The 72,089-nt window shown below is 41.0% G+C and overlaps 3 protein-coding genes, 1 long non-coding RNA gene, 1 other non-coding gene and 1 pseudogene across 5 annotated transcripts; 3 read left to right on the top strand and 3 right to left on the bottom strand.

The window, feature by feature from the left end:
* Nucleotides 1-14,617: 14,617 nt before the first annotated feature.
* Nucleotides 14,618-14,711, bottom strand: trnai-uau (transfer RNA isoleucine (anticodon UAU)). Its single transcript has 2 exons — nt 14,674-14,711; nt 14,618-14,653 (listed from the first exon to the last, which is right to left on the bottom strand). It is a non-coding gene; the product is annotated as a tRNA-Ile (tRNA).
* A 698-nt stretch (nt 14,712-15,409) lies between these two features.
* On the top strand, nt 15,410-23,708 carry haao (3-hydroxyanthranilate 3,4-dioxygenase). Its single transcript, XM_066680105.1, has 10 exons — nt 15,410-16,140; nt 16,232-16,310; nt 18,915-18,998; nt 19,150-19,256; nt 19,856-19,945; nt 20,108-20,151; nt 20,985-21,130; nt 23,144-23,212; nt 23,308-23,390; nt 23,519-23,708. Exons 1-10 carry the CDS (start codon nt 16,052-16,054, stop codon nt 23,592-23,594), a joined length of 867 nt encoding a protein of 288 aa, XP_066536202.1. The 5' UTR covers nt 15,410-16,051; the 3' UTR covers nt 23,595-23,708.
* A 54-nt stretch (nt 23,709-23,762) lies between these two features.
* Nucleotides 23,763-34,296, bottom strand: LOC136706155 (uncharacterized). Its single transcript, XR_010804124.1, has 3 exons — nt 34,274-34,296; nt 33,888-34,023; nt 23,763-23,869 (listed from the first exon to the last, which is right to left on the bottom strand). It is a non-coding gene; the product is annotated as an uncharacterized lncRNA (long non-coding RNA).
* Nucleotides 32,713-33,687, top strand: LOC136705031 (hydroxycarboxylic acid receptor 2-like; annotated as a pseudogene).
* Nucleotides 34,297-34,679: 383 nt separating the features above from the next.
* On the top strand, nt 34,680-43,875 carry hcar1-3 (hydroxycarboxylic acid receptor 1-3). The gene is made up of 3 exons (XM_066679885.1): nt 34,680-34,750; nt 36,235-36,320; nt 41,729-43,875. Exon 3 carries the CDS (start codon nt 41,805-41,807, stop codon nt 42,816-42,818), a length of 1,014 nt encoding a protein of 337 aa, XP_066535982.1. The 5' UTR covers nt 34,680-34,750; nt 36,235-36,320; nt 41,729-41,804; the 3' UTR covers nt 42,819-43,875.
* Nucleotides 43,876-60,819: 16,944 nt separating this feature from the next.
* LOC136705848 (protein NYNRIN-like) lies at nt 60,820-67,319 on the bottom strand. Its single transcript, XM_066679644.1, has one exon. It carries the CDS (start codon nt 64,741-64,743, stop codon nt 61,762-61,764), a length of 2,982 nt encoding a protein of 993 aa, XP_066535741.1. The 5' UTR covers nt 64,744-67,319; the 3' UTR covers nt 60,820-61,761.
* Nucleotides 67,320-72,089: the final 4,770 nt, after the last annotated feature.

Below are 72,089 nucleotides of genomic sequence, written 5' to 3'. Positions count from 1 at the left end.
GTGTTAACAGAAGGCATGCTTAGTGTGTTGTGTGGCTGTTGTTTGTTTCTAATGTTTTCTTTTTTTTCTCTTTCTGATTCAGGTTCCCACAAAATGCCAATTGAGGAGTGCCCGATTTGCTCTAAGTATCTCTCTGCTGTAGGTCAACACCTGAGAGTCACCCATGGCGTAGTAAATAAAAAGGAGAGATGGCTGCTTTTAAAGTTGGTGTCAGGGAGGGTGGACGTCAGGGTTAGCACATGCCCTGTGCCAGGATGTAACCAGAACACGTCCCGACTCGACCGCCACCTGAAATCCCATCACGAGCTCTCTATTGATAAAAAAAAGGAGTTCATAGCTGAGGTAAAAAGAAAAATAATTCTGAAAAATTTGGCTGAGCTGAGGGCATCAAACCCTGAAGTGCCAATGATGTCAGACCTTGACCTAAAGGAACAGGAGAGGCAGGAAGAAATTGCAGATGCCTGCCTCGGTTCCGCTTCTGAAGATTGTTCATATGTCGTGGAGGAAGAAGAGGAGACCTGCCCAAATCCTTCTTGCAAAACAAAGGCAGGGGCACTAAACATTTTGGAAAAGAAGCTAAGTGACATGTCAGAGGAAAACATTGCTTTAACAGGTCAAGTAAACCTGCTAAGATGTCAGAACAGGCTCCTGCACAGGCGCATATCCAAAAGGCAAATTCTGTTTAGAAGTAAAGCTCACAGTTCTCACGAGGAGCAAGAGCCTGTTGTAAGTTGGCATGACCCACACTGAATGCCAGACAACTTGCCTACTCTTACCCAATGTCTGTTATGTCTAATGATTTCTTATGACTTTTTCCCCAGCTTGAAGCTTCACGGACCGAAGATACATTCGAAGAAGCAGAGGAAGTGCCACTGGGTGATCCAGATAATTTGCCACCTTCCTTGGATCACGTCCCCCAAATTAGTAAGTATATATGAGAGAGGGAGAAAAGAGTGGCAATGTAAGATTCAGATGTAAATTCTTTTCATGTTTAACCTGTGGATTATTCTATGCATTCCTTCTTTAGATGAACTGTTGGAAAACTACCAGCATCATAAAGAGGGGGCGGATCCAACAGAAAAGCTAAAACACAATGCCAGGAGCAAGGTCTTCAGGATACAACGTTTCCTGAGTTATATGGCACAAGGGCAGACATACCTTTCAACATTTGAATTTCTTGACAACACCAACAAACTAAGACAGTATGTGACCATTTTTGCTATTTACACACTAATGTTGAAATTTCTGTATAAGTGACTGGTGTTTGTATTTTTTTTTTTTTTATTCCTGTGCTTTGCAGATGGGTAAGCAGCCTGGCAAGGCAAAAGATGGTGGCAAGCACCCAGTTTATGTACCTCAAGAATGTTGCCGAGTTCATTGCCTACATTAAAGAAACACCTCCTCCTACGTGCCGCCTTAAACGCGTCGCCCTGGTGAATCTAACAAGGGAGCTGCGGGGGATCTTGAAAAAGCAAAGACGGTCAGTGGTGGTCCACCAGATGAAGGTGAAGACCCAAAAAGTCTCTTCTGCCATCTCCAAGGCTATGCTGATAAAGTGTAGGGAAGAGGCTAGAAAAGAGATCCCACAAATTCTTGGTAATGGTGCTTCAATAATAATTTAGCTTAATGCACTTTTCCACACTGATGATGCAAAGTTTAATTATTTTTTTTTTGCTCTTTTTGTTCACAGAGATTCTTAAGGAGAAAAGATCAATCAAACTACAAAGATTGTTCTACGGGTACTTCGTGGCCTACCTGTCCTGTATCTATGGACACAGGACAGGGGTCTATCAGAACCTGCAAGTGGAGGAGGTGGCACTGGCAAAACCGGACCAGAACAAAGAGGTGTACCTCATTAATGTAAGCATTTTCTTTAATTTCCTATCATCGTCATTACTTCCTCAGCACTTCTGTTGTTTATTTTATGTGTTGTTTATTTGTTCTTTATCATTTGAACAGGTTGAGTCGCACAAAACAAATGAAGCATTCGGATTCGCCCAGCTCCTCGTCACAGCTGAAGAGTACAGCTGGATGACAGAATATTTAAAAATCCGTCTTAGGCTTAAGGGACCTTGCCCTTCAAAATTCTTTTTTTGCACCACCACAGCAAACTCATGCAAAAATCTCAATCAGTATATGCAAATTGCTTGGGAGAGAATGAAGCTTCCAGGCAAGCCGCAGGTTACAGATTTAAGAACTGCCATCGCCACCTATGTAAGTGATGCATTGTGTGAACAGGACTATCATATCACCACCTTTTTTTTCTCACCTAATAACCTGATATATTATCTTTTCCAGGCTAGGTCTACCCTGGGAGTTCAGGAACGTGCAAAAGTCTCACAGTTTATGTGTCATGATGTCTCCACGGCAGACAAATTTTATGTCCTCAATCTGAACGTCGAACAGGCTGCTGAACGGAGGAAACTCTTTGAAGCCATCTCACAGGGTCCTGAAGTGGAGCCACCTGTGTTGGGGACACCAGCTGAGAAGCAAACTGGAAAACGGAAACAGAAGGGTTCTCAACGCAGACAACCCAGAAAGAGACAGAGACGGGAAGAGGAGGAGGAGGAGACGACAAGTGAAGATGAGTCACAGGTTAAATTCCAAGAAAGTGGCTTATCTGAAGAGGTATGTTATACTGTGGTGCGCTATTTGTAAAAATATGAAAACACGGTCTCATAACTGTTTTTTTTTGTTTTTGTTTTTGTTTTTGTTTATTCCCCCTAGGAAATGACAAGCTGTGAGGAGGAGGGGGAGCAGCAGGCAGAGCAGCAGGCAGAGCAGCAGGCAGAAAAGGAGGAGGAGCAGCAGGAAAAAGGAGGGAAAAGGCCCCGTCGGAATGTCCCTCGTATCATTCTACAGAAGATTTCACCACTGAAATTGACTGGCGCATCACCAAGTAGGCTCGGTTTACGCAATATTGCCCAACAAAAATCAAAGAGCGAACGAATTAGGAAAGCTGTGAAAAAAGGGCCCTTCCAAATATCCAAATATATTTGACACAAGTACTATATATGTGGATTGGGATCCCAATTCACACATATAAGACTTGTGTCAAATATATGTGGATTGGGATCCCAATTCACATATATATGACTTGTGTCAAATATATTGCAATTGGGATCCCAATTCCCATATATAAGACTTGTGTCAAATATATTGCAATTGGGATCCCAATTCCCATATATAAGACTTGTGTCAAATATATTGCAATTGGGATCCCAATTCCCATATATAAGACTTGTGTCAAATATATTGCAATTGGGATCCCAATTCACGTATATAACACTTGTGTCAAATATATGTGGATTGGGATCCCAATTCCCATATATAAGACTTGTGTCAAATATATTGCAACTGGGATCCCAATTCACGTATATAACACTTGTGTCAAATATATGTGGATTGGGATCCCAATTCACATATATATGACTTGTGTCAAATATATTGCAACTGGGATCCCAATTCACATATATAACACATGTGTCAAATATATGTGGATTGGGATCCCAATTCCCATATATAAGACTTGTGTCAAATATATTGCAACTGGGATCCCAATTCACATATATATGACTTGTGTCAAATATATTGCAATTGGGATCCCAATTCACATATATAACACATGTGTCAAATATATTGCAATTGGGATCCCAATTCACATATACAACACTTGTGTCAAATATATTGCAATTGGGATCCCAATTCACATATATAACACTTGTGTCAAATATATTGCAATTGGGATGGTTAAAGTAAAGACTTATACATTTTGGGAAAACATTTTATATAGTTAAAAAAATACATGTTTCCATACAGCCCAAGTCCCTCTGATCCTTTTTCTGTAATTAGAAGTGTAAAATTCTACTGTCAAAAACCCATATATTTTTTTGACTGGAATATATTGGAAGTTGGATTATCAGATCTTGGCTTAGGAGTGAAATATCGTCAAAGTAAGACCAGTTTCCTCTAAGTCTGAGTGTCATCAACTCAGGGTGTGAGTTTGGAGATGATTGGAGGACATACATTTTTTCACTTAAAAACAGCTCATAGGGAGACCCCTTTTAGTTTTTTTGAGTGAAAATATTTATTCTCTCCAATCTTCTCCAAACTCACACACTGAGTAAGATAGACCCAGACAAAGATAGACCCGTTTGTAAAAACCTCTTATGTTGTTCTGAAGCTGAGATCTGATAATCCTACTTCCAATATATTCAAGTCAAAAAAAATATATGGATTTTGGACAGTAGAATTTTACAACTCCAAAGACAGATATGAGATCAGGGAGTCATGGGATATATGGCTAAATGTATTTTTAGACATTACAATTATGTTTTCCTAAAACGTGCTCTGATGACAATATGTAGTGATGGGACACCATCCCACTTTGAACATATTTGACACAATATATATGGTAATTGAACAAGCATCCCACTTACAATATATTTGAAGCCATAAGGATGAATGGTAATTGGACAACCATCTCATTTCCAATATATTTGACACCATCAGGATATATTGCAATTGGACAACCATCCCACTTCCAATATATTAGACACCATCAGGACAACCATCCCACTTCCAATATATTTGACACCATCAGAATATATTGCAATTGGACAACCATCCCACTTCCAATATATTTGACACCATCAGAATATATTGCAATTGGACAACCATCCCACTTCCAATATATTTGACACCATCAGAATATATTACAATTGGACAACCATCCCACTTCCAATATATTTGACACCATCAGAATATATTGCAATTGGACAACCATCCCACTTCCAATATATTTGACACCATCAGAATATATTGCAATTGGACAACCATCCCACTTCCAATATATTTGACACCATCAGAATATATTGCAATTGGACAACCATCCCACTTCCAATATATTTGACACCATCAGGACAACCATCCCACTTCCAATATATTTGACACCATCAGAATATATTGCAATTGGACAACCATCCCACTTCCAATATATTTGACACCATCAGAATATATTGCAATTGGACAACCATCCCACTTCCAATATATTAGACACCATCAGGACAACCATCCCACTTCCAATATATTTGACACCATCAGAATATATTACAATTGGACAACCATCCCACTTCCAATATATTTGACACCATCAGAATATATTGCAATTGGACAACCATCCCACTTCCAATATATTTGACACCATCAGAATATATTGCAATTGGACAACCATCCCACTTCCAATATATTTGACACCATCAGAATATATTGCAATTGGACAACCATCCCACTTCCAATATATTAGACAGCAACTGGACAACCATCCCACTTCCAATATATTTGACACCATCAGAATATATTGCAATTGGACAACCATCCCACTTCCAATATATTAGACACCATCAGAATATATTGCAATTGGACAACCATCCCACTTCCAATATATTTGACACCATCAGAATATATTGCAATTGGACAACCATCCCACTTCCAATATATTAGACACCATCAGAATATATTGCAATTGGACAACCATCCCACTTCCAATATATTAGACAGCAACTGGACAACCATCCCACTTCCAATATATTAGACACCATCAGAATATATTGCAATTGGACAACCATCCCACTTCCAATATATTAGACACCATCAGAATATATTGCAATTGGACAACCATCCCACTTCCAATATATTTGACACCATCAGAATATATTGCAATTGGACAACCATCCCACTTCCAATATATTAGACACCATCAGAATATATTGCAATTGGACAACCATCCCACTTCCAATATATTAGACAGCAACTGGACAACCATCCCACTTCCAATATATTAGACACCATCAGAATATATTGCAATTGGACAACCATCCCACTTCCAATATATTTGACACCATCAGAATATATTGCAATTGGACAACCATCCCACTTCCAATATATTTGACACCATCAGAATATATTGCAATTGGACAACCATCCCACTTCCAATATATTAGACAGCAACTGGACAACCATCCCACTTCCAATATATTTGACACCATCAGAATATATTGCAATTGGACAACCATCCCACTTCCAATATATTAGACAGCAACTGGACAACCATCCCACTTCCAATATATTTGACACCATCAGAATATATTGCAATTGGACAACCATCCCACTTCCAATATATTTGACACCATCAGAATATATTGCAATTGGACAACCATCCCACTTCCAATATATTAGACACCATCAGAATATATTGCCATTGGACAACCATCCCACTTCCAATATATTCGGACGCCGGAAATACCCCATCCCAAACCCAATATAATATACATGCATTGAGACATTCCATGTGCCACCTGGTGGACTGATGAAAAATTGCAGATAAAACGCCCAAACTTTGATTATTCATATCTCTTTCCACGTGAGGAGTAGAGACTCAGCGAGGGCGCGGAACTTCATGGCGTGTTCCCCTGAGCGCACTGGACCCGCTCTCGGGCTTGGCAAAAATCATTTAACGGGCGCCGCGGGCTAGTGCTTTGGTATCGTCCGATGGCAATATACCATATGTGGATTGGGATGTTGAGGTGCTTTCTTAAGCAATCGTACGCCCGGCAAATGTGACAATTAAAGATCTGACATCACAGCTAAATAGAACTAAACGATCAACCATCTCTCAGCCTAAATCTAAATGCATCAGACGCTGGGGAGGAATAGAATTAGATTATTATTGGGGTGAGACAACTGCATGGACAGTGAACTTATGTGAAGTGGTTAAATGTGGTACAAATCAGCTGGGGCATAAGGGGGAGCCGGTGTATTTGTGTTGGTCTCGTGATGACAATATTAAATGTAATCAAAACACTGACCAAGCAGCTTATAAGGCTAGACCTTGTAACAAATGGGAAGATGTGATGAGGTCAACACATGTTAATTGGAATCCGACTACACGTTGGGCGACTCGTGAACGGGAGAAATGGGAAAAACTTAACATACAGAGGGATAATGGTCCAATCACCAATTTGATAACTATTGCATTGGAGTGGCAAGCCGACCCTAATGGGGAAAAGTCTTCAGCATTTTTCATAGGGGTCGGGGTAGATGTAAGTGGTAATGACCCTGTGGGATGGATTAAGGTCAGAGTTAGAAATAAACCAACAGCAGACACCGTTGAGGACACAAAAAACATGACAGACAACACTGGGGGGAATCGGTCTATATTAGGAACAGATTATTCTACATGGACAACCGAACAAATCGTAAAATTAAGCACAGGGTTTGAAGGGAGTAACTTATGGATTAGATGGATAAATCCGCAAGCCAGAGAAGCTAACATGGACGGGTGCATAGCATGTGCGGCAGCCAGACCAACATTGTTTTTAGGTCCAGCCCCATTATTTCCGAGGGAAGACCCAATAGGGTTTAAGTGTATGATTAACTTAACACATATGGCTAATCCAGCTAATTGTACTGCCTTGGTAAACATTTTTCCAGTCATAGCAAACAACACCGGGTCAGGGCCGTTCAAGATTCCTGAATCAGGTAACTTCACTTGTTTTAATCATACAGCAGGTGACGTGACACGGAGTACAAAACACTTAGGTAAAATAAATCCTAAATGGTGCCACACTATATTTAATCATGACTCCGGTAACTATATAGGACCATGGGCTAGAGCAGGACTGTATTATTATTGCGGAGGGTTAAATCTATTGCTAAGACTACCTACGGATAGTCACGGCCTTTGTGCTATGGTTAGATTAATTTCCCCAATCACTATGTATGGCGCGCACAAACCCACTAGTAATCACAATAGGCTTAGACGATCAGATGACTATGAATTTGACTTAACTAAAAACACGCCCACTTATATAGACGCAATAGGAATTCCTCACGGAGTGCCAGATGAACATAATTGGTAGATCAGATAGCGGCAGGATGGGAAAATATTTTCATTTAGATCACACCAAACAAGAACGTTGATAGAATTAATTACGTAAATTACCAAGTAATGAGACTGGCTAACATTACTGGAGCAGCAATAACTGGTTTATCAGAACAACTATCTGCAACTTCATTAATGACCATACAAAATCGTATAGCTTTAGATATGGTATTCGCTAATCAGGGTGGCGTTTGTCATATGTTCTGAGATGTATGCTGTACTGTAATTCCAAATAATACGGCCCCAGATGGAAAGGTGACTAAAGCCTTAATAGCTCTAAAATCTCAGTCTAGAGAGATGGCAGAAAACACGGGAGTAGACAATCCAATCACTAAGTGGTTAGAGAGAACTTTTGGACAATGGAAAGGCGTGTTTATATCTATGGCTTCAGCCGTAGCGGCATTTGCAGCTATTTTAGTCACGTGCGGATGCTGCTGTGTACCTTGTATTAGGGCTCTGATAGAGAGAGCAATAACACACATGATGGAAGGCAAAGATCCTCCACCACCATATATGTTAACAATGTTGGAGTGTGCGGAAGAGCGGGAGGAATTACTGTTGTAGAATAAGTAGTTTGGGAGACAACATACAGAGAATAATGTCATTTCCTCCTGTTGACATGGTTAAATTTTGGCCGCCTGGGGGCAGAAGGGGCTAGTGGGAGAATTTTTCCCTGTCAAAAATTGGTTGGTTGGCTGCCCGACAGGTTTTCGCTCTCACAGGTTAAACACATGTCAAAAGCATGGTTGGAGGACCTAGAGTGTGATGACGTGTCTTGGGACACGTCATAAGGGGGATTTGTTGTAGAAAACAATTTTATTACTTTGTGTAAGTGGACAAATATCTTTAAATGATGATTAGAAAGTATAACCACATACTAATTGTATGAGAACTTGTATTTTATATGCACTCATATGAATAACTAACCAGCATTTACACATATAGTAAACATTTTAGATTCTGCACACTAACTGGCATGTTGACTCAGTATTTACACCTTTCTAAATTCTTAAACACTTAACATTGAACAGAAGTGCACTTAGGCTTATACCAAGCTCACATTAATCACAAGCGTTGGTCAGCACGGCTGAAGTGTAGGGGCACGGAGTGACCTGAAGTCCATCAGCCAGATCACTAAATCTTTATTGTAGGCAAAGGAGGGAACAAAACCTACAGTGTCAGAAGGGCATGATGAATGTCTTTGGGGTCACGGTGCATGTGAAACTTGCACGCGAGAAAGTTGAGTACTAATATGTGAAATTATGCATATTAATATATGTTAATCAGCCAGAAACGCCCCACCAGAAGGGTACACGTCATAGGGGGTATAACTGTTGGGGTCAGATGGGGGACAGGTCAGAACTCTACTGGGAAGGGTATCAGACCATTTCATGTATTGTTCTCTTGGATCCAATATTATTAAATAAATACTTTGATTTGCTTTGAACTTCACTCGACTGGTTTTTGCAAAGCTTCCAGACGAGCACGTTTCCCCAAAGAGGGAGGGTGTATTTTGGACCTTTTGGATATTTTTAAATTTTAATTACTTTGAGAACGGTCCAAAATAACATTTTAATCTTCAACATGCTTCCTCTGAGGGAGGTGAAGTCAACCACTCCTTTCCAAACTGCTGCCAATACAATGCCACTGGAAAGCTCAAAGTGCTCAGAAGGGAATACTAACAATCCAGATCTGAAATACAAACAAAGAGAAAAAAAATAAATAAATAAAAAAATATTTTTACAAAAATTCTCCTCAGGATTCTCTTCTTAGATATCTCAATTAAAACAACAAAACTGCCAACTTGTATAAATGCACTTATCAGCTGCGTCTTAGTAGATATCTGTTGAACAAGAACATTCATGAAGTCAAATGTAACTGCTCCAAAGTGAGTGTCATGGAAGAAGATATTTCTTTGTATAACTTGGCACACTGTGTTATGTTGTGGTTGTAAACAAGGGGTAAGGATGGCTGGTTAATTATAGAGTTATTCCTTTTCTTTTAGGACACATGCCAGAGCTTTGGGGCTGATGAGGCGAGAGATAATACAGCAGGTCCAACCACTCACAAAATGAAACTCAGAATTTAGAAATGTTCAGACATCTTTAACCCCATCATCTTCAGACAAGGTCTTCGCACATAACACAATTTTACTGATTTATTTGAAAAAATACATATAACAACATTAAAAAGTGTTTAAAAATGAGCATGAATATAAATGATTATATCTCAAGCATCAAACTTGTTTTTAAATGTATATATCGATATAAATTATTCAACATCTTTTTGATTTCTGCTAAATTTTGGCTGTGACATGAATTCACCGACCAAACATATTTCTCTTGAGCAGGCAGGGCAACACTGTGCAAATAGTATATTTCAGTTCTAACAACAGAAATAAAACATTTTAGGTGGACTGGAGGCAAATACCTGTTACCGCGACATCATTTAAAGCACAAAAATATTAATCCCACATTAATGACACCAACTTTGCTGTTCTAATTACACCTTAAATTGCTTTAATTGCTTTGTCATTGTTTGCCATCTTTGTGAGGAGCAAATAATGTCAGAACCGAGTCTTTTGTGTTAGCCATGACACAAGTAAATTTGTGGGGGATCATATTGCCTTCAATTTGTCATCATTATTTTTATATTGCAACAAGTTATTTTATTTAATTTTATTTAATGTTTTTATGCAGTTTATCAATGTTGTGTAATGACTTTTACTTCAAAGTCACTCTCATGACACTCACACCTTCCATGAATTACAAATTCATTTTTCATTCATTCATTGTCTGAAACCACTTATCCAATTCCGGGTCGCGGTGGGTCCGGAGCCTACCCAGAATCACTGGGCGCAAAGCGGGAACACACCCTGGAGGGGGAGCCAGTCCTTCACAGGGCAACACACACTCACACATTCACTCACACCTATGGACACTTTTGAGTCACCAATCCACCTACCAACTTGTGTTTTTGGACTGTGGGGTAAACCGGAGCACGCGGAGGAAACCCACGCAGACACAGAGAGAACACACCACACTCCTCAAAGACAGTCATCAGGAGGAAACCCACATGGACACAGGGAGAACACACCACACTCCTCACAGACAGTCACCTGGAGGAAACCCACACGAACACGGGGAGAACACACCAAACTCCTCACAGTCACCCGGAGGAAACCCACGCAGACACAGGGAGAACACACCACACTCCTCACAGACAGTCACCCGGAGGAAACCCACACAGACACAGGGAGAACACACCACACTCTTCACAGACAGTCACCCGGAGGAAATCCACGCAGAAACAGGGAGAACACACCACACTCCTCACAGTCACCCGGAGGAAACCCACGCAGACACAAGGAGAACACTCCACACTCCTCACTGACAGTCACCCGAAGGAAACCCATGCAGACACAGGGAGAACACACCACACTCATCACTGACAGTCACCCAGAGGAAACCCACGCAGACACAGGGAGAACACACCACAATCCTCACAGACAGTCACCCGGCGGAAACCCACGCAGACACAGGGAGAACACACCAGACTCCTCATAGACAGTCACCCGGAATGACAAATTGACTATGATTAAATAAAACATATGAGAAAAGTGTGTATAAGTGTGTGGAAGCCAACGTTCTTATAAATATTAGGATAAAAATAGTCCACTGCAGTAATAATTGTGCATTTACTCTTGTCTGTGTTCCAGAAACAAGTTGGCATCCACTTCTCTGACACACCGCAAGTGCAGACAGAACACAGTGATGATAGATGTTGCTTCCCGCTTCCCGCTGAGAGAGAGGCCTGTACAGGCAGGGCACTGATTTCACAAGAGCATGCCTAAATGCGAGAAAATGCCAGAATGTAAATGCTGCATCTTTTAACATGAACAAAAAGGTAACCGCCACATTGATGATGCCAGGGTTACTGTAATTACACTTTTAAAATGAATGCACTCACTGCTTGCCATTTTTGTGAGTCATTCGAATATTATATATATATATATGTATATATATATATATATATATATATATTTATAATTTTTTGTCACACGAAGTTAAAATAAATCAATCAAAAAACAACCAAATCAATAATGTTCCTTCCCATGTTTATATTATTTAAATACATATTTTACATTATATTACATTTTCATTACTTTTATTTGAGTTGTGTAATGTATGTGTAAAATGTATTGTTTTTGCAGTGTCACAAAACACATCACATTTATGTTTATGGATCAATTTAAAATTCAATTTATATAACATCTATTACTATATCAGTTTAGCCCTACTCCATTCACCATTATGTTTTAAGGAGTGTTTAAACCTGGAGAGTTTGATGAATAATCCTTTAAGAATTACCATTATATCTCATGAGACATCAAAGTGCAACATCTGAGCAACAGAATTTACTTTTGGATGTTTCCATATAGCTAAAAAAAAAAGGTTGAGGTTGTGGAAAGTTTGCCTGGTACAATGTATGATTTAGATGTAGTTTTTTGGCTGAGTACTCACCATCATTTTTGATAATGGATCATTCAGTCCCTGTGAAAGAGCTGAACTATCGTGGCTCAGGAGATATATTGGTAATACTCCTATAGCATTAGAACTACAGAGTGGATAAATTTGGCCTAGAATAAAACATTAGAACTGTAACAGCATCAAGGCCCTTAATCTTGGGTGAGATAGATACCAATTAAAGGTGTTTACATAATGACAAATACATTCAAAATATGCATATTTAGATATTGCTTTCATTGGCTTTGGAGATGTTATGGTGATTCTCCTAGAAAATTAACATTAGAAAGTTAGACATGAGATTGTTCTGGCAAAAATTAACCATATAACAATTAATCACAGCATCAGAACGCTTGTTAGGCAAGGCTCTTGTTCTTGAGCAAGAGATGGTTGAGTTTTGTCTTTAGTTCAATTGCAAATCTCTACAAAGGAGAGGTTTATGGTAACATTTTACGGTAGGGGTACATTAATTAAGAGTATTAAGTAATAAGACAGTAAGAAGCTTTATTTAACAATGACGTATGTTCATATTTAATCATTAATTATAAAAACATGAACTAGCACTGTTCTAATTTTCTCATCACTTAATTATTAACTGTGACATTACCAAACCATTTAGTAAGATTTATTACTGTTTTAATTATTGTGAATTAGTGTACACTTATTTTAAAATGCTACCAGGTTTATTAAAGAAAAATAAAGAACCAGATCTCATGTTAATTCAGCATTCTCTTTAGGAGTTCAGTGTTCTCTTTAGGAGTAATACATACTGGAGCTTGAGTCTGGGGGTTGAAAAAAGGTGCTGTTTATGGCCAGTTGTCTTGACTCCAGGTTTAATTTGTTGACTCAGTATTCGACCTGAAGTTATATTTGATTCATTATAGCTTCAATTCACAGCCAGTTCTCCATCAGATCTGCTCAGTCCAAGTGCTCGCTTACCAAGACCACGTGGGTTGCAACCACCACCACATCTACATTTCACACTATAAAATATGTTAACTTCAGAATCCAGCATCTTAGTCATATGGATGCTGGCAGCAGAGAATGGCCAGAGAAAGGACCGTGGAAAAACTCCAGACAAATGAAGAACGTGTGATGATTCTGAATGGCAGCATTTCAGACGACATAAATTATGTTCTCAAACAAGTACCACTGGATTTCAGGGTGGATATATACCCAGTCTAGAACTACATATAAAAGTGTTTCAGATTTGATTGGAAAAGATCAGATTTGTGTGTCCATACTGCTCTGAAAACATGTCACCTGTGCCACGCTATGACAAAGAAATTAGAAAAAAATAATAAAATATCTTAATGTATGATGAGCTATAACCAAATAACCACAATGTCTTACAAATGCATATAGTTCGGAATCACTTTGAAACTAATAAATTCGTTGATTCTTTAATCAATTTATTGTATGATTACCTTGGTGTAAAAATGAGAGCCTGAGAAAATAATAAGTGCCAGAACTTTTAATTGAAACCAATGATATTCAAATATATGATACAATATTTATGAATACATGATATGAATTCCCTCAGAGATTAAATAGTGTATTTTTGGTTGTGTACAAACAAATGCACGTATTAGATAGCACATTACGGGAGAGAGAGAGAGAGAGAGAGAGAGAGAGAGACAGAGAGAGAGAGAGAGAGAGAGACGTTAGCACAGGTCATTCAAAGATGCATCCGTTCAACTGAAATGAACTCTTGTACAACACTGCCATCAATTGGCAAAATATTTCAGGACATACAAAACCAGTTCAGTGATCCTGCAGTGCCACCTGTTGACAGCTTGTGATATTAACCATACTTCCTGACCACAAAAAATTTGGTTATATTAATGTTACAACGGCTAGATCCTTTACTTACAATGGAACGAGTATTTCAGAATAGTTCACTGAAATTGTAAACCTTCGCTAAATAGTGTGTGTATCATGGTGTGTCAGAAACAATGTTTTTATATAGCTTAAACACAAACAATATTTTAGGACTGAAAATAATTATAGACACAGCCCATAGCTCAAAACGTATACAATTTTCTTTACAGTTCTTCTATCTGCAGGCCATTGTCCGTTGTTTTGTTCTGTCCAGATGCTGTAATGTTGCTCTGGGAACGAAATTGTTGCGGAGTACAAGAAAAATATCTGCTCCAGGTGAGGCTCGAACTCACAACCTCGGCATCGCTCTGCATTGTACTGCTGTATAAGTACCGCGCGCTAACCGATTGCGCCACTGGAGCTCCATCCAGCTAGGCACCCTATACCGCTTTTAATTACAACATCGACAATGCCTGATTGTAACCTAGGAATAAGGTGGAAGCTAATAATTACCTGTGTCTGAGAAATCAGCGACTTCATTGAAAGTTTAATTCACATTCTCGCTCACAAGGCGAGAGTGTTCAACACACTAACTTCATCCAAACATAAGTGTTTGTGTCAGTGGTTTAGCCATCTTGGTGGCTAAGAGGCTGATATTAGGACCTTATACGACACCTCTTTTTTAAAAAATACTTCAGTCCACCTTAAAGTTATAATACAAAGAAGTCGTCAATTTTAACTCCGGTAAAAGGGACTAACCTTTTTTCTTACATGAGTTTAATATAGCGATAGCGTTGTGTAGCTTGCAAAGGCGGCTACTGAAACACTGGACAAAACCAATTAATTTTGTACAAAAAAAAAAAAAAATAGCCAAAACCTGCTTTTCCTCGCAAGCTGGGCCTTAACATCAGGCTACGATTATTGGCTAACTTGTCACTAAATGAGGAGAGCATTTTTAAAAAAAAGCATTAGACTAACTGCAGGGAGGGTATTATAATGAGCGCTTGTGTCCATAATGTAATTAATTCAAAGACGTAGTCGACAAACTGCACTAGGTCGTTATCTTACAACAGTACATTTATTTAAGATATATTTTCGTGAAATCTTACTCGAAGTGTCCGTTCTACCTTAAACGTTGTATCTGCAACATGGCGGAACTTTTAATTAGAAGAAAAATGCAATCTCAATGGAAATGGAAATTTAAGAAAATTTTAGAGTGTACTGGTTTGGGGAAGTGTAAACTGGTCTAGTTCTCGACAGTATAAAAACATCGGTATATGTTCAATTTTCTGCTTAAAAGTTGGTTCATGACACCATGGTGCTGCGAGGCTTTTAAGGTCGTGGAGAGCAGCTGCGCAGTGCACGCCACCTCTAAATATATTCTCGTGGGTATGTTCGTAGACTATTATTTATTAACAGTCCAACCTCGAGAAGAACAGTCACAGGTTCACCTCAATGCTGTTCCCGCAGCTCATGCCCGTGGAGTCTTTTTTTTCCATATCCTGAAGAATATTTTCGCTTCTGGTCGTACACTACTCTCTCTAACTTGCCACTAGGTGGCCTTAATTCATTTGGGCCATAAGCAGCCTGCGTAGTGAGCGTATTGGGGTGTCCGGCTCTGCCTCTCTATACCTTTACACTCCTACAGTCCAGAAGGTGTGTCTTCAAACAGGAAACCAGTCCTCACATTGTTGCAATCTCCTAAAGACAGGCTGCAAATACTTTAGGTTACTGTCACAAAGTAAATAGTACAGACAACGCAATGACTAACGAGTCTCTTCATATCAACGTAAACAAGTGGATTACAGAGAATGAGAAATCTTTCTTGCCTCCTGTTTGTAACAAATTAATGTAAGTAATTGCAACTGTGCAGCCATTTACACATTATTCTTTTTTTAAACTGTATAAACAATGATTGGGAAGTAAACCATGCAATTTTCAGGTTCTTCCATCAGTTAAACATCATGTTTGTTGGTGGTCCCAACATTCGGAAGGATTACCACATAGAAGAGGGGGAAGAGGTGAAGTATATATGACTATGGATGTGAAAGGGCAATGAGGGCTAAAATTCAAATGAATCTTATTTCAGATTAAGGCTGATCTAATTTTTCAGCTTGAATTAATCTATTAACATCTGTATTTATTTCAATCAATTTGTGTATCAGAATTACATGTGATTTTCTTCATTTACTCACACCTAATGACAGGGGGATAAAACAAAGCAGCCTAAATCAGTAGTCTAATGCCTCACCCTATTATACTCACACTGATTATTCCTTGGCTGTTTCATGCTACTGCACTGGTTGCATTCTCTATGGTTTATATTTACAGCAGATGAAATTGATATTTATTCATCTGTAAAATATCTGTCTCTAAAGCCATTAAAATATATCTGATTGAGTCCTTTTCTGCTGAACCAGACCTTTTGACTTTGTTTCAATAATCAAAGTCAAAAGATCTAGATTAAAAAAAGGAAACTTGATCGGAGACACTTTAATGTACTGTTAAAGCATAGCCTTCAAATATTGTGTAATTACAGGTCAGTGAACTTAATTCAGTTACTGGATAATGGAGTTTTGGACTCTGTTCTCTACACTTCACCAGTCTCTTGCATATGTTTTTGCAATTTTCAACCACTTCCTCTATACATGCAAAAGTCTTTTCTGTTGTCTTCATACTTCCTCTTTTAAATAACAGTGTTTTGGGTTTGTTTTGAATTGCATCAATTGTTTACACTGTAGTTATTAAAGCCTTTATTCTTTTTTTTTATTTTTTTTTTTTTTTTTTTAAACATAGAACCAGTTGCCTGTACATACAACTGTATTTCAGATGCATTTGATTTTGATGCAAATGACTAAATTTTTTTTTTTTTTCTATCTATTTTGTTTAGCATATACTTAATAGGTGTGTGCACACATACACATACAATGTGCTATACAACACCTAATTCTTTTGATTTGGTAATTATTTTAACTCATTATATTTATTTTATCAGTGATTTCCATATTACAGCTTAAGTATATTTAAACTTTATATTCCATAAAATGTTACTGAATTGTAGCACTGCTTAGTTTTGCTTAGATGTCATCTGAAATCTACTTGCCCAAAAAAAAAATATATCGGCTGAATATATACAGAATAACTGCAATAACAATTAAAGATGAACAGAAGGAGATGCTAAAGTATGGCCTTTGCGGAGACAGATTTTAACATATACCCATTAAAATATTTGAGATGTAGCAGCATTTGTATTATTCAGTACGTCCATGGACAGCAATAAATTGTTCTTAGCATTTTCTTTCCTCATTAATTCATAATTCTACATATACTGCAAGGGCCAAACATGCATTGACATGAAAAACATCCCTGCAAACACAAAGCTGGCAATATGTTACAAAAATTGTGCATATGTCCATGCTTTAATTAAGTAAACACTAGGCTGAAATCCAGTGTGTATGGTACAGTGTTATACAACTCTCCTGAATGAACTGGTGTTGTGATCTTGGTCAGTAGAGGTCACCACAAGCCCACAGACATTAGAGGTACCCTACAGCCTACAATGACCCCAATACCTAAAAAAAAAAATATGTTTAATTGAAGAACATTTGTAATTTGGAAACAAATTAGATTGCTTTCTGGCTTCAATTTAATGATTAAAACAACTCCACATTTAAATAAATGACTAATGTACAAAATGGCTGCACATGAAATCACATAGTAATTGCTTTGCAATAAATCAAGGAGGTTTTTATAAGTGTAAACCCGCATGGGTTACCTGTATCAAATTCCTTTTAATCTCCACAGTTTGGGAGGCATAGAGCCATATAAAGGTGTTATACAGGAAATCTAGTTTACACTATTAATTAAAATACAGCTGTTTAACTGTAAAAAAAAAATAATAATTTCTGATTCAGTACTTAGTAACTTTACCAGATGAATCTTTCACTGTACAGAATATTAAAATAGGGTCAGCATCCTGTTGTGAGTCTCCTTGCAATGTCTGACACAGTCAAAGATTAATAGTCAGATTTGCACTGGTGGAATTTTTCCAGAACTTATTCTACATCAGCGTCAGGGAAATAACTCAAAAACAAGGACTGGTCCAATGCATTGAAAGCTCTCAAATACAAAATCAACAATACATTGGTGAATATATAAATACAACTGTAGACACAGTATTTCACTTATATCCTGACCTTCAACAAGTTTTTATTTGTTTTCTTATAAATCTTCTCCAACACTCACAATCAATCATTTGCCCATGGAAAGTGTTGTGAAATATTCTTCTGCATTTTGCACTTTTGTACAGTTTGGAGGCTATAAATATTTAGCGTACTCTATTTCTCAGCCCTGGTCAGAAAAGCCCACTGCCCTGCAGATTTTGGTGCTTTTCTTGCTTTAACACACACACACACACACACACACACACACACACACACACAGAGAGAATAATGGGCTGTCAGTGAGCTGGTGAGTTGAGTCAGATATGTGAGGAGTATGGAAAACACTAATAAGTGCAGGGAAGTGGGTCTCTGGGACTAGAGACTAGAGGCAGCAGTCATAGTGATGTAAATACTGTGGTGTATTGACTACTGACTTTATTTACCATACTGTTTCTGTCTCAGCTGTTTTACCAAGTTCGAGGAGACATGGTCCTGAAAGTGATAGAGAATGGCATACACAAAGACGTTCCTATCCGTGAGGGAGAGGTGGGTATTTTTTCTGTAACAAAGTCATCACCCTCTGCTTTTTCTGAGAATACTGCAGTGCTCTTCATCTACTTCATCTTGCCACACCAGTGGGTTTTTTGATGCGTCTCACTGTCTCCCTCATACACTGCTGTACTGCTCTGGTTGCCAGATGTTTCTGCTGCCAGCACGAATCCCCCACTCACCTCAGAGGAAGGCTAACACAGTGGGTCTTGTGGTGGAAAGGCGGAGACTGCATTCAGAGACAGACTGCCTACGGTAACTGAGTCAGCTTTGAGTAAAACGCTATAACAAACAATTTTAATATGATCTAATGGTCCCCAGAGCATAAACTTACTCAAGCACTTCATACATTATGGGGAGACCTCATCCTTACATTTAATTAATCTACCCTCTCAATTTCTTGGTCATTCAGTGTCAACTCACGTAGGACCTGTTCAGTCACATCAGAGATTTACATTAAAATAAAAGCTTTAGATATTAAAACATAACAAGGATAGTTTCTAACTTAAAGATCTGTAAGTATAAACATAATTAAGCATCTCTGCATTTTATTTCATGTTTTAATGGAAATCCATGATATAATCAGTCCAGCCCTAGGTGTGTATGCGGATTGACCTTCTTTGTATGGTTAAATGCTAAGGCTTGGTTGGTCCAGGTTGGTCTTGAATTTAATTAAATTTGATTAAAACACCAGCTGTGCGATAACACAAAGAATATAACCTTGATAATACACAGTAAAAATTAGGTATACACTCACAACTACCACCCAGTAGGTAGCTTGGAATTTCACTTAAAATGTCAATACACAGTAGACACATGCATACTGCAAGGGTTAACTTCTGCTTGTCTTCTAGGTTCCATGTGGATAAGAGTACAGACATCCTATTTGAACGCTGGTTTTACTGTGAGAACCTGGGGACACAACTAGTTCCAGTTATTGAGGAGTAAGTAATGGTTTAGAATGTGAAAAATAGCCTCTGAACCTGGTCAGTCATTTTTGTATGTATATATATATATATGTATATATATATATATATATATATATATATATATATATATATATATATATATATATATATATATATTAATTAATTAATTGTTTTTAGGTTTATGGCCTCAAAGCAGCATAAGACTGGGAAACCAGACCCAGGTACATTATTCCCTGTTATTTTCTGCATTGTGTCATTAATAATAATAATAATAATAATAATTTAAATTGTAGCTAGCTCAGCATTACCAAACAAACACAATTCCATAGAAGCAGTATCAGAAATTGATGTTATTGATGTATTTTTTGACTCAAATTGAAGGCATCCTAATGGTGGAGGGCTCTAATTATCATGAATGCCACTGTTTATACTAAGACATTAATAATTAATTATTTCTTCAAAGTTTACGTATTTATATATTCTCCTTTTTTTAGCTGCACGTACCATACTGGTGCACTTAGTTCTACAATTACAGACAGTAATCTATCTATTGCATAATTTATTAGCCCTGTTCCATTGTCAAGATCCCACAGAGGTTTTATTGTTTGGAGGATGATTGCTGTGACCCTTAAAGTGTGGTCATGTGTCAGTGTGTGTTATGCTGGTACACGTGGATCAGACACAGCAATGACACAACAATATCCAGCCAACATCATCATGTGGCCAGTGGCCACTGACTAATGATGAAGGACTAGAGGATGATTAAGTTTGCAGCCACAGATAACCTACTGCACTACTTACATCTACAAAGTCGTCTAATAACTCAATAACGTCAGAATGATCCTGAATGATACACCACCTAAAGAAGATCTATTTTATGCTTGCCCTGTCCTTTGAAAACATGTTGAAATGGGGCTAACATTTACAGACTATGAAGAGCAATATTTCACAATGTGTAAATGTAAAACTATAAAGTGCACCTATATGGAGTGTGAGCATAAAACAAGCTGGTCATTTTATGGGACATAATAATCGTTATTTTAATCACTTGTAGCTGACCCCATCAAGCCGGCACCTTACACACTCAACAGTATGAACGTAATGACCCCATTCTGCTTCAAGGACTGGATAGACAAGCATAAGCCAGCACTGGTCAGCGGACGGCCCGTGGACATGTTTGGAGCTCAGTTTGAGACTGAGGTACAGAAGCAGTGTGTAATGTGTTAGTATTATTCTACTTTAAATGGCTCCAGCGGTTGATATGGGCAGGTTACAGTTGTTCTTTGTGGAAATCCAGTAGGTGTCTATTTCAGATGGGAGGAACTCTCTAAAAAAAGCGATTGTGAGGGTCAGCTAATCAGGATTCTAAATCACAGAGTGTGGACCAAAGCTGGGACGTAATGATGCTAAGCTGAGAACTGACACACACAGGTGGCAGAGTGAGACAGAGCCTGTCTGGGAAATTCTTGCAGGAAACAAGATTGACACATGGCTAGCAGTTATTCAGAGGCTTTGTTTTTTATTCAGTTGTAAAATTCTACGCGTTTCCATTTTATGTCTGATCCACACTACAGGTTTATCAAGCCAGTTTTGTGGCTTATATGAATATATTCTCAGATTATCCTATGGTGTAGGGCATCAAAATCTGTGTAAAATGTAAATCTTTGTTAATGTTCGTTACATACACCTCTGCATTCTGTAATGACCATCTCAAATTAGTTGCAGTTCAAAATCAGTGAAAGCTGAATAAAATGAAAGGATAAATTTGATTTACCCAAGTGATGAATGTTAACCACTAGCTGATGTTCACACACTATGTAATAAAAATTCTTATCAACTTCAGCCACATATAACAACAGTGCCTCAATGTTGTCCATCACATTTCCTGATGAGAAACTCAGCAAGATCTCCAGGTGTTTGGTGTTCTGTTTTGGCCTTTTGTGGCTGAAGGGCAACGCTAAACCTCACATTATTTGTGGGATTTTTCATGATACATTCAGCATAGGGTCAAATATTATAAATCCTGTACTGTGAACCAGATATTATAACACTGACTAATGACTAGCGTGGATTAAATACTAATGATCGTACAGCCTTCTGATCCAGGGGGCTTCTTGTTTGGCTGCTCTCATATTACGCTGATTTAAAAGGAACCCTATGTAATACATTTACCTCAAAATTACAGCTTCAAAATCGTTGTGATGCTCACAGACCTGTAACAGGGCGAACAGGTCCTTTCTTGTTGCTACTCTGTGTTCAGTATTGCAGAACGTGCACCCCCTTCCTCCATTGATTTCAGTACAGTGCTATAAAAATGAATTACACTAGGAAGAGCTTTGGGATCAAAAATAAATCTTACCTAGTGATCCTTTACATTGTTCTGATTTGGTAAAGCCTTGTTAAAAGTGGAGAATGTGGTTTGGCAGATTTTAGAAAAGACGGTCATCAATTCTAGTCCTGGATTATCAGTGTTTAGAACCGTTTGCTAATGTCTCTGCTTTAACACATGTACACTGATCAGCCATAACATTAATACCACCTGCTTGTTTTTACACACCTTTGACTGTATGCATTTACTTTGTAGTTCTTCAATATCAGATTGTATTCCAGAGTATTACTTGTTGCAGCAGCTAACTCTCACTGAAGGTTTTCACCTGCCCTTGAACCTCTTCAAAAGAACGCACCGTAATTTTACAAGCCGCTGTTGTGAGTTGGATAAGAACAAATGTGACCGCTGCTGTAACTTGGAGATTTTACAAGTGGATAGTTTGTGCTGAAGGTCTGCATTTTGCTGTGTACACAAGTCTCTCTGGCCAATTGGCACTCTGCAGGGACTTAAAAAGTACCAGAATTGGTTAATGGAAACGCAAAAGTGCCAAGTCGAGTAAGTTCCAGTGGATCCAAGTCATTCCTGCTCTATGGTGGTACTGACTACAGAAGAACAGGGTTAGAGGGGGCAAACAACATACGTAGAACAGACAGACGACAATCTGTAATTGTAGAATTAAAATGATCATCTATGGACAGTGGAGCTAAGAAAATGGACAGTGAGTGTAGAAACGAGATGGTAGTAATGTAATGGCTGATCTGTATTTAATTGTGTGTATGAGCAAAAGTTCACCAAGCCTACTGAACCAGAAATTATTGCTCCTGTTTTAGAGGGCACTATGATGGTAATAGGAATAATTATATCATCTATCACGCTGTTTTCAGAGTATAATCTATGGTCCAGGAGAGACTGAGCCTTCCCAAAGAGCTACTGATGGCTGGATTTGGCAGCTGGTATTTATCTCAGACTCCTTCTGCATATATTTGATTTACACTTGACTTACTTAGTCAGTGGTTACCATTATTTCCTTCTGTTGCTTTCAATGTAGGAGGGATCCTCAAGTGTCACTATGAATGGTAGTGAGTACAAGCTCACTGTGGGAGATTGTCTTCTAATACTTGGACAGACTGAGTAAGTGGGAGTTCAGAAGTGTGGATAGCAATGACGCTTTTTGAAAAACATCAAATTATTGTTACTAGCTTTACTGGAAACTTATGTAAGTATCTCTCTCTCACTCATTTTCTCTTTGTGTTTCCTAGGTATCACTGGAAGAGGTCAAAGGATAGTGTGGCTTTATATGTTGCTCAGGACCCAAAGAGAAAAAGACCTTACTGAAAAGTAGCAAAAGAAATTTCATTAAAAGATCCCTAGCCTTAAATTCCTCTGAAACTAAGGGCCATATTCGCTATAAATAGAATGAAAAGTAATCACAATGGAAAAAATAATAAAAACGTATATATTTGAAACAATGGCATTATAGTCTTTGAAAAACACAATAATGTGGGGGAAATTGAGCTCAGTGCTGAATCAACATCCTGGATTCTGGATTTGTATAACCAGTATGACTCCCTCATACATGTTACTGCATGGACCAACCAGGAAACCATCTTCTATGAAGCAGGAAATAAAACATAATTAATAATAATAATAATAATAATAACAATGGAACTGAAGTAATTGAAACGTTCATGGATATATTTTCAGTCAAATTCTATTTTGCCTTTTAATGGTTTTCTGTAAGAGCTTTGTGTACATTCCTGTTATTCTCATTACTCTCAGCACCCTTCGTTCTCATTTTTAATGGCACATCATATTTTGAGGCATTATGGTATTTCAGCTTATGGAACCTGCAAGGCTGATAGTAAGTGTATCAGATAATGGTATGGTTACATTGAAAGTCAGTTGCACGTCATTAACATTGACAAAACTCTACATGTATAATATTTCTGTATTTGTCATTAGTGAGCGAGTGTTGTGTAGCCCTTTGATTTCAGTGCTGGGGCAAGTTACACTTTTTACAATAAGTTCAGATATCATCACAAATACCAAGCCTAAACAGGATCTCTGATAGGACGATGCCTCATCATCTAGATTCCCCGTCCAGTCGAGTGTTCCTAATAACATGTTTCTCTGCTAGGAGGGCAGGACGTTAAACCTGAAGCCTGAGTAATCCCATGGACATGCCTCTAATTGTCTCAGTAGGAATCCCCAACTAAACTCCCACATGTATATGAACAGGGTGTAAACAATCAAACGGAACAGTAGGGGGCAGTGTCTCTGATGTAGCTTTGCAGTTATGAACTCCATGAAGAAGATGGCAGAGCTGTAGATGAGAAGTGCCCACAGACCGGTATAACCAGGAAACCTTTGGTCACAATGTAGTACCAGTTCCAGACAGCAGTAAACACCACTTCACACACACAGCCATGCAAGGCATAGACATGGAGGCGAGCCAGGGGGGAGAGGGCTAAAAAAACAACTGGAGCACAGAGATGAGCAGGTACATTCCTGTCAAGTTCAGACTCTGTTCCAGGAAACAAAAAAAGTGCTGAACATACCTTATCATCACACAACAAACATTCTGTATTGATTATACTTTACTTGATTAACCACCAGACAAATACGCTGTTAAATGGGGAATTTTTGTCCAAAACAATGTGGGGTGTGTAACATCTTGTGTTTTTCTGTAGAGTAGCATTGCATCCCTCAGGTTCGTATATTCAACAAGTTTAGACATTTTGCATCTTTATGTTTTTGTCCATCAGTATTCTTTCACTAAAGCACCCCGCATTCATTAACCAACTTCCACCAGTTTTACCGATATGCTTTTGTTGTCATGATGTTTGGATCCTAGCAGACGCATTATCTATCTACCTTATTTCTGTATTAGCCAGCTACTGAGGGGGGGTTTCAAAATGGTCTGACCACATGCAGATAATTTTTCTAGTTGAGGGTCACTCATTTCAGCCAGAAGATGAGTTTTATCTCCATCTTGAATCTCTGATACGCAACTATCTACAGAGTTGCTTCCTCTCTGCTCATTTATAAGCTACACATTGCGCTTGAACAATACCTCAAACATGAATTATCCTTTTGTAATGCAAGCAGAACAGAGTGCACCCAACAAGAAAAGACGGACCAATGTATTTTGCTCTCTCTGTTCCTGGGTTCCAGTCCCAATTTGCTTTACTGTCTGTCAAGATCCTGGTGTGCTCTCTTATTGTGTGTGTTTTCTCTGGGTGCTCTGGTTTGCTCCAACAATTGATTTGGCTATAGGTCACTGCTCATCGTCTAGAGTATGTGAGACTGGGTGAATGTGTGATTCCCTACGACTGACTGATGCCCTGTCCGGGGTGTGTTCGTACATTGTGCCCAGCGATTCCAGCTTGTCTCCGGACACTCTGTGACCATAATCAGGATGAACCAGTTACAGAAGATGAGTGAATGAATGAATCCTAAAGCCAAAATCATGTTGATTGACTGCCCAATTCTGCCTTCACTTATTTTTCCTGCCGACTTAAAGTGCAGGCAGAAATTGGCAGTCAATCAACATAAGTGTCACAACAATAATACACAATAATCAAAATCTCAAACCAACAATAAGGAATCTGGAATCTTCAATTCTCTTAATAAGTCGTGCCCCAGCCCCTCCTGTCTCCTGCTTCTTACCACCTGCAAAGAAAAGCAACCAAGTCACAGGTTAATCCCTAATCTGTCGATAGCTTCCCCTGGGATTTTAAATTGGCCACCGGGTATGCTACTATAGCATAACTGATTATGTACCTGACTGACTTGGTTTATTGTAATACTGGCTAGTCATTTTAAAATCCTGGACTAAAACCTGGATAAATCACTCAGATTTAAAGACATCTGATTTAGATGAACTCTGAGGCCTTTATTAAAACTCCATTGTTTAGGGCAGAAACAGGCTTCAAATTTCTGCCTGCATCCTCCACCAAACAGAGAATTGAAAAGTTCACCGTCTGATGTAGAGGGGAGTAAAAAATTAACGAAAATCAAATCATGAATGATTGCAAAATTAACCATTATGAAGTACACTTAATAGCAGAGTAAATACCTTATACACTCTTAAAAATAAAAGGTGGTACAAAAGGTTCTTCGAGCAATGCCATAAAAGAACCTCTTTTGGTTCCATAAAGAACCATTTTTGTTTATGAAATGCATCTGTGAAAACATTTTTAAAGGTTTAAAAATCAATCACTTTGTCTTAAGGTTCTTTATCAATTCAAGCATATTAACAAAAATAGTTCTTTATGGAACCAAAAGTGATTCTTCTATGGCGTTGCTCAAAGAACCTTTTGTAACAGCTTTATTTTGAAGAGTGCAGACCATAGGCTATCAATCAGCTTGAATGCCAGTCTGAATAAGCTTTCAGACCACATCTTATTTACCAAAAATGACCTTATCATAAATTACCAAACATTTCCATATTAGCTACTGAAGCCCTTTAAATTTATAGTTAATATATTTTCCCCACTCTCTTTCCTACATGGCACAGAAGCCAATCATCCATAATGTTATGACACTTTAATTGTGGATCTACAGCATGTATATGGTACAGTCTCTAGTGCTTCAAACCTTTTCTGCAGTTCCCTGGATAAGAATATCTGAGCCCCCCATTCTGACTAATATGTACAAGTCTATACAGATGGACAGAAAAGAAATCTCCATAGAGAAGAATGACAAGAGCTGGAATGCTTTGGTACAGCTGCATGTGTCACCATGCTCGATGCAAAGAGTGGGCTAGCACTGGGAGGCAGAGAAGTAGAACTGTGTTCTGAAGTGATGGAGATGGATATGGATTCCAATACCTTTACAATGACTCAGAGTGGGTTTGTGATCCAGAAGTAATCATGTCACATTAGTACCTGACCTCACAGCAATAGACTTTTTAGAAAGGCAGGAGCTTACATTTATCATGCTACCTAATAATAAATGTGGAAATACCCTAAATAAACAGACCATTGTGATGACTTTCTCCTAGAGTTTCAAATTCATCACATTGTGGGAAGAGTTCTGTGTATTTTCTTTTTCTCTTTTACTTTCTGACGTTCTCACAGTGCCAAAATCATTAGTTGTGCAAACATTTCTGGGTAATTCTGGTTATCATTATGCAGGTAAGACCACAAATGCAAAACTTTGATGCAAAGCACTGATTGGAAATAGGATAGGATAGCACTGTGCTTAGAAATTGGATTTTCCAGAACCAGTCCTTATTTTCTGTATGTATGTTGCAGTGTAAAGCATTTTAATACATGTTCTAGGAAAAGTTCTATATAAATAAAAATGTACTGACAATGCTTGGTCACATGATTGTTTGTTTAAAGCACATAATATGTAACTTTTAAACCTGGTAATGTTTTTAAGAAAAACAAGATATACAGGTGTTACTGGTATTTATATTTTCAATTATTATCTGAATCAGATTGGCATACAGAGTCCAGAAATGCCTAAATCAACCTCAGCAATAGTTCTTTATACGTTTTAGACAAAAAGGAGACTTCAGGACAATCTAATACCCACTGTCACGTTGTGTCCACTCTCTCTTCACAAGCAGTGTTCTGAACTCCATCTCTTTTCCTGACCAACTGAGCCCTGGGTGCCAGTTTTGTACCAATTTCCCTACTGGCCATTTAGAGCCTTAGTTTGCCTAAGCTAAACATTAAGCCAAAGCATGCTAGAGACAGCCTTTCTTCATAATGTTCCACTCCTGTCCAGCACTGTTTGACAGTTCCCACACTGAAACAAATCCACTGCTTTTTTGTGTAACAGGCTATATATATATATATATATATATATATCCTGTTTGTGTGTACATGTCATTGAATAAATATGCACTACAACGCGCTCAACTTTTGTTTAGAATCAGCTTCTAATCGCTGGTAAAGACGCGGCTTTTTTCCACAGAGTTCAATAGCGAAGTGCAGCGAAACGAGACGAGTCATTGGATAAATGCTGGGCTTTGTCCCGCCCATCGGACGCTCAGCGTCTCTGGGGGTCTATGGGGCAGTGGGCTGTCCTCGGCTGGCCCGGACGCTCAGCTTCTGCATGATGATTGGATGATCTGTCTGAGGCTGAATCCCTTTTTGATTGACAGCGAAATGAGCGAATCAGCGATCCTTTGGTGTAGAGATCCGTGAGAGAATTACATTTTCATTCTGTTCTGAGTTGAACCGGAGACTTTCTTAAACCTCTTAGCGGCATTTTCTTTGTTAAAAACGACTAGCGACAAATCGAGCTTCTATTTCTGGTGGGTTTTTTGTAGCTGCTTGTGTTTGGAGACTGACTTCTATAACTCTTTCTGACTTCTATCGCAGTTTCTGTCCAGCGGGTGCTGCTGAGCCCCTCCAACGTCACAAAGCACTCACAGGCAGACACACTTCACATGGGCCAAGGCCGTTTAAGCCGTTTTAGTAGTGATGGGAATTTTGGCTCTTTTTGGGGAGCCGGCTCTTTTGGCTCGGCTCTTCATAAAGAGCCGGCTCTTTCGGCTCTTAAATGGCTCTTTGTTTTACCACTTATTTCCACTGGTACAGAACAATATTTCCTACATTTTACATGACTATATGGACAAAATATTATTGTTCAATATTAAAAATAAATAGTGTTGCAATGGCCAATTGTTTTTATGGCTGTCTTGTAATAACTCACTGATTGCACTCACACATTCATCCATCCATCCATTATCTGTAACCGCTTATCCAATTTAGGGTCGCGGGGCGTCCAGAGCCTACCTGGAATCATCGGGCGCAAGGCGGGAATACACCCTGGAGGGGACGCCAGTCCTTCACAGGGCAACACACACACACACACACACACACACACACACACACAGAAACAGCTTAATAAAAAATCACTTGTAAACTCTGAAATATAGCCAATGGAACCCAAAAGGTAGGTATTACAAAATAACTTATTAGATTAAATAATCATCCATTTCTGGGTAATAAAATAAACAAATAGTCTGCAAAGTGCAAAACAGCAGCATTCAACGGTAGTGATTAAAACAACCACAACTGTCAAACATTTAACTGATTTAACATATTCTTAATCTATTTTTTGGAAGGCAGAAGTGTCCAAGTGTCTCAGCTTGGAGGGTTGGAGCTTGCTTGTTGTTCTGTGATTGGTTGTATGACAAGCCTTAGAAAAAAATGGCTCGGTCTTAGACAGGAACCGGCTCTCATCGTTCACTTACAAGAGCCGGCTCTTTGAACCGGTTCGTTCGCGACCGACACATCACTAGAGCCCATCTCTGCTGGCCATTGAGAGGACACTAGTCAAGTCCCTGGAAAAGACGCATTGTTGGTACGACAGGGTCACAGATCATTTTCTTGAAAAGGAACGCAGGGTAGAATTTACGTATAAATAAACCGACATTTTATGGTGTAGGCCGAAATTGAGCTTCCCCTCCTTGAAAGACCAGCATCCGCCACTGATATATATATGTGTGTGTGTGTGTGCAGGAATAGGTGGACCTAGATAATCAAGCCATTGGAGAAGTGTACTCAGAACTTTTAACAGTTTAAATGCAGCTTGTATAATCAGTAAATCTTACTCTAGCATCCTTAGTTGCATGTCTTATCTGCTTCATCTCTATCCTAGAGCTGTGGTTAAGTTATTTTGAAACAGTTTTTAAAGACACGTCAATGAATTTTATAAATGATACAGAGCCAAAACTGCAGGTATTATAAATTACACAAAGATAATTCAATATCTACAGATGACACATGTAGATTGTATCAAATGCAAAAAAAATTTTATTAGACCACCAGTGTTTACTCTTCTATGCACCATAATAACAAAGAGGATTAAACCATCCTTGGGTCCAGTTCACTCCCTCATAAACACACCCATATGCACACACATCCTCCACTTTCATTCACAAAACTTTCCATTGTTGTCACAAACTATTTTTCTGTTCCATTCACTACTAAACCCATCTACTTATTATAGACATACTTGGTGTGTTTTGAGCAAATGTAGCAAGATTAAATAAATGTTCCAACTTCATTCCTAACTTTTGCTGCAGGTATTGTGAATGTTGCAAATTTTTGATCACGAGCTGTAATGACATGGTTTGAAAAGGTTTCTTTGTGAAATTAGAGCCCTGACCTAGGCTACCTGTAATGCTGAACATAGTCAGTGGACAATAAAGAGAGCAGCCCAGTATTTTGCTATCTTTCTTTAGCTTCTGTTCCACTAACATATTTTGGCCAAGGCATGGCAGGATCCAATGTGCACCAACCCTTATGAAAGATCATGGCATTCCTACGCTATCTACTTTGCACTGGTAATTCTGTTTAAAACACAAATGAGGTTTTAGGCCTCAATGATTCATCTGTATCTATCATTGTTTGTAGTAATGTTAGCATTAGCCTTAGCATACTCATCACGGAGAAGCTTCCAAATTGTTTGCTAAGTCCACCACAAATGTAGACATCAGTTTGTAGTAATTTATCATTCAGGATGCTATGGCAGCAGCTAAAATTGCATGTTTGATGCAATCTGTCTTAACCAAGAAGCCATTTCCTAAGTTAGCCACTAAGATATACATCATACATATGCATTTTGTCAGGAACAACATATTTCCTCCTGTCATTTCACTGGTCCAGTCAAAAAACCTTTGTAAGTTTTTCTGAATTTTGTTAATTGAATTAAAAAACTTAAAGGGGATATGTAGATACCACTTGTGATACACTGTTTGCCAACTTTTATTTCACTCCAGGATAACATTATATTAAAAGTCATTTGTAAATGTTTCATAGCATGTGAAAAAGGAAAAAAAATAAAGTACGTAAGTGATGCACTTTAACCGCTATGGTTAAAGGAATCCTGGATGCTGTTTTATGTTTTATTTACAGTAGAATGACAGACATTTTGTGAGAAGGCATATGAGAATGGAAATATCTTACATTTTTTTGAATATCTGCAGTAAATGAGTATATAGTTTTGAGGATGAAGAGAAATAGTACTTTCTTTGAGGTTTGTTTGGGTACAGCATGTGTGTCGTTTAAACGGTCATCGTCTGTGATGACCTCTTTGCTCCTTGTATTCACTGTGAAGTAAGAGGAGGTAAAAGTACCTTAAAGTAATCTCCCTGCCATGGTTCCCCACAGAGATCCTACCTTCAACAGAGTTTCATCTCAGATAAGTTAGAGGAATATGTTTGAAACACATTTAAGCTACACCTACTGACATTTTTGATTCTCCAATACACTTACCAATATGCATTTTGGGACTGTGGGGAGGAAACCGGAGCACCCAGAGGAAACAGGGAGAACACACCAAACTCCTCACAGACAGTCACCCAGAGCAGGAATCAAACCCACAACCTCCAGGTCCCTGGAGCTGTGTGACTGCGACACTACCTGCTGCACCACTGTGCCACCCCTGTGCAAATAATTTTTAGTATATTGCCATGACAAAAATGTTGACATTTTTTCTCATTACATTAGAGAACAATAGAGGTTGTTTTGCTGAATCAATTAGTGTGAAATGGCAACATTCAAAAAAAAAATAAAAAACAGCATGTTTTGAGTATTAGCATCTGTGGCTAGAAACAGTATGGACATAGACTCACCAGCATTGCCCCTCCCATTTTTAGAAGTAATCCTACATTTATATCCACAATGAAGCTAAAATGCTTGCTCTTTACCAGTGTTTGTTAGTTTATGTATGAGGCTAAATTAAGGTGCAACAGATTTCACTAAAATAAGACTAGTAATTAATTTCAGAATACGCAATAACTTCAGGAAACAGAATAATTGCAAGTAAGCCTTTATACTTAATATAACTTTGTACTTTATAAAACTTTGTATTGTGCCATGTAAAATGGTTGTTTGTATGGTCATAATGCCATGTTTCTGCATTACGCATATTTTATTGCTTTTATTCTGTTATGACAGCGCCTATGTTCATAATTAACTACACAGAATTAAAGCACAAAGATTGGTTATGAATTTATCTGATTATCAGTGACTAACCTTGGAATCTCTTACATAGATTTTGATTGTTCGATTTGCATATCTAAATACCTTTTTGGAAAAACTAATAACACTTCATGTTCAATAGTGACACCTATTGTTTATAAATTTACCATTTATATCGCTTGTGCTTATCGGTTGTGTCTTAATCTACTGACCCTAATGTTTATTTTTAACAGATGCTGTACTCAAAGCAGATATCAATCAGAGAAGAAAGATTATTTTACTTTAGCTTTTGAAATGTTTAGTAAATTCATTACTGTGATGTAACTAAGCTATGAGCCTGATCACTTTAAGCAGGTTTATTTGAATGTACAAGAATAGATCATTTTAGTCACAATTGTGTTTGAATACTGCTACAATTTTTTTTTTTTTTTTGCTTTTGTTTCTTCACAGATTGATACTTAGGCTGTGCTCAGGAAGAAGGTGGCACTTTTGTGAATACCGCCATGCAATCGAACAATGATTATCACTGTGGACAAACTATTCATGATATAGCAGCTTCTGTCCTTGCTCCTGTGCTCTTTATTGAGTTCCTGCTGGGCCTGCCAGGAAATCTTATGGCACTCTGGGTCTTTTTTTCATACCATAAATCCTGGAAACCCAGTGTTGTGTTTCACTTAAATCTGGCCCTGGCAGATTTCCTGCTCCTGGTGAGATTGCCATTCCGGATTGATTGTTTGATGCGAACAGAAAACTGGGTGTTTGGTGATGCCTGGTGTCGGATCAACCACTTCAAGCTTTCAATGAACAGATCAGCAAGTATTGGCTTCATGAAAGCTGTGGCTGTGCATCAATACTTTAAAATAGTCCATCCACACCATACAGTTAATTTCATCAGCTCACGGCAAGCTGGTGGGATCGCTTGCTTAATTTGGATTTTAGTGATATCACTGCGGATCCCTCTGCTGACCAATGAGGTCTTCAACCATGTCAATAACAACTCTCTATGTCGGAGCTTCAACTCTTTCAAGGAGCCAACTCTGAGTATTCAGCTCCACTACGCTGTCTATATTGGAGAGTTCTTCTTTCCACTGACACTGATACTTTTCTGCTGTATTTGAATCACATTCACCCTTGGTCACCGCCAGACAGACCAAAAAATTGTGATGCAGGCCACTCGCACTGTGTTGATGATTGAGGGAGGTTTTGTTCTTTGCTTTTTGCCAGGGATTATCACAGGACTGACTGCACTATATCTACAGTCATTGGGGAAGGAATACTGTAAGTCTTACCAACAAATTACTCAGCTGTTTGGCTTGACCATCGGGTTCACATATTTGAACATTCCCCTCTATCCTATCATCTACTGTTCCTCTAGCTCTGTGTATTGGAATAAGGTAAAAAAAATCATCAATTGGTCTGGCTTGATGAAATTTAAGCTCAGTCAGAAAAGCAGCACAATCAGCAGACATGATGGCTAAAGCTGATATTTATTTTTATTATTATTTTTAACACATCTAACTCCAGGCTGAATCCTGTCACTCCGATCTGAATGTTTTTGAAAAATGTTTAGCTTTAAAGGGGATGTTTATGATTGTAAAGAGACACTGTTCTCTCTGGTCGGTTTATGTTCAGAAGCTTTACATTGTTTAACAGTATGTTTGAGGAGGAAAAAATTCACCGTTTCAAACTTGCTTGTAACTTTCATTCATTCATTATCTGTAACCGCTTATCCAGTTGAGGGTCGCAGTGGGTCCAGAGCCTACCTGGAATCATTGGGCGCAAGACAGGAATACACCCTGGAGGGGGCGCCAGTCCTTCACAGGGCAACACAGACACACATTCATTCACTCACTGTGACAGAACGTACAATATAAGACCACTAGATAAATATTTCTGTTCCCCTCTTATTCCTCATAGCCCTTTCTGTCCCTGTTTTATCTCCCAGTAGCCCACACCTACATTATTCTTTTTCAATTTTACATCCATATTGCTAGCTTGGTAAACAATCTCACCCTTTCAATTAAAATATACTGCTGAGTTGTAAAACAGATATTTCATACTTACATAGGACTTACTGCACCTTCCTGTTCAAAAAAAGGCCCAAACTGAGTTTTAGGTGTCCTTAAATAGTGCCTGAGCAAATTCAGACCTGCCTGTTGGAGCCAGGTTGGGTTGGTCCATTTGAGTGAGGGGGGATTGTCTGATTGGAAATATTTTTCTTTTATTTTCATTTTAGATTTAACCTTGTTCATGATGTGTTTTTGTAGTATGTGTGTTGATTAGTATCAAGTAGTCACTTTTTGAACAAGGGTTTTGCAGAGTACAATTGCATGTTTGTTTGTTTATTTTTCTTTGATTGTAGCTGTCTCCCCCTGTAGAAGAGGAGGAGTGGTACATGCTGAATTAGTTAAGCCACTAGGAGTCTATATAAGGACTCATTTTGAGGAGGAGGGGGAGTGAAGTTTGGAGAGTTGGCTGAATAGTTGTGCCAAGAAAGTACTTTTATATTGGAAGAGAAAAGATTGTTCCCTCTAATCCCCTGTATGTAATTTGTAACTATTTTTTTTCTTTCTTTTTCACTAAATAAAGCACCCTTGCACTGAAGGTGCTTTTGTGGTTTGCCATCATTTAATTAATTTATAGGTATTTATTTTCTTAACCCATAACCTTGTCGAGACACACTACCCTCACCAGTGAGCAAGGTGTGACACTCACACAGACACTTTTGAGTCGCCAATCCACCTACCAACGTGTGAACTTTTTTGACTGTGGAAGGAAACCCACACGGACATGGGGAGAACACACCAACTCCTCACAGACAGTCACCCGGAGCAGGACTCAAACCCACAACTTCCAGGTCCCTGGAGCTGTGTGATTGCGACACTACCTGCTGCGCCACCGTGCTGCTTGTTTGTAACTTGAGCTGTTTAATTTTGCAGCACTTTTCATAAGTTTGCCATCTGTTGAATTGTCTTACCCACATTTGAAGCAGGAATATTCTCATTTCACAATTTCACAAGTTTGGAGTTTTCTCCTTAAAGTCTCATCAAGAAAAGTGTGACTCTAAGCTTAACTGTTTTTACATATATGCTCAAGAGGAAATTACTTCATGGAGATGATATGAACTTCATACATCTTTGCTCTTTTGTAATTTCAAGTCATGATGACTGATATTTCTTGCTAAAACATTTTGTTAACACTGGCATGGTAAAAACTCTCATGAAAACGTGAATGTCCTATATACATCTTGACAGAATCTTTGTCTTTTGCTGTTTGAGTACATTAACACAATACATTAACAAAATACACTGACCATGGGTGCAGCCATACTGTTTCTGGTTGGCTGATTATTATATTATAAATAACCATTTGTCTTATCTGTCATGACTCTTATTATGAAAAATATAAATTTTTTAAAGTGCACTCACTGCAAGGGACAAACCTATGGGAAAAAATGAAAGAAAAAAAAACACACAACTTATGCTTGCCAATCAATCAATCAGTAAAATATCACATTCAGAACCCTGAGACTGACAAGCAGCCACTCTAGTGTTTTTGTGACCAAGTTATATTCCACACAATAAGTAGTGCTTTTATAAACATAAAATCTAAATGAAAATGTTTATTAAGATTTAGATGCAAAAGATTTAGAAAGAGTTATCTCGTTTCTTAATGACCATATGCATTATATTAAATTCCAGAAAATCTATACAAGAACAAAATGTGGCACCATTCATAAAACAGTTAGAAAATGTGTATGAGCCTCTCAGAATAAATCTTTCTTAAAAAAAATTGAAAGGTCTTTTTTTAGGGGGGGGGGGGGGGGGGGCTTAATTTTATTAATGGTATGTTAATAAAAATTTAGAAAATGTGACTTAACATGGAGACACTAAGACATTTGTCTTGAGGTCTGTACATAGTGTATGTTGGAGTACTGAAAGCTCTCTGTGGGTTTTTGCTCTGCTGTGATGTCATCAAAAAAGGAAATGAGTTTAAAAGACATGTTTCTGCTGTGGTTCCCCCAGAATAGCAGATGACATTCATGCTGAGGAGATTACTCGAACCTACATTAATCTAAAACATCTCAGGTTCCAAGATCAGGTCATCTCTGGTGAGTTATTTTAAATTATGATCTCACAATACATGGCTTTCTTTTTTGTTTTGTTTTTTGTTTTTTATAAACATGAGCTACTAAGTATAAATACGTAGGAATAGACTTGACATTTTGTGACTATTGTATTATTTTCTTGCTATTATAAAGAGATTTTTATAGATTAAAACACATACACACACAAAAAAAAAAAACAAACAAACATGCCTGGACCAAATAAAATAATGATGACGGGGGCTGGAGCTGGGTTTTCTGCATTATGGCAGTGGTAAGCAAAAAGAACGGATTGCACATACAGATATGTGGAAACAGTTGAGCAACTTTTGATCTTATCATTGTTTATTTCCGTAATAGAGTTTACTTGAATAACATGAGCAGGCTAGTGAAGATTATTAATAATTTTAGGCATGTTTGATTTCATATCTGGACTGCCTTAAATGTGTATTAAAATGCTCAGTTCTAAAACAACCTCAAAAGCTAGTTTAAAAAAATAAATAAATAAAAGCAATGATTTACCAATTCTGACTTGCATAAAAGTTTGCAAATTTGCAAATTAAAACATTAGTCAAATACACAAGTAAACACAAAATGCAGTTTTTAAATGAAGATTTTTATTAATAAGGGAGAAAGAAAATCCAAATCTACATGGCCCTGTGTGAAAAAGTGTTTTCCCCTTAAACCTAATAACTGGTTGGGCCAACCTTAGCAGCAACAACTGCAATCGAGTATTTGAGGTAACTTGCAATGAGTCTTTCACAGCACTGTGGAGGATTTCTGACCCATTTGTCTTTGCAGAATTGTAGTAATTCAGCCATATTAGAGGGTTTCGATAGTTTTTTTCACTTTGGCACGCTGCCATGCAGGCCATTTTTGCCCAGTCTCTTTCTTAAGTTTCTTGAGTTATGAACGCTGACTTTAACTGAGGCAAGTGAGGCCTGTATTTCTTTGGACGTTGTTTTGGGGTCTTTTGTGATCTCTTGCATGAGTCTTTGCTGCACTCTTGGGGTAATTTTAGTTGGCCGGCCGGCCGCTCCTGGGAAGGTTACCACTGTTCCATGTTTTCACCGTTTGTGGATAATGGCTCTCACTGTGGTTTGCTGGTATCCCAAAACTTTAGAAATGGCTTTATAACCTTTTCAAGACTGATAGATCTCAATTACTTTCAATTGCTCAATTACTTTGTTGTTTGTTCCTAAATTTCTTGATGATGTCTAGCCAGGCAGCTCCTATTTAAGGCATTTCTTGATTGAGAACTGGTGTGGCAGTAATCAGGCCTGGGTGTGGCTAGAGAAATTGAACTCAGGTGCGATAAACCAGCTGAGTTATGTTTTAACTGGGGGGCAAACACTTTCACACAGGGCCTTGTAGGTTTGGATTTTTTTTCTCACTTAATAACAAAAACCTTGCAATATTTAAGAGTGTTTTAGTATTTAAACAAACAACTCAAAAGTAAACTGTGATGTTTAAACTGTTAGTATATCTGTCAATCCTGATTTAGATGTAAAAATTTAAGAAATATCAATATGGATCCCTGAATCTTATATGCCTCACATTTGTAATCAGAGCTTTGTCCATCTGTCAGTCAGTAGAGAAACTTAGAACACATCCCAAAATAGCGCCATTTTCCCTACAAGGTACATTGCAGGCAATAAACTAATAATACTGTGCCCAGAAAGTAATTAGACATTTATATGACAAAGAAACGGGACATTTTTCCAACATACAGTGTACTACCTGAGCACAAAAACCATTACTTTATGACCAACGCTAAGGCCATACGTAGAGTGTCTGGCACTAAGACGTGGTGGGCACCTATGTTTCAATCTATGTGTTGATGTAAGGGTTGATGAGGGATGAGGGGTGCGGACTGACGGAGGGCGGACGCAAACGCTAAGAACACAGACTTTATTGAACAAAACAAACACAAACGAACTAGAACAGGAAGCGAGCATGAAACGGGCGTGAGACGAGCCAGAGAAACGAACACGAGAGACGAGCAAGAGAGATGAACAACACTACCAAGAACACGAAGAATAATGAACACGGAACCATGAAACTAAACTAGGAACAAAGAACAAAGCGAACATTACGAAGAACATCTAACATAGCAAACGAAACTAGGAACACTACGAAGCACAATTAACGCGAAGCAAGGAACAATGAACGACACCAGGAAGTGAGGGAAGGGGACTTAAATACAATAACAAACGAGAAACAGCTGAAGACAATAACGAGACAGAGGCAGGACTAAGGTGGGGCTAGGGTGGAACCAGGGCGGAGCTATGAACAACAACAAAACAAAGCCATGTGCTGAGAACAGGAAAACACGAGACGAGACGAGACGTGAGTGTGACAGATGACCCCTCCTGAATGCGCAACTCCCGGGGCGCGTAACCTAGACCCCCCAGAAGCTGGCGCAGGAGGGAGCACGGAAAACAAGGAACTGTAGGAGACAGGACTCAGGACAGGACGGGAACAGACACGGGAAATGGAGCTGTGAACAAGGGACTAGACAGTAACGGACGCTGGACAGAACAAGAAACAGGAGACAGGAATCGCGAGAAGACAGGAGACAAGGCAGGAGCAGACACACGTGACTGAACAGGGTGCTGGACATGACTAACAGGGGACTGAACATGAGACAGGACAGAAGGTTGAAACGGGGACTGATGCAGGACAGGGGCAGAGACAGGGGACTGAAGCTTGGACTGGACAGGAGATGGGACTTGAGACAGGAAAGGACTAGACTGAAAGGGAGTGATCACATGAGATTGGACGGGAGTGGACAAATGTGACTGGACGGGGTGCTTAACATAGGAAGCGAACAAGGACTGGACATGAGACAGGGCAGAGGGTTGCAAAGGGGACTGGACAGGAGACGGGACAGGTGACTGGACTGGGGTTGGGTGCTGGGAACGAACAGGAGCAAGGACTGGTGACCAAACAGGGGACATAACTGGGGACTGGACAGGACTAGAGACAGAAGATTGGACAGGACTTGGCAGGGAAACAGGTACCAGAACGTTTACAGGGACAGAGACAAACACCGTGACAGGGACAGGAATCAAAACCGACGCAGACAAGGGTACAGGGACAAGCACAGAGACAGGAACTAGGACAGGGACAGAAAGCGGAATCAAAATAACATGGGGGTGCCCAGGACTGGCAAATGTCTGCCGGGCAGTCCGAGGAACCAGCCTGGGCACAGTTCTGGAAAGTCCTTGGGGCCGTCTTACGGGTACGACTGGAAGTGGCCGTATCTACAGTCACTGGGGCAGACACGGCCGTAGCAACAGTCTCGGGGGCAGAAACGGCCGTAGCAACAGTCTCGGGGGCAGAAACGGCCGTTGAAGCCGCCTTCTCGAGCAGAGGAGCGGCTGAGGGAGCCGCACTCATGGAGACTGGAGACCCTGCGACGACGTCCACGGAGGCAGGGGAACCTGCAGCGACGACGTCCACGGAGACAGGGGAACCTGCAGCGACGTCCACGGAGACAGGGAAACCTGCAGCGACGTCCACGGAGACAGGGGAACGTGCAGTGACGTCCACGGAAGCAGAGGGAACTGTGACGACGACGTCCACGGAGACAGGGGAAACTGCAACAACGACGTCCACGGAAGTAGAGGGCCCTGCAGTGACGCCGTCCACGGAGGCAGGGGGCCCTGCAGCGACGCCGTCCACGGAGGCAGGGGAACCTGCAACGACGACGTCCACGGAGGCAGGAGAAACGGGAGCGGCCGTTGGCGCCGTGCTCTTGGAGATGGGAGCGGCCGATGGCGACGCGCTCTCGGAGACAGGCGCGGCCGATGGCGACGCGCTCTCGGAGACCGGAGCAGAAGCTTCCACCGAGGCAGGGGCTCGTGCTGCTCGTCGGGCTCGCGCTGGAGCTGTAGAGGGTTTAGGGGCCTTGACGGGCACACTCCCGCGATCCCCTAGAGGTGCGCCCCTGTTAGCCTCACCTCCGTCGTCCTGAGGCTGAAGGATAACAGCCCCTACCCTTAACCCCTCCCCAAAAATTTCCCCGGACTTGAGGGGGCAGTCCTCGGGAGCAGAGGGTCCTGCGGAGATGTCCTCGAGAGTCGATCGGGAGAATCTGGCTCTCAATAGTTCGCTAAAAGTCTCCACTGTAATGTGCAGGGTTCTCTCTCCCAGCACTCGATCAGCCCACTGCAATGCTATCCCTTTGAGAAGGGATCTCATGAACATTACCTTAACGAATTCACGTGGTGCAAGGACAGTCAGGTAGTTAAAGTAAAAGCGGCATTGGAGCAGAAAACCCTCAACCTCAGAAGTCCCCTCATACTCGGGGGGAACTCCCATATAGGACTGCAGGGTAGCAGGTTGATCCCCCACCCTTACCGCTAATAACTCTTGTACCTTCATGAACGTCTCTTTGAAAAAATAGTCCGTGCTAGCTGCGTCCTCTTTTGGGTCGTTCATTCTGTAAGGGTTGATGAGGGATGAGGGGTGCGGACTGACGGAGGGCGGACGCAAACGCTAAGAACACAGACTTTATTGAAACAAACGAACTAGAACAGGAAGCGAGCATGAAACGGGCGTGAGCAGAGCCAGAGAAACGAACACGAGAGACAAGCAAGAGAGACGAACAACACTACCAAGAACACGAAGAATAATGAACACGGAACCATGAAACTAAACTAGGAACAAAGAACAAAGCGAACATTACGAAGAACATCTAACATAGCAAACGAAACTAGGAACACTACGAAGCACAATTAACGCGAAGCAAGGAACAATGAACGACACCAGGAAGTGAGGGAAGGGGACTTAAATACAATAACAAACGAGAAACAGCTGAAGACAATAACGAGACAGAGGCAGGACTAAGGTGGGACTAGGGTGGAACCAGGGCGGAGCTATGAACAACAACAAAACAAAGCCATGTGCTGAGAACAGGAAAACACGAGACGAGACGTGAGTGTGACAGTTGAGAATTTCCCCAGTACAGGGAGGGGAGCGTTGTATGAAATATATGTATACATCTTTCGTAAATTTATTAGTGCTGCGTTCTAAAACCACACAATCTGTACTCAATGTGACAAACAATCAAACAAACAAATACCCACATGATGTAACCCATGGATAGCAGCACATTAGCAACATCCTAGCAACCACCTGGGATACAACAGCAATTGCTTAAAAACATGCTAACAATTAACTACCTACTGCCTGGTAATGACAACAGCAATTATATGGGAATTGTTCACTATTACTTCTAAGAAATGCACATATCTAGTTTAAAGTGATACAGTTTATATTTTCCCAATATTTGAATTAAAATATATTTTTGGTACATAATCACTCAATCAGTTTGAGTAAAGCAATGATTTCACATACTGCCATACACAACTGTGTTTTATAAATATTTTTAATTTATGTTCTGACAGACGAAGAATAAGAAGAAGAAGAAAGTGTTCTTAGAGCCACTTCTAGTTGTGGAAATAAAAACAGCATTTTTGGGACATGTCCTCCAATAATACTGATACTCATTGTGGCTTGCAAGTTCAGAACCTGGTGGCCTCTATCCTCCCAACTGTGCTCATCATTGAGCTCCTGCTGGGCCTGCCAGGAAATCTGTTGGCACTGTGGGTCTTCTGTCGCCACCTTAAGTCCTGGAAACCCAATGTTGTGTTTCTCTTCAATCTAGTCCTAGCTGACTTCCTGCTCTTGGTGAGCTTGCCATTCCGGATTCATTATCTTATGCAATTGGAAAACTGGGTGTTTGGTAATGCCTGGTGTCGGATCAACCTCTTCATGCTTGCAGTGAACAGATCAGCGAGCATCGGCTTCATGACCACTGTGGGTGTGGATCGATACTTTAAAGTAGTCCATCCACACCACAAAGTGAACTTCATCAGCTCGCTGCAAGCTGCTGGTATCGCTTGCTTCATTTGGATTGTGGTGATATCACTGCGGCTTCCACTACTGACCTGTGATCTGCTGATTAAACAGGACAATATCTCTTTTTGTCGAAGCTTCAACCCCTATAAAAACCCAGAACCAGAGATATTGCTCCATTACATAATGTATTTGGGTGAATTTTTTCTCTGTCTGATCATCTTGTTCTTCTGTTCCTTCAGAATTTTCTATATCTTACATCACCGTCATTTGGACAAAAAGAAGAAATCACGGCAGGCTATTAGGATTGTCATTGTAATCATTGCAGTTTTTATAGTATGTTTTTGCCCTGGTGTTGCCACAGGACTCAATGGACTCTATTTGAAGACATTGGAGGAAAAATACTGTGAAGAATTTAGACTGAACGGACAATTGTTTGTTTTGGCTCTTGGATTTACCTACCTGAATAGTGTGTTGGATCCAATAATATACGGTTTTTGCAGCTCCATGTTCCGGGATGCTGTGAAAAGCGCTATTAATCAGCTTGGACTTGTACAACTAGAACTCAGTCACAGTGGCAGGACACTAAGTGGAAGTGGGAATGAAAATCGTGGTGATTCTGGAAGGAATATTACATGAACTTCTAATGTCTGAAATAGCAATGGGTAGAAAAATTAAATACAATATACCTGATTTTCCATTTGCAATTTACTTTAGTGATTGTTTGTTTCTTTGTTTGTTTGTTTGTTTTTGCTTGTTTATTGTCCAAAGTGGAGGTTTGATGGTCACTGGGGTCTAGGAGTTGGTTATCATTCGATCTATTGTCAATGCCAACAAATACCTTAACTTCATTATTTATCATTTGACACATTTCTTTAAATTATAACCTGAAAATGGGTGAGGCTTAATCCAGAGAGATTTATCAACTGATCTGCTGATGCCCATCCCAAAGACATATAGGCTATAGAACAGAAGTCATATAAACTTGCTTACTGGCTCTCTAATGGTAAGACTGACTACAGCCCTATTTGGACAGGAATATTTTTACATTGGGAGATTGGGAGTAAAGTAACGTTACCAGATTACTTGTTTATGGGCAATCCTCCAAAGTAGGTCCAACTTGAGTTATTCTTCAGATTATTTCTGAGCAATATTCGTTGTATAACATATGAGGTTTGTCACAGATTTGGATGATACTCTGATTTGTGACAGTCCCAGCAAGAGCACTTCAGCAATGCAAAGTAAATATCAAAAACCAATTTTTCAGAATACATCAAGGATATGAAGGGAAATTGATATGCACAAAATTATTTTAAATGTAGGTTAAAATGAACTCTTTACTGATACAGTCCAATTAAAGTGACTCAAGTCACTTACAGAGTACATAACAATCATAAATAATGCAGTAAAAATGATTTTATCGCACCTCATGTAAAACTAATACCATCTGAACAGGGCATAATATCAGAACTGAAATTGGATATTGGACACAAATTTGATTTTATTATTATTATTATTATTATTATTATTATTATTATTATTATTATTATTATTATTGTTATTATTATTATTATTATTATCTTCATCATCATCATCATCATCATCATATTTTACTTTACTTTTACTGGACTTGTCAAATGCCATTTCTCCTAAAGTCTAACAATGTATAGTAACATATGTTAAACTGAAGTGTGATGCATACACACCCTCGTGTTAATCAATGTCGTATTTTATACTTAAACGTACTTTAATTTTTCCACAGTCTACAATAGAAGTGTCTATAAATAAATGGGTTTATTGGTTGGTGGGCCTGCAAAGTCTGTAGTCATGTAAGTTAGCTATTTAAATAAATAGATATATTAATAATAAAATTAAGTTTTTTAAAAAAATGTCCATTCTGAAATCTCAGATTAGTGTTTTGCTGTTCTCTAATTTAACTGATTACGAGAGAGAGAGAGAGATTGAACAGGCATACAGGAAAGAGAACAAACAGACATCAAATATACATCAAATCTGCAAAACAATGGTTCCTAACATTGACTAACTCTGGTAAGTTATACAAAATTACAAAATACAAAATATCCCTATGGTAAGAGAGTTCTCTCTATCAACATGTAGAGCATTCTACAAGTAACGTTGATATGGTTCCATATATACCCAGCTAATTTGTAACATTTTTAGTCATGGCAACTTTATGCAAAATACTTGTTTACTTTAGTGGATGCTATGTAACTGATCCAAGTGTACAACTGATTTATACCTGGGATACTGATTTGATTGCTCAACTAATCTCCGCGTTACATACACTGGAATTTCCTATATCTAACTCTAATGGTGTCTTCACACCTGTAATTTGTTTGCTCTGGTCTGAATCAGGTAAGAATCTCATAAACTCTGATTTTTCTTTATGTAAAAACAAATTAAACCAAGGGAAAAGTGCACCAAAGTGTGTCATCACCAAACACGTGACAATGATCTTACTACTGATTTGTCATACCTGACAAGGGTGTGAGCAAGAAAGTAAACAGGCAGAAGGTCCTGTGTTCTGGACTAGGGCATATTTCTGTTCCATTTCTCTGATTATCAGCTAAACCAGTTCCCTATTTACCTGCTCTGCTTTGTCCAATACTCAAATCACTGCTGGCTATGGGGCCATTTAGCACAGACCTGCTGTGTACACTTTATAGTTGGGTCAGATCAAAGGTCAGATTACATTCTCACAAGAAATGATCCACACAAGTGTTCAGTTGGGACCAGACAACCAACACCTCTCAAGGGTCTCAAGCTGCATTCATGTGTGATTATATCTTTCACATCAGGCCAAAGTAACTGCAAGTTTGATTTAACTGGACTCAAAACTGCAGGTGTGAAAACATCCTAAATCTAAACTTGGTTCAAATCTTAAGGTTAATATACAAGCCTGATTTCCAGAAAAGCTGTGACACTTTCCAAAAAGTGCAAAATTTAATCTTTAATTTTTAAACTGACTTGAACATTTACTCAACAGGGAAAATGACAGATGAATAACCTATTTGTTAAATATAAAATATCTTTGAAAATTATGCCTGCAGTGCACTCAAAAATTGGTGGAACAGAGGCCTGTTTACTTCTGGGACACATAACCATATTATTATACTTTTAGTTTGTCAAATGAAGATACAAATTGTTGCAGTTTTGCAAGTTTAATTTTTTCCCATTTTTCAGGTATACAAGACCTGAGCTGATCAAAAGTTTGTGGTTGCCATTTCATTGGAAGACAGATATGAGCTGCAGTTGCAAGTAGATGACATTTTCAGTTGTAGGATGAAAAAGAGGAAGTTTAGTTCCAGAGCATGTCTAAAGAATGTGCTTAGAAATATATGAGTCACTGTACAAATTAAAAGTGAATCTAAAACCATATTCTATCAGAGCCATAGGGAAATGTGTCTACATTCTCCACAAATCGAAGCACTCCTTAAAAAGATGACCAGATCTGGAGACAGTGGAGAGTCTTCTGACCGTTTAGAGGCACGATAAGGGATGAGGACGGTACTCTATTCCTGCTTCATGGGTGGGTAAAATAAATGTATTTTTGCTGTTTCTCACAAAATATGGATTCCGCCATATTTGTTTTGGTCTGTAAATGCATGTTCACAAATTTGGATTTTTCAGTAGTCTTCATACAGAATCTTGTGTTGCCTTTAAATAATGTTTCACAAGAATGAACCAAATCACAGATTCATATTTTTATTGCTTTTTACAAAATGTCCCAACATTTCTGGAAATGGGGCTTGTAATTGCTGTTGATAATTAACTGCCATCTACCAGAAAATCAGCTAACAGTTTGTTTATTTGTTGTTAAACTGTAGATTAAAAAAGTGACAAATTAATCTGATTCTGTTAACTTACATTTCAGCTAATGATTAAGAAAGAATGAACAAGAGTCAGGATTTCTTTTACATTCACAGCCTTTCAAGCCAACATTGAAAAGTTTACAAATTATATGTATTAGACTGCACATGTCTATTTGAGCTTCGGATTTTTTTTATAAGTTTTTAACACAAAAACCAATGAATACAATAAATATGCATGCTGAATCCTATATAACTCTATGCAGAATCTAAGCATTACATAGTGTATAAACTGTTGTCAGACAGAATATCAGAACATGCAATGGCAAGCTAATATCAAAAGATAAGTTTTATCTTGAGTACATTCCTAAGAAGACCGCATTCAATAACAAAGGCAGCATACCGTGCCACACTTGGCTTCATTTCAAGATAGATGGGCATCAAACAAGCTCACTCATATTACTGTAGTGAGGACAAAAACAACCCAACAACTGGTCAATTGACAATGACTTCCATTTAAAGCTGTAATAAGTATTAAAATTTTTACTCAAATGGGTCTCCAACACCTATATATATATATATATATATATATATATATATATATATATATTACTGTAATGTAATGTGCAATTATTTGTACAACTTACAACTAAAATAGCCTTCTGCATTTAACCCATCTGTGTCAGTGAACAAATACACACACACTAGGTGCTGTGAACACACACACACACACACACACACACAGATGATCCTACCGGTCCTGGGGCTCGAACCAGCAACCCTCCGGTACTAAGCCCGGTCCTCTAACAAATAGGCCAAGGCCTTTATATTATATTAGATTAAATTGAATGCTGATGTTTCCCAACACAGTGGTGCAGCAGGTAGTGTCACAGTCACACAGCTTCAGGGACTTGGAGGTTGTGGGTTCAAGTCTTGCTCCGGGTGACTGTGAGGAGTTTGGTGTGTCCAATGTCGGTTTCCTCCCATGGTAAAAAAAAATAAAAAAAAAAAAAAATCCCACAGTGGTAGGTGGATTGGTGACTCAAAAGTGTATGTGTGTAGTATGTGTTCCTGCCTTGCGCCCATTTATTCCGGGTAGGCTCTGGATCCACAATGACCCTAAACTGTATAAGCGGTTACAGACAATTCATTCATTCATTGTCTGAAACCGCTCATCCAATTCAGGGTCACGGTGGGTCTGGAACCTACACGGAATCACTAGGCGCAAGGCGGGAACACACCCTGGAGGGGGTGCCAGTCCTTCACAGGGCACCACATTCATTCACACCTACGGACACTTTTGAGTCGCCAATCCACCTACCAACACACCAAACTCCTCACAGAGGTCCCTGGAGCTGTGTGACTGTGACACTACCTGCTGCACCACCATGCTATCCATGAATGAATATCACTTCCAAAAATAATTACAATATGCCATTTCATTATTTACCTGCAACAGTATGTTGTTTTGCTTTATACTGTTTATACACAAAGTTTACAACATTGGATTCCAGTACTACTTAGGGTTTGAAGTTTTAATTCCATCACAAGTTAATAAAAATATGTACGTTCATTAGGACTGTCCTGAATACCGTTTTTTTTTTTGCCTTCGGAGTTTTGGCTGAGGTATTCAGCTAGTATTTGAATATTTGGAGAGTGGGGTAGTGTAGTATATTGTTGTCATTAACAAAATCCACTTCCGACCTCTGCTTTAATATGCCTCTCTTCAGGCTGTGACATGGCTTAAAGTGCAGCTTCACTCGCTACCTACGCTCACTAACCTGCTAATTAGCTCACTACCTAAGGGAACAGAGTATACACAGTTTAACCAGTTTGAGTGGAGGTGCTCTAATTTCAGACACAAATCTGACAAAATGAACTGTGGCATCGCGTCACTTAGTTGTAATTGTGTTATTTTAGCATGTTAGGCTGTTTTATATTATAAGTTTTAGGCTTCATTTGCACAAAGACTTATGTTTGATGAGCCTGAATACAGATGGGGAGTGGGGAGAGCTTTATCCAAAAATGTCCATCTCAAAGTCAGAAACCAAATACAGACACAATAAACAAATATCTGAATACTTGGGGCAAGCCTTATTGTTCAGAAAATCATCTCTCAGTGCCCGCTGTAAAATTAAAGCTGCACTTTTGCTCCCAGTATGGCTCAGCTCGCTGAATCGTTCGCTAACTCATGTGCTACACGGTGCCACTAAGGGCACAGAGTGTACATAAATAAACCAGAGCTTCGTGGAGGTGTTCTAATTTGAGGTGTAAAGCTGACAAAATTAACTGTAGCTTTGCCATGCTTTGTTGTAAGTAGGTTTCTGCAGTGTGTAAGGCTATTTTAGGCTTTTATGTTTTAGGCTGAATACATGTGGAATGGAGGTTTGCCTTTATCGCCATGCAATATCCGAATCTCAAAATTATAACCCAAATACTTACCCAACGAATGAATATCCGAATATTCAGGGACAGCCCTAGTGTTCATATATCAGCCATTATGGAATTTTACAATACAAACCCCAGTTTGGGAAATACTGGGACTTTTTGTGTTCAACTGACCAAAGCACATATTTCCAATGTCTAAACTGATCAACTACAATGCATCAGTATATATAACCACGTGAAATTTCTGGATTTTGCCTAAGATAATAGGGACCATCCAGAGTGTTCTCTGCCAAAGGTACAGTAGTCATCATATGTCAATATATGGGGATGCCCCAGTGCTCATGGCATGGATGATGTCATACATGAGAAAGTAAAGATTTTCAGGTGTTTTTGTTTTATAGACATTTTGGGTTGAATATCAAATGGTTCATTACTCCATGTGCAGTACATGAAACATGAAAAACATAGGAAAATTGAGAAATCACAGAAGATAGTTTAACAATTTCAAGACTTTACGCTATCATTATTATTTTATTTTTATTGTTTAATCTGTAACAGAAGACACCAAAAACATAGTGCATTTTTTTTCTTTTCATAAGACCACAATATCTGCCAAAGCCTGTACACTCACAAATCAGGTACATGCCCATGACAAATGCACATAGAAAAGCACCCAAGAGCATAAACGCATCCCAGTGAAAGCTCTTACACTACGTCAGACTAAAGAATAAGCTGGTTAAATTACATCAAAACTATTCTGTGGAGACGTTAGTAAATAATATCTAGTATATAATATTCACTGTAACCTGACCACTCAGAACCTGGTGGCCTCTATCCTCCCAACTGTGCTCATCATTGAGCTCCTGCTGGGCCTGCCAGGAAATCTGTTGGCACTGTGGATCCTCTGTCACCACCTTAAGTCCTGGAAACCCAATGTTGTGTTTTTCTTCAATCTGGTCACAAAGTGAACTTCATCGGCTCGCTGCAAGCTCCTGGTATCACTTGTTTCATTTGGTTTGTGGTAATATCACCAAAGCTTCCCCTGCTGACATATAAATTTCTGACTGAATAGAACAATACCGCATTTTGTTGTAGCTTCATCTCCTATAAAAACCCACCCCAATATTTGGACTCTTCCTTCATTTGATAATACTACTGTTCTGTTCCTTGAGAATATGCAAAATTTTATATCAGCACCAGATGAATAAAAAGGTCAAAAATGTGTCAGGTAGTTAGGATTCTTCTGGTAATTATTGGGGTTTTCATCATATGTTTTTGCCCTGGTGTTAAGACGAGAAGATAAATAAATAAAAAAAAATAGTCAAAAATTAGATCACCTTACATTTTTGGGAGTGTCAGACACAAAGCATATCCTGAACAGAAGATGGAAGCAGGCAGTATACAGCTTTAATAGCCATGAGAAAAACCATATGCACTAAATGCACAGGAAGCCAATGTATAGATGCTAAAATTGGAGAGATGTGATTTCTCTTCATTGCACCCACTAAGAGATAGGCTGCTGCAGTCTGAACAAACTGCAAATGAAGAATGCCCGGTTTAATCCTAAATATAGCATATTGCAGTAATCCAGCAGAGAGGAAATTAAACCATGGATAAACCTCTCTAAGTCATGCTGTGAGAGAAAATTATTTAATTTTACCCATTGCTTAAATAAAGAAATAAATAAAATAATCTCACAGTACACTCTGTAATCACAGCACTGATTTCTTTGTCAACCATAATTTTTTGCGTCAAAGACAATCCATATAAAGATATCTCAATTTTTTTTTTGCTGGGTTTAACATGAGTTGTACACATTACCAAGTCATGTAGGCAAGTATAACAGGATAACCTCCATCTTACTGCCATTTATTTGTAAGAAACTATTTGCCGTTGATCTTTTAGTTACACATATCTTAATCTCTGGCACTGATTACCAAAGGAATGTACAACTGTAAATCATCCACAAAACAGCAAAGAGACATGAGAGCTGAATAATGTGCCCAATAAAAGAGAGGCTATATGAGTTTAACCAGCTCAGAGTCATCAACAAAATAGGCCATCATATCATCAAGAATCTTTCCCTCAAATTTTAATTATTAATGAATGAATTAATTAACAGACTTTCTATGGATGTAAATGCTTAAAAAAATAGATAACCATATGTCATATTTGGCTCCCTACTGCAGTAACGTCTATGTACCTACAACTTTCCAAATACATCATCAGAAGCTAGGTTAGACTTTAAATTGGAATCTCATTCTCCAGACTATTTCTGTACCTCTGTAGAAAGTTAGTTGGTGTGTCTATTAGCAATGGTTGAATTTTATTTTGGCTGGAATACCCCTTTAAAATCATGCTGAATATATCAGAACTTAAATAGATTTTACAACTAAATGTTATATAAATTGTTAATACATTTTATCAGTCAGTAATGGTGCTGTTATAACACTTACTGATTACTGATGGATATTTATGTTGTGTACTGTCTACACTGCATCACACACAACCACACACACCAGACAATTGGTCTGCAATCATTTTGTGGCTGTAATTCAAGCAGCAGCTAGAGCAGAGCCTTTTTTTCTAACTGCCAGATAAGAGATAATTGCACTTTAAAAGCTCAAAATACCAGCCTTTTTCAGTTACAGAAAATAGATCACTTATCACAGATAAACACACAATGCTCACAGACTAGAGGACTGAAGATTAAGGTTAAAAATGTAAAATTAAAGATTGTTAGGAAAAATATCCACCCTTTGATTAACGCATCAGAACGTTACAGTTAGCTTAACCAATATTTTCAGTAACTTTCAGGTTATTCATGTCGGTCAGAATTATGCAGTCACCTTCTTTGAATCTTTTGAAAGTCTTAGTCCATGGTTACCTAATATTTATCCGAAAATGATCACTTAATGGGGAAAATCCACTGATTTCTGAATACATCAGTCACTGAGATATAAACAAGTTCATGCAAAATTATATTTTACCAATATTTAGGCCATTAATGAAAATGAAAAGTGTGAAATATATAGAAGGATATAAATCACTTCAACATTGTGCTGTGAAGCAGTGGATCAGCATTCTTTGGAGTGGAACAAAATCCATTACCTATGGTTTGGAAGTAATCATCCAACAACAGTACATGACCTCACTAAAGGTCTACTGGTGGAATCCAATTCTCATTGCAATGTTCCAGTATCTGGTCTTTTGGCTCTGTTTAAGATTTGTAACATTATATAATTTGGTTTCTGAAATTTGATAAAATGGAACAATACCATAATGTATCATTGTGAATTTTAAATACAACACACCAGTGCATTTCACTTGAGCAGGGCCGATTTATAGTTTGGAGATAAACTGACTGACATACCTCTCTGTCAATAACCATCTTATCTGAATGAGTGAAAGAAAACAATTAGAACCTTAATAAGCCTAAATCTTAACAAGAAGCCTATTCGGTAAATGGGGTTGGAATTGATCTGAATTATATGGCTGAGAGAGTAGAAAATGTTTTGTCAAGAAGCATTTAATTCAGATTTATTCCATCCTGAATATCTGGAGGGTGATACTGGGCAGTATCAAATCTCAGATTTTTATTTGCCATTTCCCTGTTTTGTTGTTTTGTTTTGCTTTTTTCCTGTTTCATAGTTCATTTTATATTTTGCAGGCATATTCTTTAGCTGCAGCTCTGCTTCAGGAAGTCTCTTCTGTACAGTTCACACAGCATGGGTGAATGTTCTGACCTGTTAACATGAGCACTGAAAGGAAAAGCAGGACGTTCTGCTCACACCAAGCAGAGGTGTTGTGTGAAACAGGCCTAAGACAGCTGCGTGGCTTGGCAGCCTCTTTGAAAGCTAAATGCAATGAAACATGCAGTTGGTTCCTCAAAGTCTCCCTGTGAACCCAATTTCAATATTATTTTCTAAGAAGTATCTGTATGTAATGTGATAGGTGTGCTGTGAAGTGGCCCAGAAAGAATTATGTAGGCTTTATTATTATTATTTGCTGAGAGATTTTTAACAATGGTTTTCTGTGTGTTACTTCTGTAGGATTGTACTTGGGCAAAACTATACTTGGCTGATGTGACAACAGGTCTCCCAAAGACCCGAACCAATCAGAGTTCACAGTATGTTTGCTCCAGCTAGTTGGCTGTGTCATTCAACACCACTACTGTTGTTTACAGGGCCACGAAGATACTGTCACGTAACAATTGGTAAAAGCTTATTCTGTGACATATCTTGCAGATTAAATTGCACAATTTAGAATTGAATGGCCAGGGGAATTTAACATTTAGACAGTGTGCTTAATAACCTATGATGTAAATTACCAAGATATTGATAATCAAGCTTTCATCTAGTGGTGAGAGGATATTGGCAATAGAATCAAACTGACTGTTTTTTTTTATTCTCAATTATGTGATCAGCTGATGTTCCTACAATCTTGCTTATCATAAGAGCTGATCAGTGATATAAAACATGTGAACCAGTGTATAGTTTTGTTTATTATTTAAATAATATCCATTTTGGTACATAACACAGATTTGTGAAGTTTATAAAAATGACATGCCAGGAGAGTAAAGATATTTAAAACCACTTATTATGTACAACACAGTGATGCATCATCCCACTGAGTGCAGTGAACATCAGAAGCTACTGTATGTAGCGTAACTACTTGTTATGGAAGTCAAAAATATGACATTTCTTTTCAGGTGTTTATCTCAAAACAAGTCAGATGGTGTGAAAATAACTTGTTGTTGACACATTCGTATCCGTTATTTTGTATATGCATTTAGAAGAAAATATTTTAATGTCACATATTCTTAAAGGCAATACTCACGATTGTAATGAAAAAAAAAAACTTTTTTGTAAAATTCAGATGATGTTCCCTCACCATTTGCTGCTCTCCAGTTTGTGTGCTCAGAAGCCCCAGTGTCAGTAAACAAATAAATAAACAAGCTGTCTCTCTCTGGTAAGCTATGCTTTCTCTCTCTCTTCTCTTCTCATGGCACAGACAAGGCACCCTTATCCAAACATTCAAAAGCATGAACCGAGATGCAGATATTGTTGTATTCCTGATCTATGGGTGCATAATATTGAGTTTATTTTTGTTGTTTTGGATTAATTAAGGTGGAAATATCTCCAGTTCCTGTGGTAGTTCAAACTGTGAATAAAAACTTTCAGATATAACTTGGAAAACTAGGAAGATGTAAACGAATGATCCATTCTTGAGAAACTTCCACCAAATCTGACCAAACACCTCAGGTTTTTATTATATTTAAACTGTTATTCCTCTTTTCAGTTTTATCAAAAATAAGCTTTGCAAGATTTTAGCATGTTGTATTCATGTGTGCCTTTCATTGTGGTTACCAGTAGTTATCAGAGCTTAGTGTTGTTAATTTTTGTAGAAGCACCTTCAGAACATTTGCTTGTGACATGACAAAGTACTAATGTCTCATTCTCAAATGCCACACGGTATTTACATTTGTCTCACTTTCTGTTTGGAATCCAAAACACGTTCAATCACTGAAAACAGGAATCAAGGTTAGGGCATGGTCTAGTTTTTATCTCTGTTAAGTTACTAGTGTGAGGTGTTCATGCCTAGCTAATTCTGGCTGTGTGCTCAGTCATGCTGGCTCTTCTGCTAATTAAGTAAATGTCCATTAGCCACGTATTTGGCATGGACAGCACAACATACCTCTCTGCCATGGCTAAGGCAGTGTTGGTGTGGTAATTGGTTACAGCAAGTCAGTTTAATCTTGTGCATACAGAGCAATCGGAGGGTGAAACCCCTAGGGCTAACACTTGGGGCCTTAACACTCCCAACCCCATATTACACTTCTTCCAGTGCAAGCACACAAAGACATGCACACTTTCCCCAATTATCACATCCACATGCCCAAACTGTTGTTGTGGTTTGTGTGTGTTTAATTGATTGCATTTATAATTAAGAGTGACACCAATTTCTGATGATGGCTGGAAAACATCAACTCTAAGCAAATGAACCAGGTCTACCCTGTTCCAGTTTCATATCCTTCATTACCCTTGAAAGGTAAATGCCTAAAAATGCCCATTCAGTTGGCCACCTAATCTAGGCCACGTTGTTCTAGGAGTCAGATCTGTGTCAGAAATGTTCAGATATTGACATTCATTAGTCTGACCTCCCTGAGCTTGGCTGTTCTGTCGGCCACATATTCAGATGTGTCAGACTTTCTGTAGGTAGATTCACAAGCTCAGGGACACTGACTATGGAAGGCTCCAATTCATATCAGCATCAATGAAACAGCAACCGGTTTAGTGAAGGTGAAACTAAGTGTTGTTTTGAATTCATTAATATTAGGCAGAGGTGAACAGAACCCAATTACAACAATGACCTTCATATCAGAAATCATAACACGTTCCTTATTATTTTCAAGTGAATCATGAAACATGCAGAATCTCTTTTAGATTACTGTGCGTTTTGTATGATGTTATTAGGGGATTTGAGAGGTAGGTAAAACATAAAATTGTTTCATATTTTTACCATAAAAATGAAAGAGCTCATGAAAAATGTTTTTAACATATAAAACAGATGGCTGTAAAACAGTTTAAGCTCATTTGTAGATGCTAAAACATCTGTAAGAAAGCAGAGGACCAACTAATACTTCTGACATTTGTTGAAATAGTTGTTAAAAGACATGCTTGCCTTTTTTTTATTTCATAATCCAAGATGTTCAGTAGTAGCTGTTCAATAGGGAATCGCAAGTCTGAAAAGTAGGCTATGGTTATCCACTGTAAAACACTTTTCATTATTAAATACATCTGAAAATACAGAAATACAGCAGTTTTCTGTACTATTGCGTGAGACATTTTAGCAAAGTCAGTGCAGACTGACATTTATCTTGATACATCTGTTACTGTGTCCTCACAGCTCCATCATCCTGTCCCCAACGCACCTACATCCACAGTGTCATTTCTACTTCGTAAACAATAAACTCTGAGTCACATGTATACAGATTTTAGTCCTGAAGGTGCAGCAGTAGATATGAAACTTCTCACCTCTCTCTTTTGTTGTTGACAAAATCTAAAATATGTTAGACTAGTTTTAGTCAGTTAAATTTACAAAATACTAGGCCTAACATTTAAAAACTCATTAAAACAGACAGCGTCAAATCCAGTAGTTTCAAATCTATGAATCATTAGCCAAAAGTCAATACGAGTGACACCTGGACACTCTGCAAATCGATTTTTTGAGAGTGAATGCAACTAAATCCATTTACTCTGACAAAGTCTATGCTTGGACTTTATTTCACCAGTTCTCTATTGTACAGGGACGACTTTGAAACCATACTATGAAAATAAGCTTGAACTTGACACCAATAACACGATTTTTCATTCTTTCATTCTTTAAGACAGAAAAACAAAAGTTGACTCAGGATTTTGTCTCATTTTAAACTAAATCTCTTCAAATTCTAAATGGAGAATCTTTTTCTACCCAATAATCTTGCAGCATATTATATTTTTCCACAGTGCTAAATTCTACTCACTTTTGGCACCTGGTCCCTGTTAGCTTTTCCACTAGCACAGCTCAAACCTAAAAATGTTAAACTGATGATGTCACAAAACAACTATAACATGGACCACAGGGTTTGGAAATAGTAGCGTCAACGTTTAAGCATTGTTTACTCATATCCTTGCATGTTTTCATTTATTTTGGGCTACAGATATACACGTCAGTTCATACAGATCTGTGTAGATTTTTTAATTCTTTGTTGTGCCATCTTTAACTGGTCAATAATCCAAGGAACTATTGTACATTTTCAAAAGACAGTGTGTATTGTAGTGTGTTGATTATATAAATGCCCAGAAATTAATTTTTGCTGCTATATTTCTACATAGAAATTAAATGTTTGCTGATATATTAATATATCACATTAAATGCTGCATTCTACCGGTTTCCAAATGTACTCAATTTTGCAACTCTAGCATGTGTCACTGGAGTTGGTATAAGGCCATATCCAGGCCTCTAAATAACCTTGTTTCATTTTTTCCCTGAGTAGTTCATTGTGAACTTTGAGTGGAATTACTTGGCTTTTATATTTTTCCATAATGAACACAGTTAACAGAATCCTAATTGAAACGTAATGTTAGCCAGAAGCCACAAGAGTCATCTGGTGTCAGTTGGCAAGTCAAATAAAAACATGTCATTACCTTACTCGGATAGATTCTTAGCTTTTATGTCATCCGACTTATCTGATGCCACATCTACCCACATGACGCCTTTATGAAATGCAACCTTTTTAATTAGCCTGCAGTCTTTGACCACATTTGTATGCATATGAGCATAAGCCTGCAAAAATGCACATCTTTATTTTGTTGGTCTGGTTGCAAAAGTGGAAATCAGTTCCAGTGCATCTAAGGTCAGGTGAGTAACCCTATAATCATGGTAAGCACAGAAAAAGGCTGCAAATATATATTACTGTGAATGATTTTTGTTTTTTTCTCTCCTTCCTCCCCCTCTAGAACCTAAAGGATATGGGCTGAGACTTGTTTGTCAATTATAAAGTTATTCCATCAAAAAACCCACATATATTTTAGCTGAAGATGCCATAAAGAGTAAGTGATCTTCTGATTTCTAATAATTTATGAGGCTTTTCAGTGTAGCTTTTGTTCCTACATAGTAATGAGACTGTCCTGGTACAAGTCATGATTGACTTGCTGCTGTCTATAGAAACTGTTTTTTCTAACATCTTGGTTCTCTTAGATTTAACAGCTGCATTCGACACCGTTAATCATGATCTCCTCATTTCTAGACTGCCATCTGTTGGCATAACTGGCCTAGCCCTTCAGTAACTACAATCACAGCTTACTGACAGACATCAGTACATTATTTTGGGTTCTCATCAATCTCATATGGCCCCCGTTAATCACGGTGTATCTCTGACCTTTTCTGTTCATCATTTATATTTCTCCACTCAGACAGATCATCCGCAAACATGGTTTTAAATTCCATTGCAATGCTGATCATTATTCAAGTCTACAGTAGCACTTCTAAACCTTCAGGCTCTGCCCAGGCCTTGAGATTATGTAATGCAGATATTAACCTTTGGCTACACAATAAACATTTAAAACTTACCGCTGATAATACTGAAGATTTATTTGTTGGAACAAAATCTTCTCTTTCTCGTACACTATACTTTACTTTTGACATTGATGGGTGTTGCTATCAAGCCAGCTCATGTTGTGAAAAACCTTGGGTTTCTCCTCGACTCACCACTTACTTTTGAGCCCTATCTTAAGTCAGTCACCAAAACTGCATTTTATCTAGTGCATAACATTGCACATTTACTCCCTATGCTAGGTGAAAGTGATGCTTCAGTGTTGATAAACGCTTTTGGTGATAGATTTGGGAAGAGATATAGCGGCAGATTGTGAAACCTGGTTTCTGTTATTGCAATTGTCTAAGCACGAACAGGAACGGTCATAAGCGGCCAGTGGCATATTTCTCCAGCAAACTTGATTCTGTAGCCTAAGTGTCTATGTGCAGTAGCTGCAGCAGAAAGGGCCGTCTTGGCATCTAGAGACATAGTGAGTTACAACCCTTTAACATTGTTGGTTCCACAAGCCCAAGCTGTAGAATTGGTTGCTCTAACAGAAGCATATAAACTGGCCAAGGGTAAGACTGTGAATATTTGGAATGATACCAAATATGCATTCATTCATTCATTCAATATCTGTAACCGCTTATCCAGTTAAGGGTCTTGGTGGGTCCAGAGCCTACCTGGAATCATTGTGCGCAAGGCGAGTATACACCCTGGAGGGGGCGCCAGTCCTTCACAGGGCAACACAGACACACACACACATTCACGCACACACTCACACCTAGGGACACTTTTGAGTCGCCAATCCACCTACCAACGTGTGTTTTTGGACTGTGGGAGGAAACCGGAACACCCGGAGGAAACCCACGTGGACACGGGGAGAACACACCAACTCCTCACAGACGAACCCACAACTCCTGAAGCTGTGTGACTGCGACACTACCTGCTGCACCACCGTGCCACCCCCAAATATGCATACTCTTGTGTTTTTGATTTTTGACAATTTCTTACATCAACAGGAAAACACATTGCACATTGCACATTAGTAGTAGCATTATTAAAGGCAATCCTGTTGCCAAAAGCTGTCGCTGTGATTAAATGCCAGGCTCACACAAAAGACACTTCAGAGGTGGCACGAAGTAATGCCTTCGCAGATGCGGCTGTCAAGAAAGCAGCTCAAAATGACCCAATGTTTTCTCTCTTACAGGAAACTTGTGTTCCGGAACCCCAACCACGCACACTCTCTCACACAGAACTAACATCACAAGCCTCTGAGGCAGGGCATTCTGAGGCCACCCAAATGAACCATCTGAACATTTGCAGATGGATTTCATTGAACTCACTCAATGTGAAGTGAAAAAATATTGTCTGGTGGTAATGGACCTTTTTTCCAAATGTTTGCTGAATGTTTCTTTACCAGCAAACAAGATGCTCAGGCAGTAGCGAAAGTTTTGATTCAGCACATTATTCCACGTTGGGGCATTCCTCAATGTCTGATTAATGAGTTTTCCCTAAGGCTATGGAAGAATTAACAGCTTTCACCAGCTTTCAGTTGTATGAATTTTCTGGCATAAATAATGATTGGATGGCATGGTTTGATTCATATTTAGGCAAATGGGATGCATTGGGTTTGAAATTGGCTGTCATGGTGATCATTTTACTATTAGTAATGGCACTCATCGGATGTTGCATTATAGCCTGTTTCAGAAGTCTGATCAACAAAACTATTGAGCGTTCTGTTGTGTTCTGTATGGTAAGTGAAGAAGTGCATATAGAACTTCATCTTACAGTTCCTGATCGTATGTGTAACCCTCTGGACGAGATGCCTCTTGAAATGCCTCAGCCTCCTTGGAGTATGACTTGAACTGACGATGAGGAGTAAATCATTACACTGTCCTAAATCAGTTTTCATTTATCATTATGATTTTATATAATCAATTAATCTAATTTTAATCTGTTACTTTCATGTAATCCTTAAGTATATTGTTTTTTTAAATGCATGAGTTATAATACCAAAGCTGAAAGCTTAGCTGGTCTGTGGTTGATGTTTTCTTTTGTATTTTCTTATGTTGATTTTATGATTAAAAGTCTTAAGATATGTTTTTTTTTTATCATAAAATGGAGGATTCCCCTCCCCGGATCACCACCTTAACGTGGTGGAGGGGTTTGCGTGTCTGCGTGAGCCTAGGAGCTATGTTGTCAGGGGCAATAGCCCCTGGTAGGGTCTCCCATGGCAAATTGGTCCTAGGTGATGGGCCAGACAAAGAGTGATCCATAAAGACAAGGATGAAGAGATTAAGAACAGGGACACAGCTTCCCTTGCCCTAATTAGGCCGTACTTAAAGCCCGCGCCGGGCGGCCGTTAGTCATTCTCCCCCCCGCCGGACCACATAGGGAAACGCCGTCGACCTCAGCCTGACCCGAGCCCGGCGAAACGCCGTCGACCTCAGCCCGACCCGAGCCCGGCGGACCTCGGAGGCCCATCGGACGTCGAGACAGCGCACGACTCGGAGGTAGAGGAAGCTGCCGTCCAACCGTCAATTTCGGCTCGAAGGTCCCTTGCTCGCCAGGTTTTCACGAGCTCCGAATCCGACGAAGGTGCTACGCCTACCGCAGCCAAGGGGAAGCTGGTCCTTCCACACCGATTTAAAGAGACATTTGTCGGTAAGGCAATTTCTGACTTCGCCGCTTACCAGTTGAGAGCCAACCCCACTCTCAAGGACGTCGAGAACAATCGTCAGCGGGAAAGGCACGTAGCGAGATTCCTTTTGCACTGCGCCCCCGAAGGGTGCACATTTTCGGACATGGCTTTCGTCAACCACCGCAAGGTCGCCTCTTGGGCGAAGGAGCTGAGCCGGGTTGGCTATTCACTCACCTCGGTCAAAATTTTCCTTCACAACGCCAAGTCGTTCCTAACGCATGTGGGCGCCTTCACAGCCGATTCGGCCGGCATAACCGCCACGGAATTCGAACAGCTTAGGCTGAGTTTCCGCAAGGCCCACCGGGACCTCACTAGGAGCATTATCGGCCACAGACACCGAGTCAAACGCCTGAAACTTCGAATTATTCCCAGCGCGGATCAGTTTAGGAAATTTCTGGCCAGAGCCGAGAAAGAAATTCCAAGGCTCCTGGCCAAGGCTTCAGCGCCCCCGGTGAGGCATTCGACCCTCAGGCTACTCCAAGGATTCTTGATGGGGACCCTCGCGATAATCACCGGCCACCGGGCCGTGGTGTTCGTAAATTTGGAGATGGAAGAACTAAGCCAAGCCGACTCGACTGAGGCCGGATGTGTGGTGTACGTACTGTGGTGGAAGTTTTACCCTGAAAATATCAGACAGGCAGTTCTTGTGTCAAGTAACAAAAAGATTTTATTAAGAGTAAGAGAGAGCGTGCGTTGTTGGATGAAACCAGCGGGCACACTCACACTGAGAGAAGGTTACACACAGTTTTGTCTTTTCCTGACGATGACGTAAGGACAGTGAAACAGAGCTTGCTCAATGTTCTGTAGCCTTGTTCTCCTGTCTTATCAGCTTCAGCAACCTTGTAAGCTTGGTTCTGTAGCCTTGGTTGTGAGTACGCGATGTTCGTGTTGCAAGGTGCAACTGTCAGTTTAATCTGATGAATGTGAGCACATGCTGGTCACTTCTTCACGTCAAACGCCAAGGTACATTTTGCTCAGTATCAATCATAAATGAGTTTGTCATTACAATCCCCCCTATGATACTATCAAAATTTACCTTAAAACAGACCCACTAGACATGGCTATGAATATATGGTGTAAGCGTCCTAAGTCAGCTTGTCGCTGAATTTTACTAGGCAATCGCGTGCACTGCATTGTATATGAGTAAGCGTATTTCTACAAATTCACTATGCACATGTGAACATAAGCGAGTGTTTTATTAAACAGAAACAGGTGGTCCATCTAACAGGTCTCCCAACTCCAAGGCATCCTCGTCCGGGAGTGGCAATGTTGCGATGTAAGTCAGCTGATTCTGCTTCTGTTTTAACTGCAGTGTGTGTAGTCAGGAGCACTTGGTACGGTCCTCTCCACCTGGCGTCTTTCCAGTGTTGTCTTCTTAGATCCTTAATCAGCACCCAATCGCCTGGTTTGAAGTCGTGCACGAACTGGTCAGCTGGGCTCGGCAGGACAGCTTTTACCTGTGGATAGATATCAGACAAGATTGTGTAGAGTTTTGAGCAGTAAGCTACCAAAGTGTCGGACAGTAGGACTTGGTCCTGCAGGGGTGGTCCCACCCCAATATTGGGAGGTCTTCCAAACACTATCTCAAAAGCGCTGAGGCCTGTTTTTGGTTGAGGTCTGGTTCTCATCTGCCACAACACTAATGGTAAGCATTTGACCCAGGATAACCCTGTATCCTGGTGCATTTTGGCTAATCCATACTTTAATGTGCCATTCATTCGTTCCACCGCCCCTGCACTGGCAGGGTGGTAGCTGCAATTTTCTCATGTCTATACCTAGGTGCTTGGTCAGATCAATCAGACCTCGTTGTACGAATGGGGTGCCGTTATCGCTCGAGATGCGGGTTGGAAGACCCCACCTGGGGATTATTTCTCTCAACAACATTTTCGTAACAGCTTGTGCGTCCTGTTTACCTGTGGGAAAAGCTTCCGTCCACTTGCTGAACATACATACGCAAACCAACATGTATTTCTTTCCCTCTGCCTGAGTCAGTTCTACAAAATCAATTTGCCAGTGCTGGAATGGTTCTGTTGCGGGCGGGTGGCCCGCTGTGGAAGTTTGCGCATGTGCTGCTTTCGCAGAGTGTTGTGCGCATATCAGACACTGAGAACAAAATTTTTGGGTTAAGTTCGTGAGGCCTGGAGCGTACCACTGTTTTCTCAAAGTGTCCACTATCCCCCCTTTGAACATGTGGCTACGCCCATGTACAATCTTAATCAGGCCTCTCGCGTATGCTTTGGGTAGGCAGGGTTTGTTTGTTGGCGCATGCATCCAACCTTGTGGGGTCAGTGAACACTTGTCTTGTTTCCACCTCCTTATTTCAGCTGCCGTGGCTGAAGACTGGATATCTGCAAGAGATACGGTAAGGTTAGTCACAGGAATAGCGGAGGCTTGGATGTGGGGTTTGAGTGCTGCTGCTTTCGCAGCAAGGTCTGCCTTTGCATTACCCTTGGTGATGTAATCAGTTCCCTTTTGGTGAGCCGCACACTTAACTATAGCTAATTCTTTGGGTAGTAGGATAGACTCCAGGAGTTCGGCCACTAACTGGTGATGTTTAATGTGTGTACCATTGCTAGTCAGGAATTTACGGTGTTTCCAGATTGCAGCAAAATCTGAGGCCACGCCCCAAGCATATCTGGAATCCGTGAAAACCGTCGCTGACTTACCTTCTGCGAGTTTACATGCCTCGATTAGGGCTACCAGTTCGGCGGCTTGGGCCGAATATGTGGATGGCAAGGGTTTAGCCAATAAGACCTCTGAAACAGTCACAACCGCACATCCAACCTTATTCACGCCGTGTCGGTCTCTGGAAGCTGATCCATCTACAAACAAAACAAGATCAGGGTTAGTGAGAGGTTCGTCTTTCAGGTCTAGTCTGGGTGTGCATGTTTCAGTCAGTACTGCCACACAGTCATGTGGTTCCCCGTCCTCGGCCGTAGGGAGCAGGGTTGCTGGATTTAGGGAGGTGCAGCATTTTACTGTGATGTTTGGCATGTCTAGCAATGTAGTGTGATACCTCAGCCATCGCTGCGCCGACAAGTGTGAGACCTTCTGGTCCTGCAATATTCTGTGAACTGCATGTGGTACTAGGAGTGTAAGTGGAGAGTAAGCAACAATGTCCCGTGATGCTAAGACTGCTTTTTCCGCAGCTGCCACTGCTCGGAGGCAAGCTGGCAGTCCCTGTGCAACTGCATCCAATTTTGCAGAAAAATAGGCAACTGGGCGTTTGTGTGGTCCGTGCTGTTGGCACAGGACAGAAGTCATATAGCACTCTTTTTCATCCACCATCTGGTGGTAGGGTTTGTCTGGGTCGGGGACTCCTAGAACTGGAAAAGTTTGCAGTGTTTGTTTAAGGTTAGTGAATGCCTTTTCTGCCTCTGAAGTCCAGACCAGTCTGGAAGAGCTAGTTCCCTTAGTGGGTATTAAGTTTCGCAAGGGGCCCTCAGCCTGAGCATAAGATGGTATAAACGCTCTACAGTAAGATGTAGTTCCTAAAAATGAAAGCATTTGTTTTTTGGTTTGCGGTTTAGGTATGGCTGCAATCGCTGCCGCTCGTTCTGCTGACAGTGTATGGGTGGTACCTGTCAGGATGTGGCCCAGAAAAGTCACTTCTTGTTTACAATATTGCAGTTTTTTAAGAGACGCTTTGTGCCCCTCCTTAGCCAAGTGCAGCAGGAGGTCATGAGATGCTACAACACAAAGTTCTCTCGTGGGGGCAGCTATAAGCAGGTCATCCACGTACTGTAGGAGGGAAACGCCCTCTGGAAGAACTAAACCATCTAAGCTTTGTTTCAACGCTCCGTTGTAAATGGTAGGGGATTCACAATATCCCTGACATAGCCTGGTGAAGGTGTAGGGTTTACCCTCAAATTGGAAAGCAAACCAGAATTGGCTATCAGGATGCACTGGAACGCTAAAAAAAGCATTTGCTAAGTCCACAACTGTGTACCACTGTGTGTCAGGCGGGATGGATGATAAGATGGTGTGTGGGTTGGGTACCTCTGGGGCTCTAGCGTGAACTGCAGCATTTACAGCCTGCAAATCTTGAACAAAACGCCAGTTATCTCCCCCTGGTTTCTTAACTGGGAAGATAGGTGTTCTGACTGGGGAAGATGGGCATGGGATAATTACTCCTGCCTCTTTTAGTGCCTCGAGTACTGGCCTAATACCTTCCAGTGCCTCCTTCCGTAAGGGGTACTGGTTCTGTTTGGGTCTGTATGTGCTCTTTGGGGTTATCACAACAGGTTCACAATTCCTAATGAGGCCCACATCATTTTTACCTTTTGCCCAGAGGGTATCTGGGATATCTGCTAGGTCTGTTGGCAAAACTACCTCTGTTACCATGGGCAGTGTATCATTTGCTGCCAATGTGACCACTCTGTGCGCATGGAACAGGTAAGGTGTGACTATTTTATATATATTTGTGCAACGGCTGTGCATGATGGGCAGTGGTCCATCCACAGGACGCCAGTCTATAACCTTCAACACTACTGTGTTTAACCATGTACCCACGTTCTTCCATTCCTCATGAGGAGCCTTTCCCAGCGACACATGAGGAATTTCCATGCCCGCTCTTCAACTCCCATTCATATACATACAGAGGCTCTCCCAATCCGTACCTCACGCCCTGAAAATCAGGGTGTTCTTCTGCAAAGCACACCGACAATCCCATCGGGGTACTTTCCAGCTTACACTTTAGTTTACACATGAGATCTCTGGCTAGTAAGTTTACTGGGCAACACATGGAAATCAGGAAACTGTGCTGAAAATTTCTATCTCCCAATCTACATTGGAGCGGGCCAGAGACTGGCTCTTTGGTCATTCTCCCTCCAGCTCCAATGGTCGTTATTGATTTGTTTGTGAGTGGCACATTTATTTCATTCCCTTTAATAACTGAGTGAGCTGCCCCACTATCTACTAAAAATTTCAATGGCTTGTTTTTTACAATGAGGGTTACCATAGGCAAATCTAAAGCATTCTTAGTCAATTGCGTTTGATAAAGTAAATAAGGTGATTGTACTTCCCTGTCTGATGCATCGGTGTGTTCCCTGGTGTTCCCGTTCCCCTCCTCCGCCCGTCATTCCTCCTCGCCATCCGCTGGTGTCCAGCTGGTTGGGTATTTTGGATTCTTTGGTGGTTGTGGGCAATCGCGCGCTAAATGTCCTGGCTTATCGCAGTTGTAGCATCGATTGTGTCGCTCCATGTCAGGTCCTCCAGGCGCGTCGCGTTTTTTCTTTTTTTTGATCTCTTCCTCTGCCTCTCCCACGTCCTCTACGTGTGGTCTGGGCTTGGAACTGCTGCACCATGGTTAACATGGCTTGTTCTTGGACGTCCGCCTTTTTCTTGTTCCTCTTGTTTTCTTGCTCGCGGAGTAGTGTTTCGTGGTGTCTGGCATGCTCCTCAATGATCGTCAGGAGCTGCTTTGAGTAACCCACGCAAGTGGTCTTTACGCCTGCGAGAATCTGAGGCTTCAGACCCAGCAGGAGGCTTTGGACCAGGTAAGACTCCCATGTGGAGCGGTCCGTGGTTCCGATCGCCAATGTCACTGGTTTATCTAATCCACAGCTTTCAGTGTGGCCATGGTGAGCCGAGCAACGTAGTCTGACACTGTTTCGTCGTCCTTCTGGACACACGAGGCGATGCGGGAGGAATTGACATTCCTGTATCCGTGCTTGAATCCGCGGACGCGTAGGGAGGCGGCTGCTTCGTCTGGTTGTCAGCAGTGGTGCGCTCCATCAGTGCTCTGGCTTCCGAATACAACCCCTCTGGTCGGTCAGGTGCTTGGACAGGGGGTGTCGGGGCTGGTGCTGGGGCTGGCGTCGGTGCTGGGGCTGGTGTTGGTGCTGGGGCTGGCGCTGGGTTCTGGTCGGGAAGTCGCGGTGGGGCAGAGTCGAGGTCAGGGTCCACCTTCCTGGATACACACTGAGGCAATTGATTAGTAGGGACATCATTACGTACATTTCGAGTGCGGTCTTTCTCCCGCTTCTCTGCTTCCTCTTCCCAAAAGGTTAGTGTGGTTAGCATTCCCTCTCTATGTTCCTCACAGTATTTCTTATCACTCTTTAAGTTTCCCGTTGGGCCTGTTTTTATTCTACTTCTTAACGTACTCAGTAATTTAATACTCATTGAACCATGAGGGGGAAACCCGAAAACCTGCGTCCAGTAGGGCATATACTTGGTCACATCATTGCCGTAATGTTTTCTCATATCGTGGCACAAAGCTGATGTCCAGTCCCCCTCCCTCTAAATATACTTACTCTGGTGGCCACCCATTTTGTTCTCTTGACACAGTTCTACTAGCCTGTTTATTGGTCCCTTCCACGGCTCCCACAACCAAGAGAAAATCACAAGGAGGTCCGGACCTGCTTACTGTTTTCCACTCCCTCTTAGAGCGGATGAACTATTCTACCGTCGTAAAATAGCGAGATTCTCTGATCTAACTCAGTATGATTGCCATTTTCCTTCCCCTTCTACAGGGGGCTTTAGCAGAGCATACACTTTTGTTAGATATTCTCTAATCTGTCTTGTGACTTCTCCGTGAGAACAGCGTAGGGTCACTCACCACTTCTAGTTCTTCAGATGACGCACGCGCTCAGTGGTCGGCGGTCGGGTCTCTCCACAGGGTCTTCCCTTGGTTTTGCAAGGTCCCGTAGTGGTTCACCTGCTCCAGGCGAAGAGTGTCCTCAGAGCCTCTCCCTCCGCTCACTGAGGCGACGTGGTCATCCTGTTCGTGACGCCAAGTTTGTGGTGGAAGTTTTACCCTGAAAATATCAGACAGGCAGTTCTTGTGTCAAGTAACAAAAAGATTTTATTAAGAGTAAGAGAGAGCGTGCGTTGTTGGATGAAACCAGCGGGCACACTCACACTGAGAGAAGGTTACACACAGTTTTGTCTTTTCCTGACGATGACGTAAGGACAGTGAAACAGAGCTTGCTCAATGTTCTGTAGCCTTGTTCTCCTGTCTTATCAGCTTCAGCAACCTTGTAAGCTTGGTTCTGTAGCCTTGGTTGTGAGTACGCGATGTTCGTGTTGCAAGGTGCAACTGTCAGTTTAATCTGATGAATGTGAGCACATGCTGGTCACTTCTTCACGTCAAACGCCAAGGTACATTTTGCTCAGTATCAATCATAAATGAGTTTGTCATTACAGTACGCTCGCACAAAACTAGTGGCAGCTTCGGTGACGCCCCCATTGCTCTCTCTGCTAAGGAGTTGCACTGGCTCCGGCGTCTGACCCAGGCTTACCCCGCTAAGCCTCGGTTCGTGTTCGAATCCCGGGGCCGGCAAATACGGTGCCCGAATGTTCTGTTACGAGCCGCGTGGGGCAAGGCACACTTGGAGGGACGGATCGGGTTCAACCTAATTCGCACCGCTGTAGCAAACCAGGTGAGGTAAGTACATTTTCAGCCGAATCCGGAGCTCGATCCCTGGGCTAAATTTCTGTTCCCCTCCCTTTGACCCACAGGTTTCTTCCTTAAACCGAGACGAGAGGGGGAACATTTCTATGGCGATGTGTCATGACGAAGCCACGGAGCAGCGCTTTTACAGAGACCAATTGACCGCTCGTCAGTTGCTGGAAGCCCGCAGACACCGGCTTTCAGTCCTTAATGAATAAATTTTGTGGGTATAAACAATGATGTTTGTGGTCAATTTAAACCCGGGGCTCTGGTCCCCTAACCCGGCCTCATTCCCACGATCGTCCCGCTCCTAACCTCGGGGGATAACACCCCCCACCTCATCACATACCCTCGCCCAGGCCCTGGTCCCCTAACCCGGCCTCATTCCCACGATCGTCCCGCTCCTAACCTCGGGGGATAACACCCCCCACCTCATCACATACCCTCGCCCAGGCCCTGGTCCCCTAACCCGGCCTCATTCCCACCGTCGCCCCGCTCCTAAACCCCGGAGCTTACCATCGGTAACGGTCACTACCTCTGGGGCCTAATTCACCCGAACGCTCTGGTCCCCTAACCCGGCCTCTCATTCACACAGCCACCGATACTTACCTCCGGGAATAAGCCTGCGACCTACGCACATCTCCCATGCCCGGGTTCTGGTCCCCTAAACCGGCCTGGAATTCACACAGCCACCGATACTTACCTCCGGGAATAAGCCTGCGACCTACGCACATCTCCCATGCCCGGGTTCTGGTCCCCTAAACCGGCCTAGAATTCACACAGCCACCGATACTTACCTCCGGGAATAAGCCTGCGACCTACGCACATCTCCCATGCCCGGGTTCTGGTCCCCTAAACCGGCCTAGAATTCACTAATGGCCCCCTACCTCCGGAGGCTTCCCCCCGGTCTCTACCTCTGGGAATAAGCCTCCCACCTCATCCCATACACTCACCCAAGCCCTGGTCCCCTAAATCGGCCTCATTACCACGATCGTCCCGCTCCTAAACCCCGGAGATAATACCCCCACTTACCCAACACCCATGCCCGAGCAATGGGCACCCAACTCGGCCTCAATCACACCATCGCCCCGCTACCTAACCTCCGGGGATAATACCCCCACTTACCCATGCCCGGCACCTACCACCCCAACCCCGCATCACCCCACACACCGCACCGCTCCTAACATCCGGGGCTAACACCTCCAGGAACCTAGCGCACCTCACGAACCTATCCGGCCCACACTTAAGCACTCCTCCTCAGACTAAACCATCCAGCCCGCACCGCTGGAACGAGCGCCCACTGGAAGACCTGAGCCTCAAAACCGCGTGCATTACGGTTCTCTATCATCCCGAGCTCGGAGCACTTTTCTCGTCCATGGGACCTCCAGGGGAGGCCCCTCTTAGCTCCGTCAATATTCCGCCGTCTCATTCCGCCCACTGCGATACCTGGGGGTTTTAACCGCGGCGTTCACGGTTCTCTATCACCCCGGGCTCGGAGCACTTTTCTCGTCCATGGGACCTCCAAGGGAGGCCCTCATGCCACCGTCAAACTTCCTTTAAGTCTAATTCGCCCACTACGAGACCTGAGAAACCTCCACACACTACTAAGGGAACTACATACCTTCCGTGGCCCACTCTGGCCGGTGTAAATTTTCGCCCACTACGAAACCTGTTACCACTTACTGCCGAAAGAAAATTAAATAAATAAATAGGGGATTTACTCATTTACCCAACGCCCACCCCTCGGCTCCCTAAACCGGGGGATTGACGTCCGGAGGCATTCGCCCCCTCCAGTCCCAGCCTTCCATCAGATCCGATGGTAGCGAAGACAAGGGGTGCCCCACAGTGCTGGTTTGAGGCAGCCCAGACCCTAGCCACATCCCCATCTCAGCGCCCCCATATACAGCCCTCTCAATCAGCCGTGCCAGTTAGTTACGTCCGCCCAGGGGACACTCGCCCGTTTGCTGAGCATGGGTCTTTAAACCCTCCACAGCGCACGGTATAAGGTTAACAGTGCCGACTTTCAGCTTTCAAAGACGGGTATAAAATTTACAGATTTCCCCGACCGATAGCCGACACACTCCCCGCACCGGCCCAGTGCCGCTGGCATGGGTTGGAAACTTTGACCCTTCGCAGCTGCATGGGATATGGTTCACGGGAAATGAACTGTACCAGACACAACCGTCGTTTCGGCAAAGCCACAGAGAGATGAGGCGTACACTAAGGCACGCGGATGGAGTTTGGCAGAGGCCCGAAAGCCACCTCGCACTCACACTGTGGGTTCAGTACGTAATGAATACTTGGAAATGGATTGACTCTCGCCCGGACGGTGCAGGCTAGGGGCCGGTTCCTTCCCTCAATAGGATCCCGACCCTAAGGCACCACCGACACGGACCATTTTTACGGACCCAAACTGTGGTGGAAAATAGACAGACGGATCGGCTAAGTCTCCCTCGGAACGATTCTGGGACAAGCGGACCCCCCCTCTTACGGGGGGGTCCCCGAGCCATAGAGGCTGGAGCACGTGGCGGGGAGGATCGTTCTAAAAGCCGGTATATTTTGGATTAGAAGCCTGCCCCTGGTGCTCCGGGTATGCCGCATTTCGAACGGGCGTAAAGGACGTCCGTTTAAGGGAAGAGAATGGAAGAGAAATCCTGGCCCCCTCAAAGCGCAAGGAGGTCGGCATAGGTTTTACGATTCAGGTTTTTACAATTTAAGAAGACGGAGGGGGTCGGGGCCCGTAGACCGAGCGCCTCTTCCCCTGCGAACTTCCAGCCGCGGTCCGTTTAAAAAGACCGATCCGTGACACCTCTAATGCGCTCTTTGCCTCCGGCCGTTTCCAGCGCAGGGGCCCGGTGGTGCGCTCCCAAGTCCCCACGGAGGGGAAAATCTGGGAGATCCCACATTAGACCAAGCAGAACGCCGGTCTTCGCCTCGGGGGTTTGTATGCCCCTTTCGACTCGCGCACGGGCAAGAGTTAGGTTAGGAACGGGGACAACTGAAGGCGGGCGGCCCGTCACACCCACCCCGCAAGTGGGCAGGTGGTCGGTGGCCTGTGGACCCCGCTGCTCGGATTCGTTTATAGTAGGAACCATAACGGGGTACAACCCTCATACGCTCGACCCCCTCACGCCCAGGGAAGTGCTCACCTCCCTGGGCATATATCGAAACGAATCATCGGGATTGAAGGGGAGGCCACCCAAACCATCCCCTTAGCCCAGAGGGGTGCCATTTCCTCGGGCTTCGGTATTTGCATCACCGGGGTCTACGGAGGTCTCGACTTAGGTTTTGAAAACCTCCAGAGGGTGGGGGCATATCTTATCCCCACCCTAGCCCAGAGGGGTGCCAGTCCTCGTGCATGTCAATTCGCATCACCGGGGTCTACGGAGGTCTCAACTTAGGTTTTGAACACATCCAGGGAAGCAGAGCGGACATTCCCATTATTTCAAGCCCATCGGGAAGCCACTCCCTTGGGCATAGCGTTTCGCATCGCTGTTACCCAAACTTACGTCTGATTTAATGCCTCCCTAATATCCCGACGGCACCAGGCTGAGAAACCATATGCCCACAGGATTCAAGGCGTTGGAACCTCGTTCGCATAGCCGACAACGATGAACCTCCCTCGGACTCGCTACAAGGCTTGAGGAGGGTCCTGATTTTCTTAAAATCTCAGGTGAGGGACTTAGAAAATTTTCACTTTAAAACCACAGACCTCCAGAGGAGAGACCGGGCTTATCACAACCTTAGCCCAGAGGGCGTCACTCCTCGGGCATGTCATTTCGCATCACCAGGGTCAACGGATGTCTCGACTTAGGTTTTGAACACATCCAGAGGGGAGGCCGGGCTTACCTCCACCTTAAGCCCAGAGGGTGTCACTCCTCGGGCTTGTGTATTCGCATCAATGGGGTCCATGGAAGTCATTTTTGACCTCCAGAGGGGAGGCAACCCAAACCATCCCCTTAGCCCAGAGGTGTGCACCTCCTCGGGCTTGAAATTTGCATCACCGGGTCCATGGAAGTCATTTTTGACCTCCAGAGGGGAGGCAACCCAAACCATCCCCTTAGCCCAGAGGTGTGCCACTCCTCGGGCATTAAATTTGCATCACCGGGTTCCATGGAAGTCATTTTTGACCTCCAGAGGGGAGGCAACCCAAACCATCCCTTTAGCCCAGAGGTGTGCCACTCCTCGGGCTTTAAATACGCATCACCGGGGTCCATGGAAGTCATTTTTGACCTCCAGAGGGGAGGCAACCCAAACCATCCCCTTAGCCCAGAGGTGTGCCACTCCTCAGGCTTTAAATACGCATCACCGGGGTCCATGGAAGTCATTTTTGACCTCCAGAGGGGAGGCAACCCAAACCATCCCCTTAGCCCAGAGGTGAACCACTCCTCGGGCTTGAAATACGGATCACCGGGGTCTACGGAAGTCTCGACTTAGGTTTTGAACACTTCCAGAGGTGGGGCCGGTCATACCACCACCCTTAGCCCAGAGGTCATCACTCCTCGGGCTTGAAATA

Source organism: Hoplias malabaricus, chromosome 8, assembly GCF_029633855.1.
Source record: "Hoplias malabaricus isolate fHopMal1 chromosome 8, fHopMal1.hap1, whole genome shotgun sequence".
In the NCBI taxonomy this organism is placed as follows: Eukaryota; Metazoa; Chordata; class Actinopteri; order Characiformes; family Erythrinidae; genus Hoplias; species Hoplias malabaricus.
The sequence above is the reverse complement of the archived record's forward strand: the minus strand, read 5'-3'. Positions and strand labels throughout refer to the sequence as shown.

Excerpts from the sequence above, each read along its gene's own strand:
- LOC136705848 (XM_066679644.1), bottom strand. The coding sequence starts at position 64,743 with ATGGAAATTCCTCATGTGTCGCTGGGAAAGGCTCCTCATGAGGAATGG.
- hcar1-3 (XM_066679885.1), top strand. The coding sequence starts at position 41,805 with ATGTCCTCCAATAATACTGATACTCATTGTGGCTTGCAAGTTCAGAAC.
- haao (XM_066680105.1), top strand. The coding sequence starts at position 16,052 with ATGACTAACGAGTCTCTTCATATCAACGTAAACAAGTGGATTACAGAG. Across the intron at positions 21,131-23,143 it reads GAGCTCAGTTTGAGACTGAG|AGTATAATCTATGGTCCAGG; the intron begins GTACAGAAGCAG and ends CGCTGTTTTCAG. Across the intron at positions 23,213-23,307 it reads ATGGCTGGATTTGGCAGCTG|GAGGGATCCTCAAGTGTCAC; the intron begins GTATTTATCTCA and ends CTTTCAATGTAG.